This window comes from Nuphar pumila, chromosome 5 (assembly GCF_984573655.1).
Source record: "Nuphar pumila chromosome 5, dmNupPumi1.hap1.1, whole genome shotgun sequence".
NCBI lineage: Eukaryota > Viridiplantae > Streptophyta > Magnoliopsida > Nymphaeales > Nymphaeaceae > Nuphar > Nuphar pumila.
In genome coordinates, this window is record NC_143253.1 from 19,234,787 (window position 1) to 19,306,875 (window position 72,089).

At 39.4% G+C, this 72,089-nt stretch overlaps 1 protein-coding gene and 1 pseudogene across 6 annotated transcripts; both read left to right on the plus strand.

Annotated features, from left to right (window-relative positions):
- Positions 1 to 7,547: 7,547 nt before the first annotated feature.
- Positions 7,548 to 43,051, plus strand: LOC149837010 (cyclin-T1-3-like). 5 transcript variants are annotated; one of them, XR_016431882.1, is made up of 7 exons: positions 7,548 to 7,875; positions 8,052 to 8,740; positions 10,682 to 10,763; positions 12,491 to 12,625; positions 12,823 to 12,998; positions 13,268 to 14,334; positions 14,414 to 16,907. XR_016431882.1 is itself a non-coding variant. In XM_090005744.1 (7 exons), the coding sequence occupies exons 2-7, from the start codon at positions 8,097 to 8,099 to the stop codon at positions 42,644 to 42,646; spliced, it is 1,215 nt and encodes a 404-aa protein (XP_089861870.1). In that variant the 5' UTR covers positions 7,549 to 7,875; positions 8,052 to 8,096; the 3' UTR covers positions 42,647 to 43,051. The 5 variants fall into 5 exon arrangements, 4 of the variants coding, with proteins under 4 accessions (XP_089861873.1, XP_089861870.1, XP_089861872.1 ...); XM_090005744.1 differs by lacking the exons at positions 13,268 to 14,334; positions 14,414 to 16,907 and adding exons at positions 42,338 to 42,483; positions 42,615 to 43,051 and having other exon boundaries at positions 7,549 to 7,875; XM_090005746.1 differs by lacking the exons at positions 13,268 to 14,334; positions 14,414 to 16,907 and adding exons at positions 42,338 to 42,483; positions 42,615 to 43,051 and having other exon boundaries at positions 7,549 to 7,875; positions 8,067 to 8,740.
- Positions 43,052 to 63,807: 20,756 nt separating this feature from the next.
- Positions 63,808 to 66,522, plus strand: LOC149837011 (putative F-box/LRR-repeat protein 8 pseudogene; annotated as a pseudogene). The gene has a single exon (XR_016432079.1). The product of XR_016432079.1 is annotated as a putative F-box/LRR-repeat protein 8 pseudogene (transcript).
- The last annotated feature ends 5,567 nt before the right edge of the window (positions 66,523 to 72,089 follow it).

Below are 72,089 nucleotides of genomic sequence, written 5' to 3' on the forward strand. Positions count from 1 at the left end.
CATTTCAACAATATTTTGCATATTTCATGATACAATGTCATCTCGGATCTCTCATCCGATCAACAAAGTACTTAACATGTTGTGCATGTCTAAAAGTACGCTACACCAAAAAAGGAGGGTGCGTAGGCTTCTCAACTGGAACCCCCAACACACAACTTCATAACAATTTAAAGAATACATAAGTACTCATTTGGCATGATTCATCCTTAAAAGTTACAATACCACATTGAGACATTCACACAAGGCATATCGCTATCGATCTTGCATCCAAAATTTATCTTAGTATCAACATGATTCGCACGACATGCGACACTAGGTTTGATAAATGAAGAATGGGTCCTTCAACAGAACCCCACTCAATCATAGGCTCATGCCTCTGATCGGGGTTATTTGAATTGGGTCGCAACTCGAATCGGGGTTATAAAACATTTCTCCCAAGTGTGTGGACTTGGGAAGGCCTAATTGCGACTTCGCAATCCTGCAAGACTTAAAACTTAACTTTATAAAAGTTGTGCATTTTGAAGAGCACTGGGTTTGTAGAAGGAAACCCTCCTTAAAAGAACTATAGCGCACAAGTGCAACTTCCATTATTTTGAAAACAAGCAAAACAAGATATGCACAAAACTGTATTTAGGTAGGTACATACTTATAATGAATAGGAGCCTATGCACGTTATACCATGATGGCAAAGCGCAAAGCAACTCTCGATTTGCGAAGCCGCACATCAAAAAGCACATAAGTAATGCACAAAGTAGTAAACCGTACCTCGGACAACTAAAAACTGTAGGCAATACATAAAGTACGAGATTGTACCATAGCCAAATATACAAGCCAACAAATAAGGTCATAGGTAATACACGAGGTACAAAATTGTACATCGCCCAAATGAACGTACAGGCAAGTATATATGCAAGCAATTAAGGGCATAAGCATTGCAAAAAGTATGAAACCACACCTCAACCACATAAGCAAATATGCAAATTAATACTCTAAGAGTGAAACCGTACCTCGACTCATAAATATGCAGACAAGAAAATGCGCAACGCAGAAGCAATATAAATCTAAGTACATCTAGCATGGACATCTTAATTATTTCAATTTAATTAGGTTCATCTACTGCCCCTTGTGCGACTTTACCCTACCTTAGGGAGTTGTGAGGTGGTAATCGACTCCAAGCGTGGGTGATGATGACTTAGGACGTGGGGGCGAGCGTGATGTGTTGCACAAGCTGTGAAAAAAGAATAGCTAGCATTTTATAAAAGAAACGAGAGGGGCAAGGCAGGTGTCCAGCTCCTGCTGAAACAACCAAGGGGAGTAGAGAGACAGGGCTCCCTGCCGAAGAAGCCATCGCAGGACAAGGGTTGAGCCCTCCTGTCGAAAGGAAAAGCCGAGGCGGAACAGGGGCAAGCCCCCTGCTAGAAAATTGTCACAAAGGCAAGAACTTCGCCCCCTGCAGGAAGAATAATCTTAGGCATAGGGTGGAGCCCCCTGCCTTTAAAGAGATCCATAAAGATTGGGCAAGCCCAAAACAGATGGTAGGTTGATTCTTCTGTCGCTTGGCAAAGGATGCACCTACTCGGATACTAAAAACCCACCTTCATAAGAAAGATGTTTGTTTGTACCCTATCATGTAAAATTAACCAGGCTAAGAACCAAGAGTAAGGAGTTGACCTATTCGCTCATAAAAGATGCTCAGGAAGCCAATCAGCCCCAGTCGAAAGAAGAGACCAATACAGAGTTTTGGTGCACAAAATGCCCCTAGGCGCAATTGCCCATTACAAAAACTACGCGTCAGGACCAGGAACACCATCTTGCATGAGGACGAAAGATATGGCCTTAAGCCACATGTGACACAAGTGTGAGATATGAAGCCTACGGGGACGACAAATATAATGGATCTACTCAAGGGAACTGTACTTAGCATGGAGCAGAGGACCACACGGATTGCCTGGACGGTGCACCATCCAACATTGCTTCATAATGAGAGCAATACTCTTTAGTCTGGGAGCGAAGATCCCCAGACCAACCATACGCCTTGGTAACATCAACAAGTTTCATCCAATCAGGTGACACTTAGTCCGAAGGTGGCAACCAGACTAAAGAAAATCTGCCATCAAACTAGAAAACTTCTTCTCCACACCCATGGGTATCAGAAACATAGACATAAAAAATTCTGAGATAGAGGACAAGACGTGCCTAATAAGAATAAGCTGACCGGCGATAGAAATGTAGGAAGCCTGCCAGAAAGAAATTTTGGTCTGAACTTTTTGGATAGTAGCAGTCCAAGCGGCTGAGGGGATGCACTTTATTTGTAAAAGAAGACTCAAATAGGAAATACGTAAATCCGAAGTTGCACAGCTAAAAGTCTGTTGTCCGACGGCCAGCAAGGAAGATAGGGCATTGAACATGGATAGACAACATTTACTGTCATTAAGGGATAAATCCGAAAGAGAGAGGAAAAAATGAAAGATGAGCTTCAATCTCAGCATTTGTTTCACGGTAGCGTGGCCAAAAATAATCATGTCGGCAGCATAGGTGAGAATATGATGGGGGAATTTCTGGATGCCGATGTGATCAATTATACCTTTATTCACTGCCCTCTTGAACAACACCACGAGACCCTCGACAATGACATTAAATAACAAAGGGGAGAGAGGGCAGCTTTGCCGAATATCGCACCCAAGCTTGAACTGCCTACCTCTTGCTCTATTAAGCTTAATCAAAGAGTGAGCATTTGATACCAGCTCGTGCACCCATCGATAGAAATGGCGATTGATACCAAAGTTGAAAAGTATGTGGAATAAGAAAGGCCAATGGACCGAGTCGAAGGATTTATGGAAGTCGAGCTTGAGAGAGAAGAAAGGTTGGCCGCTGATATGCAAAGAGTGAAGAACTTAAGATGCCAAGATGAATGAGTGTTGAATCCGCCTGTGGGGGATAAAAGCAAACTGGGAGTCTGAGAAGATTTGAGCAACGATGACTCTTAGCCTATTGGCCAAAACCTTAGCAATAATGTGGTAGAGCGCGCTCATAATCAAAATCAGATGGAACCTCGAGATATCAGAGGTCGCCACGTCCTTCTGGATGAGAGAGACAATGGCTAAGTGTGTGTGAATCGGCAGTCGGCCATTGCGATAAAACTCAACAAAGACATTAATAATGTCATGTTGAATGCAAGACCAAAAGATACGAAAGAAATCTACGGGAAAGCCATTGTAGCCAGGAGCTTTCTATCCTGAAAGACCGTTGATAACTGAAATGATTTCAGCGTCAGCGAACTTAGATTGCATAGCTCTGGCTTAAGATAGATCAATAACCCATACAAGAAGAGGGCCAATGGTGTTATCAACGGAGGTTTGGGAAGCATAAAGGGTCTTAAAATAATGAGAAACCGCTGGAAGGACATTGTCGGCGGAATAGCTGACTCCCCCAATGGAGAGAGAGAGAGAGAGAGAGAGAGAGAGAGAGAGAGAGATTAGTGTTAGTAGGTGATTGAACATTAGGTACTTGAACATGGTGGCCATCTATTGTTTGTTTGATGGATGGCCAGTGTTAAAAATGGGTTTTTCTGTCAAATAATTCACAACTCTGCTAAAGGTTAATAGCAGTGACTTTTGTCGCCATTATTGCACATTTGGTGGAAAAACTCATTTTTAGCGTTAATTTCTTTTTTACGCTGGCCGTCCATCAAGTGCACGATGAATGACCAACATGTTCAAGCATATATCTCTTAAGCCCCACGTGGCAAAGGGATTCGAATATATATATATATATATTGTTGTGGGGTTATGACGAAGATTGTTTATTTTTTTTCATGAAGGGAAGTTCTGGAAGTAGGCCCCAACCTTTATTATTATACAGACAAATGTGCTACAACAAAATAGGCAAAGGGTTACTATAAACTCCACTTATATGTGAGAAACTCATTTTCAAAACCGGAAACCAAACATTTCTGAAACTTAGGGGAAACTTATAAAATGAATGGGAAACTCGTTTCTGGTTGAGTGAGAAACTAGTTTCACATCACGTGAGAAACCAAATTACTTTATGTTGGAAATTCATTTCCCTTATTTGAAAAAATTTGTTTTTCATATATTTTTTTGCATGTTTCCATTAAACAAGAAATATTTTTGATAAAAAAGTTGAGATATATGTTAATGTAGTGTATTGGATGCAATGGAGAAATTTCAAATTTAATGCAACTATATTATTTTTTTCTTGTTTTATATATTCTATCTAAATCTATGTTACATTTAAATACATTATTTATGATATTTAATATTTTATTAAATGTAAACTGATTATGCAGTCATTTGTATAAAATAACTTTATAATAGTTTTATAGTTGTTAATGTAATCATATATTTTATAACAATAATTTTATTAGTTCTTGTTATTTATTGCAGATATAATATTCTTCATGCATATTGCAGATATTTGCAGTTTTGCACCACAATCATATATATATATATATATATATATATATATATATATATATATATATATATATATATATATATATATATATATATATATAGAGAGAGAGAGAGAGAGAGAGAGAGAGAGAGAGAGAGAGAGAGAGAGTCACTAGAATATGAGAACTAATGTGTGAACTAAGATTTTACGGATTTTTTGTTTTTTTTCTTGAATCTAACAGTATGGATGTAATCTACATTTTTGGTTTTACAAGTACCCTCTCTTGAATCATTCAATTTTGATGCATAAATGAGATTTTTTAATGTTTTAAAATCAATGGCTTATAATCTTTATAAATATTCAAGCATTCAAAAATTACATTTTTCATGGAAAATACATTATCCAATGTTGATTCCTAGCAAATTCACCATGCCAAGCACATCCACATGGTTAGATTTGCGAAAAAAAGTGTTGAAAATGCCCATATTTTTAGTTCTCATATTTCATTTCTCATTATATTTGTGTCTCACATTTTCTATTTCACATGAGTTTTAGAAAATCTCGTTTCTCGTTTTCATTTCCCTTCCTGGCAACCTTGCTCAAAAGTAATCATGAGACCAAATCCAGTTTAGAGGCTTGATCCTCCTGCCCAGGCGCAGGCGAAGGAGAGATCCCACCTGCACTGAAGGGAGATCAGAGATTCAGTTAATCATGTGATTTTCTTTTTTAATGTTTTGAAAAGAGCAATAAAGGTGCGTGCAAATTGTGCTAAATGTCATGGTTTTAGGTGTGCAGTCGTACATACCGGCTACCCATCTATTCTATTCCCGTATAAAGCATAGAGAAAGAAATGTACTATTCTTTCATTGATTCAAATACAAAATTTCCAATTTTTAAGCCTAATGGTAGTAGGATATTTGGGTAGAAAACTAGGGATGAATGGGTAGTTTTTATAAGGCTTGAAAATTGATGGTATAAAATTTTTATAAATATCATAAATATCTAAGGCTCAGAAAAATCATATTTTTATAAAAAACACACAATCCAATTGTCATTTCTTAACAAATCGATGAAAAACAGTAGGATGCAGTAGGCATGAAAATAGGCAGCTGCCATCTCTCTCTCTATATATATATATAGTAACTGAAATATGTAACCCGATATGCATCTAGTTTTTTTTAGAGTACGGATGCAATCTAGATGCTTGGTTTTATAGAAACAGAATCTTACACTACAACAAACCAGTGGATTAGCAACTCTCCCTCTCTCTATATCTCTCTCTCTCTCTATATATATATACTTAAGTTGTCAAATTTAATTAAAAGGCAGAAAATTTGAAAATTTCATCGTTCTCAAAAATATTTTTGATGAAGGTTCATGGATTAAAAGGATGTTATTAATGCGACAACAAGTTAAGAAATGACATAATAACATGCTAATTATTTTGAAAATTTTCCTGCCACCCTTTTTTTTAATTCTTTTTTCAATTAAACGTCGCAAGTTCAAACCCCCTCGGTATACAGGTGGTTGAATGACTTGTAAAAGAAGGTGCAGTTCCCCACCCTTATCTTGCAAAAAAAGAGAAAAAAAAGTGATTGATGGGGACACGAACAGAACAATTTGGTACAGACTATCTATTAGGATTCTATTGCCTTTCAAGTCTTGACCTAATCATGCCCTCTTCCCTTATATCGTTGACCTTGGACTCAATGTTTTTTTTTTTTTTTTTTGTGATTTTTACTGCAAGAAACCACCCCAGGTGCAGAAACCTACCCCGGCCGGCTCAGCCTGCTGTAATTACGGTTGCGGTCTTGTCAGCGTAAAACTCTGAAAACTTACTCCTCGATCTCAGCTTACGCAAGGGAGTAACTTCCATGATATTTGAACCTAGACTGCCCATCAAACGGTATACAAACCCCTTGGGTCATTTGACCTTGGACTCATGGGCATTCTAACATACTAACTAATGCAAATGACTTTTTTAAGAACAAGATGCGTGAAGACTTGTTCAATCATTGATTGCATTTGAAGAAACTATTTCTAAATAAAAGCTGTTCATATTGTACTGCTTGGTCGAGTAGGTACTAATAACCCAAGACAAATTGCCCAACTCGTATGGATTCTGCACCATATGCTCCTAATACAACAAAATCTTGTTTGGATCTTGGGGCCCATGCCAAATTCAAATGCTAAATTTTATATATTGTTCATATTTTTTGAGGATTTGATATTTTATTTTATCTTGGGTTCGAGCTAGAGATACATGAATCTCAAATTTTCCATTCTCAAATCCGAAACTAAAGCATTCAAATGCACCATAATGGTGTGTTCGATGTACTTGAATCCAAGATCTCAAGGATTCCAACCAGAAATCCTTGGATCTCTAGTCTGATCCAATGTTGTAAGAATCGTTTCGGACCCAGTCTATTCAAGGAATCAGGTGATATCGAACTGAATCAGCTTACTTTTAAGTTTTAACCATTGAAAGACGTGTGACAAAATATTAAAACAATATTAAATAATTAAGAATATTTTTAAACTATTTTTGATTTTTTTTATTTATTTGAAAATAAGCCAGTTCCGATCCGTTTCGTATCTATCCGATATGATACAAATCGGCCGTTTCAGGCTGATTCACGACATACTGACAAGATTGGTTGGACATAGGGTTGCAAACAGGCCGGTTTCAGGGAGGCTTTTTTGCAAATTTTGGCTGTTCCAGATCCAAAACGACCCGACTCTCCATTGTATTTTGGGATCCAAAACCCGACCCATTTGCATCCCCCTAGTCCGATCTCCTCCCATCCGACTAGAAATCCGAGGATCTGCTTAGTCTATGGAATTAGAGATCCGAGGGTTTTTGAGATCCACGGCATTCAAACGCACTCTATTAGATCCTGCAGATAGTATGTACGGATGGCATACTGTACAATACGTACCCCACTTGCGATCTTAATTTCCCCAAAAAACCAAACACCCAGCAAACTGTTCCCTCTTACCCACCGTTTCTCTCTCTCTCACCCACCGTTTCTCTCTCTCTCTCTGAAAGCGAAGTCGAGGAGGAAAGAAAACTCGGGTTTTGCTATTGCACTTGGATTCCGTGGAACACTATAAAGCTCGTTTCTCTTCGTCTCTTCGTCTCTTCTTCTTTTCGTTTTCGTCTCTGAGAAAATCCTATCCAACCGATTTCGAAGAATATTCTTTGCTTCAGGAGACGCAGAAAATCGATCCCCACCTCGCCTTTTCTCGGGAATTCTTGGTAGGAGGAAGAGCCCCCGGTGGAGATTTAAATTTGATGGTTTTATACGTTCTGTAACCGAGAGGTGCTGCATCCGTCTTTAGGTTATCTCTTGAGGATCTCTTTTCACGAATTGAAATTGGTTTTCTTTCAATACTGCGTCTCTCTCTCTCTCTCTCCCTCTTATTTGGTTCGGAGAGACAGAACGAAGAGCACACGAGGTAATTTTCATTTCTTTATTGGCCTGTTTCTTTGGGATTTTCTGAATTTAATCATCGGGAGTTTGATTTGATGATTGAATTATGCAGTTTTGTAAATTTTTTTGTTGATTATTTGATATTTTGGGAGATAATTATTCGTACTTTGAATCGGGGTTCCGAAAATTTTGGTGAATTAGGATTTTTTTTCTCAGTTGGGCACCTTGATTTTGTGTATCAGAGGCATGGCGTGCTCACAAAATCATCGCCGTACATCTTGGCAAGGTGGGTATGACGATACCCGGCCATCTTTGCAAGGAAGATGTCAGAATGTGCAATCATCGGTGTCCTTATGCAATGGAGGTGTGATGGTGGTGAGAAATTATGACAATGTACAAGATCTAACGAGGAAGTTTCAGGAGTTCTGCAATGAGGATGGGCAAGTTGGTGTGCCTCCAGCGTTTAAGAGACAGCGGAACTCCATAATTGGGAACCCATCTGTTCAGAATTACAGGTTTCCTTCCTATTCTGGGGATTTCGGGGGAAGATGGTGTTTCCATTCAGATACGATTAGCAATTCTGCTACTGCAATGGCTACAAACGATGCCCATCGATGTATTGAACCTTCGACAAGCAGTAGTTTCATCAGTCTAGCGAGAGCAGATGATGGAAATGGCTCCTTTTCTAACTCCAAGTACGAACCAGTGAGGAATTCAGATAGTGTTTCAATGAGTGACAATTCTCGTGAATATTCAGATGGTTTCATGTCCAGGGAAGAACTAGAGCGGTGTTCTCCTTCAAGGAAGGATGGCATAGATTCACATAGAGAAACGTATTTGAGATATTCATACTGTGCTTTCCTTCAAAATCTAGGAATGCGGCTGGAGCTGTGAGTATTCTTGAGATTTCAATTTGTTTGTAATGTATTGCATTGTTGGTGTGTTATCTAAAAACTTGCTTCTGTTTGCTTTTTTTGTATTTGTAGCATTCCATTGTTGGTCCTTTTTTGTTTTTCTTTTGCAAATGTCAAAATACTTGATCTGATTTGAGATGCATTGATGACTTTCAATCATGCTTACTGGAATTATCTTTGGACAATCTACATTACTTTGAAGAGTGGACCGAGCAATTGATTGCCCAAGTTGGTTCAAGTACATAACGGAAAACACATTTCTCAAGTCACATGAACCATCCAAGGGAATAAGTGTTCTCTCCAGGCTCAACAGTTGACTCAGCTTAAGTTGCTTAAGTTTCCATTAATTGATTTCTATGTGGTTGTAAGCCTGATTGCATGAGGAAATGATTGAGTCTTCTTGATTTTGAGCATTGTACATACTTCTGTGAATTTGTGTGCATTGTACATACCTGTGAATATACACATGCATGCATACATAAATATGTGCATGTGTGTGTTTTCAGGTGTGGGGCGTGGGGTGCGTGCATGTGTGGCATCCACATGCATGTTGAATGCAGGACTAGATTGAATTGCCTGTGGATGAGTGGTCTACTAATCACGTTGCTTAGTTTGCTCTAGACACTAGGTTATTTTTAGGGCCATAGTCGATTAAATGGGAAGCTGTCAGTTTGTTTTATTTAATCTTTCTGACATGATTTTGGATGCGACTTTTGAATATCTGATCTCATGCTTTTGGCTATTTTCTTTGGTTTTGTTGATCTCTTTCTTCCTTTTAAATGAGTTTAATTTTGTTGATAAATGATGCTTTCTAAAAGGATAAATAAAAAGCACAGTTATTACAAACAATCTTCTGTTTTTTGGACAAGCTAGAAAATCCATAAAGTAATAAGACAGTTGTAGATACACACAGTGTGGACGGTGCTGAACTTTTTATGTTTCAAGCCATGTTTGGCAAACTTGACCCCACAAATGTATTCAGCATGCTTCATTTACTATGAATCGAATGCTGGATCATATTTTCCCTATGAAAAATATGATTATGAGTCTTTAAATTTATTAAAATTTTGAGCCATTGATTTTTGAAGCCTTATAAAAACCTTTTCATATGTCATAATCAGATGATCCAAAAACCTATTTCTACTAAACAGACCATATAGATCACATCTATATGGTTAGATTCCAAAAAAAAAAAAGCTAAAACATTGAAAATTAAGACTGTCCAAACCCACCTACCATTAGGAGGAACCAATCACTCCATATTGTCATACTCAAATGATGCTTTTAGGTTTTATACATGGAATGCATTTAAAAACGAGCAACTTTAAAAAGGACAAATCTTTAATTTTTTGAATGCTACAAAGATATAACAAAACTCTAGCTATCCAGCCCTGAGGTCTTCCTATAATGTTACAGTATGCCATATCAGACATTGATGGCATACCCAACTTATCAGAAATATATTTATAGAATGCCATCCACCTGCAGGGCCTACTATCCTACCAGTTTGGGGTTTTTACAATGTCAGTGCAACTCAGCAGTACTTACACAATGAAAACTGATTTGTGTTCTAGAGGACCGCCTGTGTTTCCTTTGTAGATATATTACTTTGCTGAAAGATATGATCCAAGGTTACATGTTGGGAGATCCGCGCTTCTGGTCAAGTATTTATTTGACTTTTAATCAGGAAGCTATAGACATTCCCATGTATATTGTGGAATTGCTTTCATGCTGGTTCTTGCTTCAAATTCAGTGTTCCACTTGTCATTTTCAGTCCCAATATTTTAGATGATACTTCTGTTTGTTAATGCTGTGGAAATTGCATAATACATTTTCTCTTTAGGTAGTAGCATTATCTCAGTTACAGACATGGTTGATCTTTCTTAAGTTCTAAGGATACATTGCTGAAATTTGCAGGCCTCAGACTACAATTGGAACTGCAATAGTCCTTTGCCACCGTTTCTTTGTTCGCCATTCTCATGCTTGTTATGATCGATTTGTGAGTTTCTGGCCATTTTGATTTCAGTCTAGAGTTTTGTTTCTTATCCATGATTGATGCCTTTACCACAACTAGGCTACTAAATATGTGTTTGTGCAACTTATTGATGTTGTTTGCAATGAAGTACTATTGTGTTACAACCTGCTATTTTGGTGTTTCAATGTATTTGCTATGATACTACTTTTAGCCTATTTATTGCCATGCTTTCTCATGGGTAACAGGGGATCATTTTCGATGGACTTGAGAAGGCATGGATTGCATTGTGTGTTAACAGCTTGGTGCTGGTTACAATTTCATTCACACTTCATGTTTTCTATTCCTTTGTCAATCAGTTTTTTTTTATTGTAGATTTGGTAATTTACTTTACTTTCTAGAACTTAAATTTGTTTGATTAGCTTTTCCCCAAAGACTATTTGCATTCATCTGCTATATTATATTAGGCATGTCTTTGAATTCATGTTTTGACATGTATTTGAGAGTTCAACCTAAGGACCATGGAAGGGGTAAATTTAAGCCTTCAAAGGTTTTTCTTTTTGTATTATCACGTAATGATATCCATGGAACTGACCAGCTAAAAGATAGTAGCCCTTCCCTTTCGACACAATTCTCATGTGGTAAATTTAAGCCCTTGAAGGCTTTTCTTTTTCATATTGACATATAATGATTTCCGTGGAACTGACCAGCTAAAAATAGTAGCCCTTCCCTTTCAACACATTCTCATGGGAGATGGTACAAGTATCTATCAATTCTACCGTGTGTAGTGGATTGACTGCCAGCTTGTTGGATGGTTATAGCTACAAGTGTTGCCAGGATCTGGCTTACCAAAATGCCCAAAAGTCCTACTGCATTGGTTTGGTTGGCCCTAATCCATCCCGAATGAATACAATATGAACTAAATCAAGATAGGCTCTTTTCCTTTTTTCCTTTTTTCTTTTCTCTCCAGCCAAAGGGATACTTCCTGCTGTGTTCATCTCATTCAGCTTGCCTAAATGGGATCTGCCTGCCTGTGGCCTGAGCAAATGCTTATTGTTATTGGCTATGGGTCTAGCATAAATTGCCTTTATCTTCAGATGGTATGAATTGAAGTTTCAGATTTTAGTTGGCAAAACAGTGATTGCTATCTGATATGTATTCTCTTTGGATTGAAGGTTGTGAAGGGTCAAATTAGTGTTTGTCAGACAGAATTTATCTGCTGCAGCTTTCTTTAGTGCAGCAAGATTAAATTTGCTTGTAGATGGGCTGTGTTGGTAACCTGTTTGGCTATTTGGAAACTTTGGTGAAGAAGTTGAAAGCAAATCTTTTGGTGATTGGTGAATCCTTTCTGTTCAACAAATGCTCTTGTAAATTCAAAATTTATGATGTGGACTTTTTTCTGAGAATAAAGAAATGATATGAACTTTTTTGTTTTTGAAAATTCTTTTAAGTTAGTGAGGTAGATTGAGTTAAGGGAAATGTGAAACATTATGGCAGCCCCCTAAGTCTCTTTATGAGCATTGATGAACTGTCACAGAAAGGTGTTCTATATGAAGAAGGTGTTATGTATGATTACATACACTATCTTGCTTCTTTGAAGATGATATGTTTTTGTTGGTTAGACTAAGTCTCAAGTGGATAAAAATTTTGGATGTCAGTTTATGCTTTCTTATGTTTGTGCTCTCTAGATTTGATTACTTCATGATTTATATATATCCATCATGGCTCAGACAAATCAAAATTTCTTGATGCAGTTAATTGCTACAGCTTCCCTTTTCTTAGCAGCAAAGTCTGAGGAGACTCCTCTCCCTTTGAACACTGTGCTGAAGGAAGCTTTTGAAATTTACCATAAACATGGCTTCTCATTTTCCCCTTATTTACTCTCTGTTGTGAGTATCTTTAGCTCTTTTTCCTCTTCATCAAACTTTGAAATTATGTAGGAAATTTCAGATTTAAGTCTCCCTTTGAGTTAGGATGGCATATATGGGAATCGATTCTTTATTATTTTTATTCTTACTGTGAAGCTTTCTTCTCAGGAAATTGTAACACCTTTATTTGGTTATTGGGCTTGTTTAATCCGAAACAGGACTGGTTTGAAGAGTTCAGGGAACGTGTCATTGAGGCTGAGCACATAATACTGACAACTCTGGATTTTGAGCTTGGTGTTCAACATCCATACGTTCTTCTCTCCTCAGTGCTTGACAAGTTAGGACTTGCACAATCTGTCCTACCGAATCTGGCTTGGAACTTGGTCAATGAAGGGTAAGCTTATTAATCACATTAATTTAATTTCTATTGCCTTTTCTTTTCTCCTTTTCTTTTTCATTGACTAAGAATGGAGTACCTTCCTCAGAAATATATATTTCTCTTAGTTAACAATTATCTATATTATACTGGAAGGGTTTATGAGTCACAAATGAATTATTAGTATGACACTGTTGCATGATTCTTGTTTCATAGTTTTGTTAACTTGTTTCTTTCTCCGTCTGACTTCTGGACCAAAAAAATTGTCTTGTTATTGCTGTTGACAGATTGCATGGTGGTCGAAGGCAACCTTATGTCGATGTGCTACATTGGCCCTTTTGCTGTTCAATGTTGACTACCTAAACTATGTTTCACCCTGGTGATGTTACTGAGTGAAGCTATTGAAGGCGTAGTTATGGCTAGCCTTAGTCTCTTCTCTACTGCTGGATGATGAGGGAAAAGAACATGGTCTCTATAGTCTGTTCTTATTGAAAAGATGTTAAGATTGATCACAGTTGAGCATCTTTTTGTTTTCTTTCAAATACCACAAGGTTTTGCGGATCTTCTAATTAAAAAAAAAAGAGAAGTTTTTTCTTCATGAATTATAAAAAAAAAGATTTTTTTTTAATCCTTGAGAGGTAGAGAAAGTATTTAGATGCTTTAATACTGCTTTCAGTTGAGCACTAGTATGCCCTCAGCCCTAGTCTCATTTGATAATTGCCTTGGTCAGTGCAAGATGTCTGAGTTGTTAATTGGTTAAGCAGGTTGATTGGAGTTATGATTTTCATATGATACCTAAAAAGGAGAAAGTGACAAGCAATGGATGGTTGATCCTTTCTATATATTTTACGCAGGAAAAATGTAAAGGATAAGGAAAAGAAAGTCAAAAACACTTGAGTGGTGACTTTGGTACTAAGGCCTTATTGGGCTCGCTCCTCTTTATGGTTTTATGTAGGAGTTGAAATTGACTGCTTTTTCCGTATTCTGTTTGGGGACCAGTTTTGATCTTAGGGTAATGTTTTGTGCGGCTAGATGCCTTGAGTTGCTCTTTGGCTTGTGATAATTATGCGGATAAGGTATCTCTTTGACAAGTACATGTATGATTTGCATTGGACACAATAGGTGTTCCGTGGTCTACTCATTTCTTGGTGGACTACTTGGCATGCATTGGCATGCTTCTTGACCCTTTTAATGACAGAATCTGCTTATGTTTGTGCCACAGGGCCTTGATTTTTTGTTTGTGCAAATTGTGGAGTTGGTGACTTGACACAGCTTGGTGGATGCTTTGCTTGTTTTGGAATGAAAGAGTAAGGATTTTAGAGCATGGAAGGAAACCTATGTTATTGTTTGGCAAGTATGTTCAAATTTCCTGCAGTAGGTTGGACTTTCTAATGAGTCACAGTCTAACAGGAGCTGGTGTTATTGCTGTGAAGGTTGAAGGTTTCATTCACACCTAATCCATGTTGAGTGGACCCTGGTTATTGAGAGAATTTTTTAGAGGATAATAAGTTGTGAAGAGTATATGAAGTTGGGAGACGTTTGCATCACCAATATGAACTCGATTAGACATAAAGTTGTGCACAGTGGCCTATAGTCTTCTCAACTTTTTATTCTATTCTTTTAACGTTCTGACAAGGACGTGTTTTATTGCATCATTGCTTGATGATACAACACTACGTTTGACTGAAATACACCTCAACATGATCAAAGTCTTGCCTGATTCAAAGTGAGGGACACTATTTAGCCTTATTTGTTTATTTTAAAACTTTCATTTTCTTATGCATTAATTATTCTCTCTCTCTTACACTTTAATTTCCCAATGGTGTCCATTAATTGCCTTTTTACCTCTCTCTCTCTCCTTGAGAATGGAGTTCCCTCTTTATAGCTTTAAAACCTGGTCCTCCTTGTGAAGATAGATCCAAATTCAGGTCCAAGTGACGTTGAATTGGATCCTTTGGAGTTCAAGAAAGAAAGATCCATTCAAGACTCATACCTTGCTAGTTGTTCTAAACCAGGACTCCTTCACTTTAAGGAAAGTGCAAAGAAGACTCCCACATCCAAGCTTGTTTGTAATCAAAAGGACTCATTTTGCAAATGAGACTCTTTGTATTTGGAGAATTCCCCATGCATTGTAACTCTTGGAAACTTATATAAACAAGGTAGGGGTCTCCTCAGGGGCGTGAAACCTATTGAGAGAGAGAGGTTCTACAGTGGACGTAGGTCACGTTAGACCGAACCATTATAAATTGTATATCTTTGTGTGTGCATGTTGCAAGCATCGAGCTTTTACACGGTATCAGAGCCTATCACTCCAATGAGCTGGTGAGTTTGATCCAGCATGCGAAATAGAAATCTGTGAATGGTGTCAAGTTCATCTAGCCTTGTTTCCAACCTTGCCGTGCAGTGAAACACGTTCTCATCCCTGGTGTCAGTTAAGTTGGATTGAAATAATTACCTGCTATGGCACTCTCAAATTGAATCTGTCATGTTCAGTCAGGATTTCATCAAGTATGTTGATTGATCACACTCGGTGCCAATTCAATATGTTAGAGAAGGTGAGTTTTTAAAAATCAATCCTAAGTACAGTGTTTGGAAAAGGGCTAACCAACTCACGTTGAGTTGGATTGAAGCCACGTCACTGAAACCGTACTGACACAGTTAATTCGGATCCCCTCTAAGCGAGACTTGGATTGCTTTGGAATAATCTTGTGCATCTTACTCGAGCCTCAGGATCCTTCAGTTAAAACGTTGTTAGATTTTCAATCTCCAGGTCGTTCCACGCGTGAGAGCTGAGAAACAGAGAGAGATAGAGAAAGGGAGAGAGAAGTTGGGAAAAAAACCGATACCCAGTTGTGTAAGGGTCGGCTGTTGTGTATACTTTTTTATATTAACATGCTATTACAAAATTAGGGTACTAAAATACCCTCATTACAATACATTATATTACACAATGCCATTAATGAGAAGTCACGGGTCTGGATCTCCAGATCCATGACCCGTTACCAGAGAAAACACTTCTTTTCACCCTCCCTCAAGTTGTGCATGATCTTGAACCATGAACAACTTGCTTTTTAACATCCAAAATATGTCTTTTGTCAATCCTTTTGTAAATATATCCGCCACTTGATCTGTAGTTCGAACAAATTCAGGCTCAATCTCTTTCTCTTTTACCTTTTGTCTCACAAAATGCTGGTCTATTTCAATATGTTTGGCACGACTGTGATGGATTGGATTAAAGGACATACTAATGGCACTCTGGTTGTCACACAAAAGAAGTGATCGAGAGATTGATTCTCCGACTTCTGTCAGTAGATGTTTAATCCAAGTAGCCTCAGCAGTGGCAGCTGCCATTGACCTGTATTCAGCCTCTGTACTGGATCTGGCAACAGCCTTTTGTTTCTTACTACTCCAAGAAACCAAATTCATCCCAACAAATACACAATAGCCGGATACTGATCTGCGATCATCTGGATCTCCCGCCCAGTCCGCATCAGAATAAATAGTGATCTCATGTGCATTTTGCCCATTTGTCTTTCGCTTATATATGAGACCATCCCCAACCGTTCCCTTCAAATATCGTAGTATCCGTTTAACTACTTCCATATGCCCTTCACATGGTGCATGCATAAACTGAGAAACTTGATTCACGAAGTAGACTATATCAGGGCGAGTAAAAGTGAGGTATTGTAACATACCCACTATGCTACGGTACTGTGTGGGATTATCAAAAGAATATCCGTCTTGAGAGCTAAGCCTTTGATGAAGAACGCTAGGAGTGCTCAAGGGCTTGCAGTCTTTCATACCCGCTTTATTGAGAACATCAATGGTATACTTTATTAGAATATGAAGTATGGATTGGATATGGATCTGATAAATGATCCATATCCAATCACGTGTTTTGTCTCATTTGTATTTTAATGTAACATGTGTTACTAATGAGGGGCATTTTTGTCCTTGTAAGGTTATTGTAACCATATTAAGGGTAATGTAGCTTTACTGCAGCTGCTAAGAGAGAAAAGAAGCAGCTGATTCCCAAATATCGAGAGTTCTTTCATGGTATCAGAGCAAGAAGGTTCTGCGTGTCTCTTCTGCGTGTTTCCTGCTGAAAAAGGTTGCTCCAACCCAGTCTCCTCTGCGTGAAGGTGATCTGTTGTTTCCTGCTGAAAAAGGTTGCTGAAAAAGGCTGCACAAAAAAAAAGGCTGCCCAACCCCAGTCTTCTGCGTGTCTCCTCTGTTGTTTCCTGCTGAAAAAGGCTGCTGAAAAGGCTGCCCAACCCCAGTCTTCTGCGTGTCTCCTCTGCGTGTTTCCTGCTGAAAAAGGCTGCCCAACCCCAGTCTCCTCTGCGTGAAGGTACTCCAGTCTCTGCGTAAAGGTGCCCAACCCCCGTATCCTCTGCGTGAATGCTCCAACTCTTCTGCGTGAATCTGCGTGAACAACTAACCTTCTTTTCTGCTGAAAAAGCTGCCCAAACCCAGTCTGAAAAAGGCTGCTCAACCCCAGTCTTCTCTGCGTGAATGCTGCTCCAACTCTTCTGCGTGAATCTGCATGAACAACAGACCTCTCTTTCTGCTGTAAAAGCTGCCATTCATCCATTGCGTGAACAACAGATTCCCTACCTTCTTTTCTTTTCAGCGTGAAAGTTGGTATTCCTCTTTTCTGCACCTATTTCTTTCCCTTTTCTTTTCTGCACCTATCTCTTTCCTTCTATTATTTTGTAGGTCTGGTATTATCGTAAGTCTGAAATAACTTCAGATTTCGTGTCCCTTTCTCTGTCGCAAATCTGAAAGTTGCGACAGATCTGAAATTATTATCGTGTCTCTCCTGGAATCCTCGCAGATCTGAAATCCTTTCAGATCTGCTATTCTGTCTTTGTCACAACCTTTTGTTATCAATCTGTCATTCGCAGATCTGGAAATATTTTCAGATCTACTATCAGTCCCCATTGGTATTTGCACCCCTTCAGTCCTCAAATCTGTCTGACACACCTTCTTATTTTGGCTTTGTTTTAATTATTTGTCAGTCCTTATTTTCTATCCCAGCCACCAGTTTCTTTCCGTTGTCAAACAGTCTATCAATGGATCCTTCGGGTAATTCAGGTCTCTCTTCCAGTTTCCTGGGGCAGTTAGTTTTAGAAAAGTTAACTACCAACAACTATTTGACTTGGAAAAGGCAGATTGCCCCTTTTATTCGGAGTCAAGATCTTTCAGGCCACTTAGATGGATCGACTCCAATGCCTCCAGAATTTATCACCACCGAAGCCAAAGAGGATGGAGGATTGCCGAATACTATTCGCAACCCTGCATTTGTTACCTGGATGAACCGTGATCAGGCACTCGTCGCATACATCACTTTCACGCTGTCACAAGAAGTCTTGATTTCCATTCCTGATGATTGCACATCTAAAGTTTTGTGGGGTGCTTTAGCTCAGACCTATTCTCAAATATCAGAGGCTAAAGTGTTGTTTCTTAAACGCGAATTTCAGATGTTAAGAAAGGGTGGAATGAGCATTGTTGAATTCTTAAATCAAGTCAAAAGCATCACAGATCAATTAGCCATGGTTGGATGTCTAGTCTGAGATAAAGAAAAGGTGCAACAAACACTGAATGCCTTGGGATCGGAATATCATGTTCTTGTTACATCCTTATTATGCTTGCCTACGTTGCTCTCTTTTGAGGAATTACGCGTCAAACTTTTTCAGTATGAGATGACACTGAAAAGCATGTCTGAAGCTTCAACAGAACAATCATCTACGCATGAGGTCCTTGCCACAGGGGTGATAGCTGATCGTGCACGAGGAGGACGTGGCAGAGGCAAGGGAAATCCAATCCAAGGTGGACGCGGGTTACTACCTACACCAACTTCCAATGTCAGTTTTTCAAAGAATGTTCCCACATGCTATCAGTGTAACAAACGAGGTCATATCAAGGCCAACTGCTGGTTCAACCCACAAAATCGGAATAGAATGCAAAACAATAGAAATGTTGGTACAGGAACTACAAGTACATTTCGGGTCAGTGATGATGCTAAGGATCTTCTACTATTTGCTATGGCCAACTTGAATCTGAAACAGAATGATGATGGAATATGGTATGTTGACTCTGGAGCAGCAACCCATGTCACTGGCAATGCAGGTAAGTTCTCTACTTTGACTCCCTATTTTGGTAAATCTAATATTGTAACCGGAGATGGGACTCACCACCCTATTTCAAACATAGGCAATGTCCTCATTCCTTTGTTTGAGTCATCTATCCCTTTATCTGATGTCGTCCATGCACCGAATATAAAGAAAAATATTGTATTTGTTTCTAAACTTGTTGATTCTACCAATTCTTCTGTGGAATTTACTCCTACTTCTGTCTTTGTCAAGGATCTTCAAACGAAGGACATGTTCGCTAAAGGAGAGCGACGTGGAGACATGTATGTCTTTAATGAAGATCCAGCCTCCAGTGTTCTGAAGCCCAAGTCTGATCTCATTTCTAAAAGCGTCCTAAGTACATCCAAATGTAATAAGTCAGATCTCTGGCATTCTCGTCTTGGTCATTGTAGTCAAGTCTTTATTGAAAAGTTAACGTCCAATGGTTTTCTTTCAGAGTCTGTTTCACCCTCATTGAAGGATAAAATGTGTCCCAATTGTCAGGTCTGCAAAAGTCATGTACTCCCTTTTCATCAAATAAATAAAAGAGTTTCCATGCCTTTTGAGATAATATGTTCAGATGTTTGGGGCCCAGCACCTAATCCCTCCTCTTCTGGGAGTAAATATTATGTATCTTTTATTGACAGTTTCTCTCGTTTTACCTGGATATTCTTTATGAAACACAAATCAGAAGTTTTTTTCGTTTTTCGTCATTTTCATGCCTATGTTAAAAATCAATTCTCTTAAAATATCCAAATTCTTCAATGTGATGGAGGTGGTGAGTATTCCTCCAAAGAATTTTTAGATTTTCTCCAAGATAATGGGATGCATCGTAGAGTTTCTTGCCCGTACACTCCACAACAAAATGGAATTGCTGAACGTAAACACAGACATATTGTGGAAAGTGCAATGAGTATGATGCATGGGAGTAATTTACCCATTGCACTTTGGATTGAAGCTTTTCACACTGCCACTCATGTGATAAATCGTCTGCCTATGCTTATTCTTGAAAATCAATCTCCCTATTATGTTCTCTTTGGTGCACATCCCGATTATAATGAGCTACGAGTTTTTGGATGCATATGTTATGTACATATTGACAAATCCATGAGGACTAAATTTCAGGACAAAGCCTCTACATGCCAATTTGTAGGTTATGCAGATGAACATAAGGGGTACAGGTGTTATGATCCTGCCAATAAGAAGATTAGAATTTCCAGAAATGTTGTTTTTGATGAAAATAGTTTTCTGGGAAAAGAAGCAGACGTCAATCGTGAACATATTGGTGCAGTTGCTAATTGGTATGACCCATGGCTTAGTGCTGAACTTATTTCACATGCTGCTGAGCATACTATTTTGACTCCTGAAAACATACATGGTGAGACAGTTTCAGATGATACATCACAAGCAGAGTATCTGAGATACAAAGGTAATGTGTATACCAGGAGATCTAGAGAGCAAACGAATGTACCTGCTGAAGAACACATTGCATTATCTAATAACAAAGAAGCACCAAGAAGATCAGGCAGGATAAGTTATCCTATTGAAAAGTGGGTTAGTTATGACAACTTTTCTATGGACTTTCAGATTTTTCTATCCCAGATTGAAAAACACGATGAACCTCTTGGTTTTCATCAAGCTATCCAATCCAACAAATGGATTGAAGCGATGAATGAGGAGATCGAGGCACTTCATGAGTGTCAAACATGGGAGATAGTTGGCCGCCCTCCAAATAAAAATGTTGTTGGTTCCAAATGGGTTTATAAAATTAAATATAAATCGGATGGTAGCATTGAACGGTACAAGGCACGTCTTGTAGCCAAAGGTTTCACTCAAGAGTATGGTCAGGATTATGATGAGACATTCAGTCCAGTGGTAAAAATGGGAACTATTCGCATTATACTTGGCTTGGCGATTGAACATGGATGGATCCTTAGTCAGCTTGATGTTAAGAATGCATTCCTTCATGGGGACTTAAAGGAAGAGGTCTACATGGAGCAACCTCAAGGTTATGCAGAGGGAGACCCAAAAGAATATGTATGCAAATTAACCAAAGCTTTGTATGGACTGAAGCAAACTTCTAGGTCATGGTTTGAAAGCTTTTCCTTAGAAATCCAGAAACATGGTTTCTTTCGTTCTCAACTTGATCATTCTCTGTTTATATATAGGGACGGTACCACTATAGTTTTCTTACTCATATATGTTGATGATATTATTATCACTGGTAATGCTTCAGACCATATTCAGCGAATTAAAGTTTTGTTGAGTATGCAATTCAAAATGAAAGACCTTGGGGAGCTGAGATATTTTCTTGGTGTAGAGGTAGACAGACAAGATGAAAGAATGTCATTAACTCAACATAAATATACTCTTGATCTTCTGGCTAAAGCAGAAATGACAGATTGTAAACCTCTATCCACACCCAGTGTTGTCAACCAAAGACTCAGTATTTGTGATGGTGAGTTATATCCTGATGCAGTCAAGTATCGCAGTTTAGTGGGTATGCTACAATACCTTACCTTTACTAGACCAGACATTGTATATTTTGTTAATCAAGTATCTCAATTTATACATGAACCAAAGACTGGTCACATGGATGTTGTCAAACGCATCCTTCGCTATCTAAAAGGAACGGTGGGTGATGGACTCACATATATTCAATCTTCATGGAAGACACCAAAACATGACATACTGGCCTATACAGATGCAGACTGGGCAGTGGATCCAGATGAGAGGAGGTCTGTTTCAGGATACTGTGTCTTCATTGGGAGAAATCCTGTCTCATGGAGTAGCAGAAAACAGAAGGTTGTGGCAAGGTCTAGCACAGAGGCAGAGTATAGATCTATGGCAGCTGCCACAGCAGAAGTGACTTGGATTAGGCATCTACTTACAGAAATGGGAGAGCATATCTCAAACTCAACACTTATGTATGATAATAGAAGTGCTATACAAATTGCATTTAATCCTATTCATCACAGTCGGACTAAGCATATTGAGATTGATCAACACTTCATCAGACTAAAGATAGCCGACAAAGAGATTGAACCAGTTTATGTGCCTTCAGAAGACCAAGTTGCCGATATATTTACAAAAGGTCTCACAAGTCACCGCTTCTGGTATCTGAAGAACAAGTTGCACATGGTTCAAGCCCATGCACAACTTGAGGGAGGGTATTAGAATGTGAAGTATGGATTGGATATGGATCTGATAAATGATCCATATCCAATCACGTGTTTTGTCTCATTTGTATTTTAATGTAACATGTGTTACTAATGAGGGGCATTTTTGTCCTTGTAAGGTTATTGTAACCCTATTAAGGGTAATGTAGCATTATTGCAGCTGCTAAGAGAGAAAAGAAGCAGCCGATTCCCAAATATCGAGAGTTCTTTCATACTTATGTTGAGTGAGAGTCATTTCTTCAGAAGTATTGTCGACTTCAACTCCAAGAAAGTACCGTAGTTTGCCAAGGTCTTTCATTTTGAACCTCTGATTCAAGAGATGTTTGACTTCTTCAATGTGCTCATTGGAATTACCAGTGATGATGATATCATCCACATATATCAACAACAGAGTAATTGTATCTTGGTTCTTAAATATAAATAAGGAGTGGTCAAGAAGAGATTTCTTAAAACCATATTTTTGTATTTCAAGAGAAAAGCTGTCGAACCAAGATCGAGATGCCTGCTTCAATCCATATATCGCCATTTTTAGTCTGCAGACATATTTTGTAGGATTACCTTCTGCGTAACCAGTGGGTTGTTCCATGTATACTTCTTCTCTCAAATCTCCATGAAGAAAAGCATTCTTCACATCAAGTTGGCTAATAGTCCATCGGTGTTCAATAGCTAAAGAAAGTATGACTCTGATTGTCCCCATCCTCACCACTGGACTAAAGGTTTCATCATAATCCTGTCCTTGCTCCTGTGTAAAACCTTTGGCTACAAGTCTCGCCTTGTATCGCTCTATAGTCCCATCTGGTTTATATTTTATTTTGTATACCCATTTCGAACCAACAACGTTTCTGTCAGGTGGTCTTGGTACGACATCCCACGTACCACATTCATGTAGAGTTTCCATCTCCTCATTCATTGCTTCAATCCATCTTTTGGAATTCGACGCTTGAGAGAACGTTGTGGGTTCATCTTCTTTATTCAAGGCTGTTAGAAAGAGTTGAAAATCTAATGAAAAATTTTCATAACTGACCCACCTTTCAATTGGATGGCGAGAACGCGTGGGTCTTCTAGTATCAATGATGTTGGATGTAGAGGATGCGTCCATATCCGAATTAACTGTGGTGGGCGGCTCTCTTTCTCGTCGAGTGTAGACGAGGCCTTTATACCTTTCTGGATTCAAAGTTGGGTCTGTATTTTCATGGGCAATCATTTCATCAGTAGACACAGGTCTCTTATCCTTTTGAATGCAGTTTGAGCAAACATCACTAGCTCCTGAGAGAAGTTCATAATTCAACCAAGGATAATAAGCCTCAACTTTAGGTTTTGATTCTGAAGAACTAGTACATCGACAATCAAAATTCAATTCATCGAAGATGACATTTCTTGATATTTTGATGCGCTTGCTCACAGGATCATAGCACCTGTACCCTTTATAGTCATCAGCATAACCCACAAACCTGCACTTCAGGGCCTTATCCTGAAACTTATGTCTCATTGAACTGTCAACATGAACATAGCATAAACAACCAAACACATGCAAATCATAGTAGTTGGGATGTACACCAAAAAGAGACAAGTAAGGAGACTTGTTTTCCAAAACATTCATGGGCAATCGATTTATCACATGAACTGCAGAATGAAAAGCCTCTGTCCATAAAGTGATCGGAAGACTACTGTCATGCATCATGCTCATCGCACTATCAACAATATGGTGATACTTCCTTTCAGCAATCCCATTCTGCTGAGGTGTGTGTGGGCAAGACACCTTTTTCCTTATCCCGTTACTTTAAAGAAAGTTAGTAAAGTCAATGGAAGAGAATTCACCTCTTCCGTCACATTGGAAACTTAGGATGTTTTCAGAAAATTGGTTTTTGACAAAGGAATGGAAGTTATGGAACAACTTGAAAGTCTCAGATTTATGTTTCATGAAAAATATCCAAAAATAGCGAGAATAACTGTCAACAAATAAAAGATAATATCTAGTTCTAGATATGGAAGCAACTGGAGCAGGCCCCAAACATCAGAACAAATAGTCTCAAAAGGTCTTGAAGCTCTTTTATTGATAGAATGAAATGGTAAAACATGACTCTTACATAAGAGACAACTAGAACATTTGTTGTCATTGACATTTATTCCTAAACTTGACTTGGGAATGAGGTTATTTGAAACAAGCTTTTCAATGAAACTACTACTGCAGTGACCTAGACGACCATGCCAAAGGTTTGGCTTATTGATTTCAGAGACACTAAAAACGCAGGTAGGATTTTCAGAAGGCAACGATGATTTCAGAAGGCAACGATGACCCGTTACCAGAGAAAACACTTCTTTTCAAACGTGACCTCTAAAACGTCAAGATAGAGGATAAGAGCACGATAAATTACTTGAATCATGTCAAGTTTCTCGTAGACTCCCTATGTGCAGTGGATAAACTAGTCTCTAATGGAGACTTGGTTTAATATGCATTAAATGGTTTAACTCTAGAATTTGAGAGTTTTATTACAACGGTTACTACGTCTACTCTCAACAAGCTCCCACGATTTAGTGAAGTTTTTGACCTCTTACTAAATCAAGAGAAAAGACCCAAAACCTCAACAACAAGCTGAGTCTTTCACGACAACCTTTTTTTCTCAGAAAGGTCATGGTCGAGGGCGTGGAGGGTGTGGTGGTCGTGGAAGAGGGGTGGACGGTTTAACCCCTTCCAAAATTATCAAAACAGTGGTACTCAGAAAAATCAAGGACAACCAAGAACGTCTCAACATGAAGGTGGCCGGACGGATGGCCAGGTTGTGTGTCAGTTTTGTGGGCGTAGGAATCACACGGCCCAAACTTTCTAGGTTGCTATAATATCCCGAAGGCCTTTGCAATTATGGCCTTGAACATCATGCATGACAATTCGTGGTACCCAAACACGGGATCCACACATCACATGTTCACAAATAATCAGAGTATGATAAACATGTCTGAGTATCACGGATGAGATGGCATCATGGTAGGTAACAATGCAAATCTCTTAATTGCAAACATAGTAATATTTCTCTGCCTTCGTTTGAAAACAATTTGTTCTCTTAGATGCCCTACATGTGCCTACTATAAAGAAAAATTTTATATCAGTTGCCAAATTTAATCGAGACAATAACTATGTTTTCGAATTCGATGCTGACAATTTTTATGTTAAGGATCAGAAGAACAAGGTTATTCTGCTAAGAGGTCCGAGTAGAGGAGGATTGTACCCCTGGCCAAGTCGTCTACATGAAGGAAACGAAAATCATGCAGAGGTGATTGATGAAGTTAATTTTGTTTCTATACTTCAGAGAAAAATATACATCACCTTTGACAGAGACTTCTAACCAAACCCAAGTTCTTTGCAGTTGACCTCTAGAAGAAACACCATCTGTCATCCTACCTAGTCTCAGTCAAATTCCCCCTCAAGAACCTGAAAACCAAAACCAAGGGAGTCCAAACATAATCGTTAGCCCACCTTCACCTTTTACTGAGTCTCCTGGTATGTCTCTAAATTTTTCTAGCCTTGTACCTGGTCCTAAACCGGTAGAACTAACTCTTGTGAGTCAAAGTCTTGTCAAAACTCATCCTGTGATAACTAGGTTCCAAGATAAGACACTAAAACCAAGATTGTTCGCTGCCATGAAGTGTCCCATCCATGTGGGTCTCTTAACTGAAGTCTTACGGGAAGAAAAAGAACCCCTCATTTTTAGTCAAGCTGCCATAGAACCCAATTGGAAAAATGCCATGCAAGAAGAGATAGAGGCCTTACACAAAAACAAAATGTGGACCATGATTTCTCCTACAACAACCTACAACCTGGTAGGTTGTAAGTGGGTATATAAGATAAACCGTCATACTAATGCGTCCATTGTCGGGTACAAGGTGCAGTTAGTTGCCAATGGGTGCAATCAACAAAAAGGAATAGATTACTTTGAAACTTTTAGCCTGGTTGCTAAACCCACATCAATAAGAACGATTCTCTCTATTGTTGTTTTTGGTGGTTGGCAGATACACCAGCTAGATGTTAATAATGTCTTCCTGCATGGCTTTCTAAAAGAAGTCTATATGGCACAACCTCCAGGTTTTATAAATAAGAGTCGCCCTGACCATGTATGCAAACTTGATCGGGCTTTATATGGCTTAAAGGCGGCTCTTCGAGCATGGTTTGAGAGGTTAAAGGCGCATTTTCTAAACTTTGTTAAGTCTAAAGTAGATTCGTCTTTGTTCATCCAGATTCATAAAGAAATAAAGTTGTATATTTTGATATATGTCGATGACATAATTGTCATAGAGAACTCTCATCAGGAAGTCAAGAATATCATTAAAGCCCTTGGTCAAGAATCCTCAATAAAAGATTTGGGCATCCTTCACTACTTCTTGGGTATGGAATTACTCCAAGACCCGCTAGGTGTTGTGTTGACCCAAAGAAATTACATTACATATCTCCTTCTCAAGTTAGGGATGATAGACTACAAAGGTGTGGTCACTCCTGCTGCTCCTAATGTCTCCCTGTCAAGGTATTTCAAAGAACTATTGAAAACTCCTATTGGGGCTCTGCAGTATGCTACTTTCGCACGTCCAGATGTTGCCTTTGCAATAAATAAGCATGTTAGTTCATGCATGAGCCCATGCATGGGCATTGGACTCATGTAAAATGTATCCTAAGATACCCGAAATGGATTGTTAATTATAGTTTACACATTAAAAGGTCCACAGATCTTAGGTTGGCAACATTTTCAGATACGGATTGGGCAAGTTGCCTTGATGACCGAAAATCCACTACCGGCTATGTCACTCTTAGGGCCCAACGCACTGTCATAGAGTTATTCTAAACAACATATTGTTGCTCGATTGATCATAGCAGCAAATTTTAAGGCTATTGATGGCGCAACTTCTTAATTAATGTGGCTTAGGCAACTTTTGAAGGATTTGGGTGTTAATATTAAAATATATGTAAGTACATATATAATATATATATATATATATATGTGTACAATATTTGATAAGGGTATTTTGGTCTTTTTACATAGTTGTTTCTAGAAACAACTATTTCAAATAGGGTAGATTTATTTTTACTTTTTATTTTTCTTCTTTTTTTTATTTATTTATTAAGCATTGAGGGTCCCACATAGAGTCGTTGGAACCCCCAACGACACCATGTGGGAGCCCGCAATGGCTCTCCTTTTTCCCCTTTTCTTTGTGTATAAATAGGAAACTTCTCCCCTTGTATTCTTATGCTTGTGAGCTCTCTTGAATAAATGTTCTTAACTTTTTTACTTGTTTGTATAGCCTTTTAAAGGCTTTTTGTATAGTCCCATAGTGGACTTCTTTTTTATTTCTCTCTTGTGCCTTCGTGCTTGTCCATTATTAGACTTTGTGAATGCACTTGCATTCTTGGGTTACATTTTCGCATACTTCATTACAGTTAGTTCTACCAATACTCTAGTTCTATGATGTGATAACATAGGTGCTACATACCTCACCGCCAATCCAATATTTCATGCTAGAACGAAACATATTGAAATTGACTACCACTTTGTCAGAGAGAAAACTACACAGGGTGATATTGAAGTGTGTTTTGCTTCATTTGAAAAACAAATAGCTAACGTCCGGATTCAGGTCCAGGTCCAAAATTTCATTACTTCATAGACAAGCTTAATCTCTTAGAGATCAGCTTGAGGGGGCATGTGAAGACAAATCCGGATTCAGGTCCAAGTGATGTTGAATTGGATCCCTCTCAACAAGGTCCACATATTGGAATAGACTTGGAGTTCAAGAAGGAAAGATCCATTCAAGGACTCCTTCACTTCAAGGAAATTGCAAAGAAGACTCCCACGTCCAAGCTCGTTTGTAATAAAAAGGATTCTCTATGCAAATGAGACTCCTTGTATTTGGAGAATTCCCCACACATTGTAACTGATGCAGGGAGGAATGCGATATGCTCATGATAATGGATACCCATGATGCTGCTCTTTGACGCGGCGACAGGAAAAACAAACCAGCACGTAATGGATCGGTTGTTGTCGTGTGGATGCCGGCGTTAAGGGCCGTTAACGCAGCGACAGGATCGGCGTCACCACTGTGATGCAAGGTTGACTTTCACGCTGGCCTCAACATATGAGGGCACGACCCTCACGCTTGTACAGTATGCCGAGAGAAGAAAGATGTTCACCGGAAAAGACATTGCAGAACTTTATTTCAATGAACGTCAGTCGAACAAATAAGATGAAATAGTCTGAAGGAGATGAATGAAGGTCACCGTGGAATACACGTTGACGGTGTTATCTTTATTAACCACTCAATCGAACAGGAGAATGCAATAACAAATAGGGAAATCGCAGGAAAAACAAAATAAGGGCGTAAATGAAAAGTGAATGCAAATAACGACGAAAGGAATCAAACAAAAGGGCAATCAAAAACTGCTGAAGAAAAGTTGTTGCAAACTGTTTTTTTTTTCTCTGTCCTCCGCACGCAACCCTAGAGGGGCTTTTAAAGGCCCCATCTGGATCCGGGTCTTGGATCCGGTCCCGGACCCGAGACAATCTCCATTTGTTGTATGGGTCTGGGTCCATCCTGCCTTGCATTATTCTCCCCTGGTTGGAAAGAAGTCGGCTTTGACTACTTGTTGTCTCCACAATAAGCATTTAGATCAGACACATTAAATGTAGGAGAAAGGTGTCAATTTTCGGGCAACCCAAGGTGGTAAGATCGGTCAAATAGGCCTGCTAGCCGGGGAAACCCGGTCTCCTTGGTGGGAAGGAGAACTATCTTATGACCCTTAAAGACAAATGTGTATGTGTTCCTACGGCCATCATGGATGGTCTTACGGTCAAACTGTCAGGGATGTCCCAAAAGGATGTGACACGCGCTCATAGGGGCCACATCACACCACACTTCATCGTGGTAATGCTCTCCCATGGAAAACCGAACTAGACAACGCAGGGTGATGGGTACCTCGTTCTCTTTTTTTAACCATCATTTTATAAGGTTGGGACAATTTTTCCGTTTTTAGGTTCAAGGTGGATACGGCACTCTCGGACACCATATTCTCGCACGCTTCTGTATCAATGATAACATCACATGTGCGCCCCTCACAGTTGCACCGGGTTCTAAAAATATGATTCCGCAACCATTTTGTCGGTGCCGACTCTCAGGATGTGGTCAAAACATGATGGATGGTTAACAAATTTTTGATGCTGCCATCAAACTCTACGACTTTCATCTCGTCATCTCCCCCAACAAGCGACTCAACCTTGCTCTCACTATTGGATGCTGACTCAACAATTCCCTCTGCCAGATGGGTGTTCCTACTCACGGTGGGACACTTGGACGCAATATGACCTAACTCTTGACACCTAAAACAACGAACGATGGACTCACTGATCTTACCTTTGGATCGGGTGTGGTACGCGAGTCCAGACTGGTCAGGTTTGCTAGGGTCGACTCTAGGGGTGGACTTTGAGTCTTCTTTCCTAGGGGAGCTCGCTCCCCTGGTTGGGAAACTCGACTTAGGTTGACTGGACTGATCACTACAGGGTGTCCTATGTTCCTACCTCCTTTTCAATTTCTCCTCCACATTTATGGCATAACTGCTCGCCTGATCTAATGACTCGACTGTGATACAACTGAAGTCGTCAGAAATAGCAGGACGGAGACCAGAAATATACCTCGTGACCTGCTGGCGGGGCGGTCTCCTCGATCTGCACTCGTAGGGAAAGACAATGAAACTCAGCGGTGTACTCTGCCACAGTATCGGTGCCTTGACGCAGGGTCAGGTACTCCTTGTAGGCCCTCTCAGCGTGATCTGACGGCACGAACTTAGACTGCATTAACCTCTGCATTTCTTCCCAAGTCTGTACGTGCTCTAATCTCTGTCGCTCCCTCGACCTCTGCAGCTCAACCCACAATGTCTGTGCTAGGCCTTTCAACCGGGTAGAGGCTAGGGAGACACGACAGTGCTCGGCGACATCGTGGTAGTCGAAGAAGAACTAGATGACATATGACCAATCGAAGAACTGCTCCGCATCGAACCGACCTGCGAATTCTGGAAACTCCAACTTCACCCCCATACGTGGAGGGGCGCTCTGGTGCTCTCTGTTGTCGGGCCTCCACCATTCATGCAGAATGCTCGTTCCAAAAGGTGTCATCATCCCACACTGCTTCATCTTCGTGGTCCTGTTCGCCTGGCTACTGGGGTTGGCGAATTTCGACCACCGGTTGTCGGCACTCTGGTCGCGTCGATCCCTGCTGAATTTGCCTCGGTCTGGCTGGCCCGTGGGCGGGAGCCATCTGTGGTTGCCGTTGTCGTACCGGTATGACAGGAGGTCCAAGGTAAGGGGGATGGGGCTGCCTGGTCTCGGGCTCTAGGTAGGTAGGAACTGGATAGTACAGGTCTGGGTTATGGGTTGGATTAGGGTAGGGGCAGTGGATTGGGTTTGGTACGTGATTTTGGATCTGGGTTGGGTTAAAGGCTTGGGCATGGTAAGGGTACTAGGTTTGGGTAGTGTAGTACTGGGATGAATTGCCCGATTGGATCTGGATTGGGTCAAGTCCTAAACTACTCGGCAGACCCAGATTTTGATAGGTTGGATCGAGGATCGAGTTGTAGGGATAAAATGCTTGGTCTGAACTCGATCCATGATCTATCTGATTATGGGTCTCGTTTTGACCCGACTCAAATTCAAACTGGAGCTTGGTCTGGGTCCGATATGGGTTTGGGTCGGTACGGGATCCATTTTGTGGGTCAAAACTAACAGGTTGAGTCTGGTTCGGGGCGACCCGCGAACCAAACCTAACTGGGTAAGTCGGGTGATGGGGTTCGGGGCTCGGACCCATTCCCTGGAACCCGAAAAATGGTTCCCGAGAACCGGGTCTGGGCCCTGCTGAAATGAACTCAGGTCCGGACCCTCTCGGATTCGGCCCAATGTAGTGGGACCCACCTGCTCCCGCTCGCGGAGGTGCTGTCACAGGGAATCCACGCACGGACTCAGGAAGAAAAGGGGGGCCCTTCCCGGGTCGAGTCGACAAGGCTGGGTCCTGCAATCCTGACCCGGCCTGTGGCGGGGCCCCCTCGACGCGGGGCCATGTGCCCACCTAGTCGGCAGGACCCAGCGTGACGCTGGGGCCCTACTAGCCAGGTCTGGCTGGCGACGGGTTTCCAGTGGCACGAGTCCACGAACCCTGGTCTGCGACTGGACCCAGCGTGACGCTGGGGCCCAGCAGGCCCGGGTCAACCCGCGACGCTGGGCCAGATGGGTGTCGGCTGCCCAAATTCATCGGAGGTGGATCGACTGTGCGAACCACAGCCGGTTCAGGGTGTTGAGGAGGTACCGAGGTCGCGGTGATGGCACAGACAGGCTGACAGATTTGCTGGTCTGGGACGACTGCTGCAGCTTCAATGAGGATGACAACTTCGTCGACCACTCCCGAACCCCTTTGACGTGGGGTCGCCGTGTGGGGCTCCATCCACGACTCGATGACCGCGATCCGAGTTTCAACCCCATTGAGTCGTTTCGACATGCTGGCCACGTCTCGGCTGACACACAACAGATTTTCTTCCATTCGGGTCATCATCTCCATCATATGCGACATTTGACCGTCGCTGCCGGTGTCCTCCTGCTCCTTTCCCTTCGCCGGATTGTTCCTTACGTTTGGTGGCATGCTGCCGGCGACGGAGGATGCCCGGTGCTCTGATACCATTTAATGCAGGGAGGAATGTGATATGCTCACGATAATGGAGGGTTGTTAACGCAGCTACAGGATCGGCGTCACCACTGTGATGCAAGGTTGACTTTCACACTGGCCTCGGCAGATGAGGGCACGACCCTCACGCTCGTACAGTATGCCGAGAGAAGAAAGATGTTCACCGGAAAAGACGGTGCAGAACTTTATTTCAATGAACGTCAGTTGAACAAATAAGATGAAACAGTCTGAAGGAGATGAATGAAGGTCACCGTGGAATACACGCAGACGGTGTTATCTTTATTAACCACTCAATCGAACAGGAGAATGCAATAACAAATAGGGAAATCGCAGGAAAAACAAAATAAGGGCGTAAATGAAAAGTGAATGCAAATAACGACGAAAGGAATCAAACAAAAGGGCAATCAAAAACTGCTGAAGAAAAGTTGTTGCAAACTGTTTTTTTTTTTCTCTGTCCTCTGCACGCAACCCTAGAGGGGCTTTTAAAGGCCCCATTTGGATCCGGGTCTCGGGTCTGGTCCCCGACCCGAGACAATCTCCATTTGCTGTATGGGTCTGGGTCCATCCTGCCCTGCATCAGTAACTCTTGAAAACTTATATAAACAAGGCAAGGGTCTCCTCTCAGGACGTGAAGTCTAGAGAGAGATGTTCTACAGTAGACAGAGGTCACGTTAGACTAATTATCTTTGTGTGTGCATGTGTGTGTGTGTTGCAAGCATCGAGCTTTTACACCTCTCTTTCTTTTTCTCGTCTTAAGAACCCTTTATTTTTCTTGAATTTTTTAATATCCCTCCCTCCTTTTCTTTCTTTCTTGTTTTAATCTCAATGCATACATGCATGGTAAGGTTGCAAATGGTTCGGATATGGGTTGGTGATTTTGCAAATTTTAGCTGTCCTGAATCCGAATCTAATTGATTCCCCAGTGTATTTTTTGATCTGAAATCCTAACCATTTGCAACCCTAGTGCATGGATGGGTCCTCTTGTCCTACTTTAAAAATTTTCTTGAATTCATGCCGTCTACAAATCTCCATGTCTTTGTGAGATAGGTCTTAAATATGTTTCTGGCTGTATTCATGCATCACAAGCTTCATGTTAGTTTCTAAGTGTTTCTTATGGGTAGAAAACTTTTTTAATTGTTTGTAGGTCTTCTTTTAGTGTCCTATTCAACTTTTTGTTCATGAATATAGTAACTTTTCACTGGATGCTGTGTTTTATCAAATGGTTATATTTTTTAGGAAAATGTTGAAATGCTTAAGAGCTTATAAATATGTCTATTTTTGGTTAAAGAAAACACAGGTAATTTTTCATTATTAATTTTAATTGGGTCAAACATGTTGAGATATGAATTCCAAACCTTCTTGATATTCAGTAATCATTGTTAGTTCTAGGTAAATGATTATGCTTACATCAAGATCAAGCCAATTCTATCTATTCGTATCTGGCCTGTGCACTCTGTTATGACCTATCTGAACCTTTTTTTGTCAAATCCTGGTTCATGTCATCACTGATATATGATTTTCATGTTTCTATTCTTGCCTTATTTTCGGTTACTGTTTTCTTAAACCCATGATCAAGGACACATGACTTTCAATTGTTGTGGACCCTAATAGTAGAGGATAACAATAATTTGCTATAAGGATTTGCAATATTGTTCCCCTAGATTCCATGATAATATGATAGAACCAACTTGGCCTTGGTTTAATGGTAAATGCCTCTAAAAAGGATGAGTTCAAACTTTTGGTCAGAGTCTTGGGTCTTTGAACTCCTCACTGTATTGAGCTATACATCCTTCATCAGCACTGTCAATTTGCTTATTAGGATCACTTTCTTGGTGCTTCATCAAAGCTTTTATGAAATTTAGTTATTTGTCATTCCTCTTCTATATTTATATTCCATTTGTTTTCATGCACACCTGTGGCGTGAATGATTCATGGATATCCTCAAACCACGTCTTTTTGTTCATTTTGATTTAGGGTCCATGGAATTTCTTATCCAAATGATTTGTGCAGTGACTGCTTGTTCTGAATCTTCTGATCTCTTCACAGCAATCAAACAGCTATCCTATCATCCGTTGAATCCTACTTTGATCTCTTCCGATTGACATATTGTTTTGATGTTTGTCTGCTGGATATATGGACCAATCTGTGGGAGGATATCCACGAGTAGCATAAGATCCATTAATTAGTGGCTCTTCTTTTGCCTCCAAATGTTCAGTTTGCAGACGTGCGTCTTCTTGAACAATTTTTTAAGGGGATATCAAGTGTGGTATCTCAAGCCTTCCATGATATTTTGGTGTCTGTTTGGTGGTAGAGCAAATCCAAATCTGCCATTGTATCAGAATCTTACTTTTGGACATTATGTCGTTAGTATGGGTCTGCATTTTGACATTCTTGGTCTGATGAAGGGATCATGTTCAAATATTCCTATCTAGGACTATATCCAAAATTCTCGTGGCTTCAAAATTTTGTGAACCTTTGTTGTAACACCTCACTTTGAAGGACAACTAGTATGTGATGAGACGGGCTTTCTAGTGACTTGCGAAAACTGTTGAACTATGCTGTCAAGCTTTCATTGGTCAGTTATTGAGTTTGCACTATAGTTTCATATTCACTTCATGATTGTTGACAACTATATATATATATGTGTGTGTGTGTGTGTGTGTGTGTGTGCAGGTTGATAGGTATTTTTTCAGTGCTTGGTCCAAGTGGATGATGCCCATTTGACCATGGGGTTGATCATTCTATTATGACCTTATGCAACAGGCATCATTTGAACCTTTCAATACTGCCCCTTTGTGTACACCAAATTCCAAAGAGCCCCTAATAGGGCCATGACTTTTCATGGTATTGCTGGGCTATTTTGCTTATTCTGAGGGGTAAAATGAGATTTTTGTGTTTTTTGGTAGGGCAGGCTTGGCGTCTAATATCAGAGCCCAGTTTGTATAGAAAAAAGTGCTTGCTTGGAACTTGCCAACCTTGTGTGTTCCTTAATGGCCTCCATGTTTGGTCACTTTGCAATATATTATCATAACCTGTCACATAGATGCAGGAGCGGATGTGACGATGCGGCACTTTAAAAAAACTTGGGTGCGGGGTGTGTCTACTCCCACCTAATAGAAGCTTTAGATTTTTGAATTTTTTAAACTTTTTTTGTTGATCAGACCCTATAGATATAGATATGATCTATAAGCATTATTTAGTAGAAAACTGTTAAGTTGAATGTGTGTATATAACTATATATATATATATATGTATATATATATATATGTATTTATAATGATGTAATAGGTTAATACCCATTATGAGGTATTTTGGTCATTTTAGTCCTTGTAATTAGGTTGTGTCCATTAGGAACACGCTAGTACTTTTACTGTATTTTGTTTTTTTTTTGTCCTTTTTTGTTTTTATAGGGACTATTTGGTCCATGACCAAATAGAGCTGTTGGTTTTTTTTTGGAATATGCAACATAGAGTTGAATAGTCAATAGAGCTGTTGGAATAGTCCAACAACTCTATTTGAGACTACCTCTTGTGTATAAATAGGGGTGAACCCCCCTTTTGTTCTTTAATGCTCTTCTAAATCATTCTAACTTATTTTATGAGTATATTATGAATAAAATGTTATTTATTTTTAATTTTGCTTTTGTGCCTTAATGCATGTTATTGCCCTTAGTGGCTGTTTGTATTGCCTATGTTGGCACCTTGTATTGTCCCTTGGTGGAGTTGTGCATGTGCACTTTGTGTTTATGTTATTGTAAGCCCTTTGAGTCTCTTATTTTGTTTTTCCGCATATTTCATTACAAATATGATACCCTTCCTTTAGACATAATCGGTGCCGACTCTTATACATCCGAATGTATCAACTCAAATGGTTCTTTAGAGACAAAAAGACTAGGTTTAAAATGTAAAGATTTCATTTTTCCAAGAATACAATCTTTACAAGCCAAGTCTTTTCCATTACAATTTTCAAGAAAAAGAAACAAATACAATTTTGACATTATAGGATGTCTTAATCTCTTATGCCAATTTTCTATGTCCTTCTATTAAAAAACATTTACAAAAAACCTTATTAAATAACTCTAAATTGTCCATATAGAAGAGATCCCCTCTTCTATAGCCTCGTCCAATCAACTTCTCGGACCAGAGATTGCACCAAGCAACCACTAATTATTATAGATACGGCTTCGTCAAATTTCTTAAACTTTTTTTTGTTGATCAGACCCTATAGATATGATCTATAAGCATTATTTATTAGAAAACAAGTTTTTGATCATGTGATTATATCATACATGTATGTTTTTTGAGACCTTTAAAAATTAATGGCTCACAATGTATCAAAATTTCATCACCTAAAAAATTCTATTTTTATGTCCAAAAAACATGATCCAAATCATGATTCCTATCAAATAAACATGTTGAGTGCATCCATGTGGTTTAATTGACAAGATATAACCTACAACCATGATTTCTAGTATGTGGGAGTAGGTACACCTGGAGCACTGTAGCATTACTATATATATAAAAAATTTAATAGTCAGCCTGGGTTCGGTCCCCAGCAGGCCTGGGTTCGGCCCTCGCACCAACGAGAAGAGTATGAAGAAGAAAAAAGAGAGGATGAGGAGAAGGAAGAAGAAGAAGAAAGAAAGAAGGAAGAAGAAGAAGAAGAAAGAGAGGAGGAGGCGGAGAAGGATGAAGAAGAAGAAAGAAAGGAAGAGGCGGAGAAGAAACAAGAAGAAAGAGAAGAGGAGGCGGAGAAGGAACAAGAAGAAAAACAGTAGGAGGAGAAGGAAGAAGGAGAAAGAGAGGAGGAGGAGGAAGAGGAACAAAGGGACAGAGACGTATTTGTTAGCTCTGGTGTCGTCGTTGCCGTTGAAAGAGGAGGATGAGGGAGTAGTCGGGGAAGGAGAAGAAAAGGAGGAGTCGGGGAGGGGAGGAGAATTTGGGGTCTGTGGTGCCCTAACCCCCCCCCCCCCCCCCCCACACACACACACACACACATTTTTTTTTTTTTACCAGAATAGTCTCGGTCAAAGTTGATCGAGTCTATTTTGGACAAAGATAACCCTAGGTGCAGGTTGACTGCTCCCAAGGTTTATTGACCACACCTGGTGCAGCAAAACGTGAATTTTGCCACACCCGTGTCGCGTCAACGCAGGTGCAGCGGCGTCTTTGGCGAGTCCCTGTGACATAGCATAGGTGAACTGATTACCATAGCATTCTACATCTTATCTTTCCAACATTGGTGCACAGTTTATGCTTCTATTAGTAAAATTTAACTATATGTGCCATAATTTAAAGATCCAATGACTCGTGAAACAACTTGGTTGTGTTTTCTTTAATTTTATTTTATATATAGAGCTGTAAAAGATATTGCATAAATAAGAATTTCTAGTCAATGGTGGGGACCTCTATGACATGAAAAATCAACATTTGAGTAACAATTAGCGTTTTGGTGGGTAAATAGTATCCAAGTATGAAAATATGCAAAGTATGGAATATCAAGCATCACATCAACTAATAACAAATAAAATGTGTACCATAAAAAAGCTATCATGCTATGAGGACTTAGTTGTGGACATGTGATATTAATAAGGTAATAAAGATTTTCGGTGCCAAAGTGGTATCGTGAATTTAAAATAGTAAACAGTAGTAATTGTAAAAGCTATATATTAATATGAGAATGGGTACATGTATAAATACAGAAAATAAGATTCCATCTTATCATCTTAAAAATAGAAAATATTGAGGTAGATATATGCAGAATGGTTCAATCAACCAGGTTGACATGGAAGGAGGCAACCAGGTTGGCTTAGATGAGTCACGATGTCAATCCACCGGCTGCATACAAATTCCAACTTTCCACCAATTTCACATGATTGCTATGTTTTGTTAGTTTTGCTTGCTTGTTGGAGAGGAACTTCATGTGCATGATTATATCTTTCCAACACTAGGAAATTGGACACAGTGAATATGTTCTTTTCCTGCTCTGTTTTTGCTATTCCATGGCCACTTCCATGATGGAGCCAGTCGGTTCATGTGTATCCAAATTTTGGCATTCAGAGTGGAGTGACTACAGGCAGAGGATATTCTGATATTGTTTTCAGCGAGAATGTTATGTTCCCTGCATGAAATTGAAATATGGATACAGCCAATTGTATATAAAGGGTGCTCTTCAACATCAGCACAATCTGATTTATGTGGGTATCTAAGTCCATGCTTTTAAAAGAACAAGTTCAAAGACTGAATCATAGGTTTTCTGGTTCTTAGTTGTCATCTTCAATGTATGTGAATAAAAATACTGTTATGGCTGACCTATGGACGGGCAACTCTAAATATTCTATGGTCATATTTGCTGTAACTAACTTATAAAGAAGCCTAAAAGAAAAAAATTTAGTTTTAAAATATGAGCTTACCTAAATATTTCAAAGTGTTTTTGTGTGCATTTGTGCACATGCACATTAGTAGACAGCACAATAAATGACACCTCAGTGAACAGATGTTTGTATGGTTCAAATGTTCTTCTCCTAGCTTAATGGGGTCCTTGAACACCTAACAAACACATCACTCTGGCGACCGTGCTTCATACTGAAGCGATTTCAAATTCCAAGCTACTCTATTGCTGCTTTGTGATACCGAACAGTGCTCAAAGGGATATTCCCCAGTTTACCTATCAGAGAGAGAGAGAGAGAGTCCCAACCAAATCCATCGGTATTGGTTTACTCAATTCTGATCTAAACCTAACTAGAGCAGACTATATATTTATTTCAAGTCCAACTTGCATTTGCATTTATACACTTGGGATCCTACGATATGTGTTGATCCTGTTTGGGGCTGAGGTGGAGCTCTAATATATAACTGGTTTCATATAATCAGTAACTGGATCTTTTGGTTGATCCTGTAGCATCTACAGTGTCATTCCATCAGTTCAGGTATCCGATATGTAAAACCCAATCAATTGATATGAAATTTCTACATGTTTTGGTTGGACAAATAATGGTTTTCTATCATGTATACTTGTGCACACGCATGTGCATCATACATGCACATTACTAGTAGAGGCTTAAAGTAACCTTGGTTAATTTGAGTCTATCCACAAAGGCAAGACTCAGGGGATTGGAAGGAATATCGTCCTGTCTGATGAACTTTGTATGTATGTGTGTGTGTGCATGTGCACATTTGTGTATGCATGCGTGCATGTATTGATGTGCATGAGTGTGTGTGCTTGCAAGCATACTTAGTGGTGTGTTTGTGTATGTGTGCACATGCATGTGCATTTCTATTGATCTGCTTTATTGCTGTTTAGTTTCTCTGATCTGTTGTGTGCGATGTATCTTTCTGTTAATATTTTTCAAACTCCAAATCATTTATTTGCTATCTCATGGTTAATTTGGTTTTCTTTAGTAACTTGGAATGGCAGCTGTGTTATTTTTTCATGTTATGTTAATTTCGGGGCTTGCCAACATTAGAATTCTTTTGTATGATATTATGTATGGCAGGTTGATATGCTGTTCTCTGTAGGTCTTCTAGGTGTTTATTAAATAAAATAAATGTTGTCTTTGATATCCAAAGTAGAAATCAAATCTTGTTATTTCATTTTAACATCATTTCATCCTTTTGTGGGTGTCTTTGATATTTTTAATGTTATTATTTGTTATTTTGATGATTGAGAGTTCTGTGTGATTCTCTTCTGTTTTTTCCAGGTTTGTTGAGCCCTTTACTTAATATTTAACTCTAAATAATGTGAACATAATCATTCAGCTGATGATAATGAGATATTCTATTCAAGTTGTAATGCTTCATACCTTGTTTTCTTGCTATATTGCTGAGGTAGTGCATTTAGAACCATGCTGTAGATTCGCTGTAGCTTTTATTTAGCTCTCTCTCTCTCTCATGAAAGAGTAGTTCTATTTATAGTTTTTTTCTCTTGTTTGTGTTTTAGTTTGCCTGTATATTGAAGCTAGAGTGGGTTAAAGTTTGCTGTAATCATTTGTATGTAAAAACAACTTAGCAAAATCTATTTTTTCTTTCTTTTTCTTTTTTTGGGTCCAAACAACCCCATGGATGTGATCTACACAATGTTTTTAGTGGGAACCAGATTTTGAATTGCCGGAATTTGACCTGTGTACAAGTTTTTCTGGCAATGCAAAAATTGACAGTTGTAAATGATGCACCGATTTTTTCCGATTCAAAAAACTTGTTTCTTTTTGTTGAAAAAACATGATCCATGCATCGGTTCCCACTAAATCGACCATGCTGAACACGTCTATGAGGTTAGATTGAGTCGAAATAACTTGCATTGTGAGATTCCGACTACATTGTACCTACAATTGACTGTATCAAATATGTACCTGTCTAGAGCATAGTGAAAAAAAATGAAATGCCAATTTAATTGCCATGAAATTCTTGGAATATGTTTAAAATACTTTTTTCACAAGTTTTTTTGAAAAATATCTTGAAAATTTTACAAATTAAAAATTACAATATAACTAAAATTACATGAAAAATAAAATAAAGGTTTCTTCCAAGATTTTTCCCGGTAAAAAGTATATGTATAATTAGTTCATTTAAATTATAAGAATGTGATATTTTGAAAGTATCACAAATTTATTGGCATTTTTAACTTTAACAAAATATTATGCTCTTTTTCCAAGATTTTATAAAATCTGAAGATATTTGTCAATATGGTCTAGAGGTCCATTAGCCGTTATATTCTTGAATGTATTTCCTGCAAGTATGTAGAATGGAGAGAGAGAGAGAGAGAAAGAGAGAGAGAGAGACCGACACATTTATTACACATATTAGGCTAACGGTTAAAGGGCAAAAATACCCCTTTGTACAATATAGTATTGACTCTACATATGCCTGGTCAAACACAGAAAGAAGAGACTGGACATGCATAGAATTCCACCATATTAACAAGTTTTTTTTTCTTTTTTCTTTTTTTTGAGGGTTTGTTGGCTGGGTGGGGGGGGGGGAGGTTGGTTTATTTCATTATTTTATATAGTCCTTATAATTTATTGTTTCACAAATTTCATGTACCTAATGAGAAAAACTCTCTCTCTCTCTCTCTCTCTCTCTCTCTCTCTCTCTCTCTCTCTCTCTCTCTCTCTCTCTCTCTCTCTCTCTCTCTCTCTCTTATGGACCTACATACACAAGCATGCATGGAATTGCATATAATATGGGAACTCCATAGAGCATGGTTGAGATCTGTGCCGAAGATATCATTGCTTTCTTCTAAATGACACTATTGTTTTGTTTCTGTTACATGTCTTTAGAAAAGTTTTCATTTTGGTACTTTATACTCTTTCCTTTGAAGGCTAATGTATGCCAAATTTCTAAATAATAATGAAAAATTCTGCCAACATATTTCTTCTTAAATTTTTTTCGCTTCTTTTTTGGTCTCCTAGAGGTTATAGTTATTCCTTGCCTTTTTGCATGATAAAAAATCAGATGACTGATCTCAGCAGAAAATAAATTGATTTCTGGATTCTTAAATGTCATTAGTTTTTAGATTGCATTGTTATTTTTTGACTAACATAAAAACTTTAATTTTGAAATCATTCCCCCAATCTAGTGGCCCATTCGCCCTGCAGATGACATGCATAGAAGCCTAATAAGTGGCTTAAATACCTTCCTTTAGATACATTTCCAAGACTCCTTGTTGTGGCACCAAGTTTCCAAAGAATAATATTGCCCTGTAAATAACATACATTGCAACCCGATGAGCGGCTTCAATACCATCCTTTCCATAAGTTTCCAAGACTTCTAGTTGTGGCATTCTATATCATTGATATTTATGTATATTTCATATGGAGCTTCCATGCAAAAGTGTGAATATTGCACTCTTGCTAAAACCCAAAGTCATATTTTTACTGAACATCTGCCAAGTATGCATGTTCCAAAAAAACATCTGCCGAGTACCCTTTGCCGAAACACTCTGAAGTTTGGATCTGGGATCCATTACAAGTCCCCAAGGGCATAATTATGCCCTTAACTTGATGTGAGGATTCAAGGAGCTCCATGCTTCAACAATGTAGGGCTTGCAGTTTTTCTTCTGAAGCATCAATCGACGATGTGTTACCTGGATGGCTGCATCAAATAGTTGGTAAGGAAACTATTTCGTTTTGAGATTTTGTGATATTAGTTTTGACTTTGATGTGCATCATGTGGAAGCAGAAAATTTGTCACTGCAGCGTTATACGGCTAAAAGTGCATGTATGCTGTTGCTTGTTTTATGCTTTACCATTTTTACCTGTGTAATTCAGCATGTGTGCATGTATGCTGTTGCTTGTTATGATGTGCAAACAGTTCATTTTAACTAACGGGTATTAACTGCATGTTGTTAGACTTCGAAGTTCCTTATGGCTTCAGTTTAAGCCGCATCATATTGCTGCTGGAGCTGTGTTTCTTGCTTCTAAAATTCTTAATATGGACCTGTTTTCCAATCAAAGTTTGTGGCAAGAGTTTCAGACCACACCATCAATTCTGCAAGGTACTTTCTCCCGATTCTGTCATGGCTGTTCATGCATTTTTTTTCAGGCATCCTGTTCTGCTTTGTTGTAGAGTTTCTGCTTACAAGTTTCTGATCTGTTAAATGGATGCTCTTTTTTTTTCAAAATACAGATGTTGTTCAGCAGTTGATGGAGCTACTTTAGCAGACAGTGAGATAGCTGGATGGTAAAGTCGTACTATCATAACGGAAGGGTTTCAGGCTCAAATCATGCGGGGACGAAGCTTCCCTGTCAAGAAAAAGAGAACAGATGACCAAGATTTATTAGTTCAATCGGTCTGTGAGAATAGCTAACTAGCTATATGATGTATGATATCAATTGTTTCTGTAAAAGGTGGCGAGATGATATCATGAGCAGTTACTTGTCTAGGTCCCCTATATAGATAAATGCGTTGGAGGGACCGTTTTTCAGGTTGGTAAATCCTTCATTTGTGTTATGTAAAAGTTTGCTGTTGCTTATGTGATCAGTGGCTTGTCCCAACTCTATTATTGTGGAATGCATGATGCTGGTAAAATTTGGGCCTCTGGTTGCCTGCTTGTTCAGACAAAATGCATTTATTAAAAATACTTTGTAATCTCTTGTCGAAAAAATACTATGTAATCACTTGGGTAAGTTTGGATCCCTCGGATTTCAGATCTGAGGCCAAATTCGTGCAATTCAACCACTGTATAAGATATTCAATTTTCAAGTATCTGGGGTTCATCTTTTTGGTGCAACTTCATAGATTTTGACGTGAACTTGGAGATTTAGATTAGACATTTGTGAATCTGTAATCCGTGGTTCTCAAATCATATCCTTCGGACTTGTTTAGATGCATTCCTATTGATTTTTTCAAGACGTTACTACAAGTAGGTTCCAAGATTGTGGAATGAAGAGAGCATATCAGATCAGGGTCGATCAACCTTCCTAATGTGCCTTTGGTTGCATGAAAACCAACAGAGAAAGTGCTAGCATTGCTTGCATCGAATCTTGTTTTGCTTTGCTCTTGTACTCAGAGTCTATACTAGTAGTTTGTAGTCTATTCATAAGCTTTTACTGGTTGGGATAAATGCAGAAACAAGAAAGAGGTGGAATGTTCATCTGAAGCCGATGATTTTTGAATGACATCCAGAAGTAACTTACTGAGCATGGGAGAACTGAGAGGAAGAATGATACTGGGGTTCTACCTGCATTGACTGAACCTGAGCTAGATTCGCATAGTTTTGAATTACACTGGTGCTAGTGCATGCATCAAATCAAGAGAGAGAGAGAACAAATAGTTCTCAGATTGCATGATGTTCATGCCATGATGAAAAGAGTGTGGCCAATCGACCTAATGGTAAGGGTGTTACACCCGTTAATCAGGCATGAGAAGATCTAGGGGCTTGATCTCTTGCTGTAAAAACATTTGCGCATCAGAATCAGTATAGGCTAGAGACCTCTGTAAATGGAAGAAACGGACACATAATTTATCAAAACTGTTGTTTAGGCCTTCGTGAACTCTGGCCTCAAGAGTGAAAGGGCCACTACTAGCCCTGAAGAAGCATGATGATGCCATCCACCACAGCACAAGAGTATGATCACGTGCATAGCTGAGAAACGAGACATGTTGCTCGTGGTGACTCATAAAGAGCTCGTTTGAACTCGTGGAATAGGCTTGACAAGCTGAACATGAGAAATGGGTTTTGGGCGCAGCTTGGCTTGTATAGGCTTGTTAATTAGTAATAAATTTATTTTACGTAAATAGTTTATATCATAAGTGGAGATGGTTGAATTGTTTGGCTTGCAAGCAATAAGTTTAAACTTCAAATCCTATTGCTTTTCTTTTTCTGAAAGAAATAAAAGTTCAATTATAAGATACTAAAAGGCATGGTGAGTACAGGGGTTGATAAAACACCCCTTGCATAAGAAAACAGATACATTAGATCTCACACCTCCACACGAACGGCCACTACGATATATCTTGAGCAGGTCATACTCAGACACTTCCCATGGTCACATTGTTGCGAAATCATTTAGAGTTTTAATTTGACATCTCTGCCTCCTTCCTCCTAGGTCTATGTTGTTTCTTCAAGTTCTCTAGCGGGAGGTAAAGAAAAAGGGTTCCTTCAGCATGATCCTCAAAAGAAGAAGATAAATTCATATGAAGGGGAATAGATGGTTTAGATGAAGAGATGAGCCCAGGGTGAGAAAGCGGAGGCAGTTGATACTCACACTTGCAAGGGAACTACTGCTTGCAAACTTTGAACAATGTATTTGTTTTGTTAATTAGCCAATTTGAGCTTCGCTCAGTAGGTTGAGAGTTCAAATTCTATTATTTTCAATTTTGAACCAGCTCGTAGCTCGTTTACCAGTGTATCTAAGTCATATAATATGATGGGGAGTCTCAATGAGGGTATGGAGTATTCCCATGTTCACAAAAATATGGGACGCTGTGATCAGGTTAATTAGTCATGTTTATGCAGCAGTGTTGAGTGGTAATGCACCTTATTGATGGACCTTCCATCTCCGTCTGGACATGGAATGTTGCAAATTTACTCCTACTTTGCTTCATCGTAAAGGTCCATTTCGGTGCAGCTACTATCAGCAGTCTTCGTGTGTGTGCAGCAGATGGAGAGTGATCAGGTGTCCACAAATGCAATGTGATCACGTTCCCCATGGGTGCACGCATGCATGCTGACTGTGTTCTTTTAGCTAGCTTGTAATTTGGTCAGTCCTAACTTCAATATTGGATGGTTCTAAAAGAGACACACCCAAGGAGATCAGCCACCAGCTACTATCATATTGTGTATAAGGTTATACTTTATCACCACCTCAGGTTTCACTTGACACAGATGTGCATGGGCTCCACGGTCACACATTCCATGGTTTGCAAGTGAGATGTGCGGTGGCTATGGAATGTAACTGACAATCGCTTACAATATGACTGTAAATGATCAATGTTCTTCTTATATGTCACATGGACACTCCATTTTGGTCCGCATATCGTGTCCCCTCTTATACTTGTCATATTGAAAACTTCATAAAAAATGGCCGCTTCCTCGAATCCACATCCGTATCCATGTGACAGATTGTTCTTGTATCAAAGTGTTGAGGAGGAATGGACTGCAGGAACTCTCAAACCCTTTTTTATCTGCCCTCGGGGTTCTTGCATTCCTGTCTGACAGGCTAAACACTGACTATTGCACCAAGCAGGAGCAATGGTTTTCATCCATCACGATTCTCTGTCCAAAGAAAATGTGGGCCCCACTGCTATTTACAATTCTCTTGGTCTAAGATTTTGTGGGGGAGAGGGAACATCATCATCAAGATGGTGTCTTAAAATCAAAGGCAGTGTGTATCTGAGAGGGTCCCAAAAAAGAAAAAAAAAGAAAGAAAGAATGCCAGTGGCCCCCAAGTTGAGGCATGGAAAGCCGGGAAAGACTGTGGATGGAAACACAATCAAATGCAAGCTGGATTCAGATCAACACTTATAATACTAGAAGTCCCTGCTATTATTACTCCACTTGCTTATTTTTTAAACTAGGATGGAGACCATTAAGATGAACTAAAAGCAAAGTAAAGGAAAAAAGAAACATATGGTGCTTTCCACTGTTGGACTTTATCAAGTTGCACACAAGATGACAAGAAGCTTGTTTTCCATGTCAAGCAAGAGTCTCATGGCCTATAAAAAAAAAGTGGTGGGAGTCTGCCTAACCCCAGCTTGCCTATCAAAAAGAAAAAAGTAAAAAAGAGTCTCATGGCCAAACTTAACTGCGTGACTTTCTAGAATTACCCACCTGTGTTAGCATGCTTACCGACCTAAGCCATTTCATTAGAGGATCACCCATGATATTAAGGGTATTTGACAATGGGTGGTCTAGATCTACATATGGTATTCAGGCATTTGGCAATTGCTATTTTCTTAGTGTTGGGAATCATTGTCGTTGTCTTGAATTTTGAACCCGTTGTGACCCATGATCCAATCCAAAAATATTTTGGTAACCGTACGTTAAGGTCTACAAATCATGATCATCTCACCACCAGGCAGTGTAAATCGCCAGTGTAAATCACACTCAGATTACACTGAGTGTAAATCGCCATCCATAAAATCGCTATTGATCACAATTGCTACCGTGATCTCAGGATAGCGGTTATTTCTAGAAGGCTCTATCATCCTCAACCGAATATCTTGGAATATCTTATATGGATCTTCTTCAGTTGTTGTATATTTGGTCACTGTATCTTTTCCTTTTTTGTATTGCTTATCTTGTAATCTTCCGGATGTATATATTCAGTGTTGAGAATACAAAGAACAACTTTCATCGCAACTCTCTTGTCATCTCTGCATATGATAACCTAGTTGGTTATTTCACATGGTATCAGAGCCTATTTGATTTCTCATTGAGAAGACTGTTGCAGGTTTTTGACGTTATTGTTGATGGCGGAACACAATAGAACCAATAGTTCTGCAGGTAGCTCCATGATGTCTTCCAACTCAGATCCAGCGAGCCCATACTATCTATATCATTCGGACAGTCCAGGCTCAATCCTGGTCACACAACTGCTCGACGGAGATAATTACCCCACTTGGAGCAGGGCTATGATAATGGCGTTGAGTGCGAAGAATAAAATCGGCTTCATAGACGACACAATACCTAAACCAGATTCTTCATCATTTGAGTCTCTGTTGTGGATTCGATGCAATCATATGATTCTTTTCTGGATTTTAAATTCTATTTCAAGAGACCTTGCTAATAGCGTAATTTATGTTACCTCTGCTAAAGAAGTTTGAGATGATCTTAGAGAGAGACTTACTCAGAGTGTTGCCCCTAGAATATATCAAATTCAATTTGCCATTATGAAACGTCAACAAGAATCTCTTTTAGTAGCATCATACTTTACTAAACTTAAAGGATACTGGGATGAGTTATTTTCATATTCTACCATGCTGACTTGCACATGTGAGGCTGTTAGAACCATGATTGATCAACTTCATAGAAAATGTGTCATTCAGTTCTTAATGGGTCTGAATGATTCGTTCAACATTGTAAGAGGTCAAATCTTATTAATGGTGCCATTACCTTCTAGTGCAAAGGCCTATTCGTTAGTGCTCCAAGAGGAGAAACAAAGAGAAGCTAGACATGGTTCGATTCAATCTATAAATAGGACTGCATGTACTGTCAATTCGGGATATGCAAATAGGCTGGCTACAAATACATTTAAAAAAACTAAAAATCAAAATCTGAAGAAAAACCAGAAAGGCAGACCTGTGTGCTCTCATTGCAACACAGTTGGTCATGCGAAAGACAAGTGCTTTATTCTTCATGGGTTCCCACCAGGTCATAAGCTTCATAATGCAAATCAAAGGATTACAGAAGCTGCAAATTCAATTTCTCACGACCATAGTGGAATTGGTGTTGAAGGAAAGGCTCACAATGGTGTTATGGCTAATGGTTCAAGCTCATCGGGTCCTTCTTTCACCTTAGAAGCATATCATCAGCTTATGTCTCTTCTTCGTCAAAATGTTCCATTAGCAAACCTTGCAGGTCTGTCAGACTCCAACTATACCTTGTGTACAGGTAACTGGGTTATAGATTCCGGAGCAAGTGATCATATGGTTGCTTCTCCAACATTCATGACCCAATCATCCCAAAATTCTTCAGTTCCTCTAGTAAAACTGCCAAATGGTAGTTTTACTTCAGTCTCTCATGTTGGCTCTGTCACTCTAAATTCTAATTTAAATATTCATGATGTATTGTGCATTCCCTCCTTTAGGTTTAATTTACTCTCAGTTAGTAAGCTGACTAAACAATTAAATTGCTCAATGACATTTTTTCCAAACTACTGTCTTATTCAGGACCTACAATCGAGGATGACGATTGGAGCGGGTGAGGAAAAAGATGGACTGTACTACTTCAATCACTCTCCACCTATTTTATCAGCCTTATCATCACAACAATCAATCATATATCTCTGGCATTGGCGTCTCAGACATCCATCTCCTTCTCGTATGAAACTTTTTAATAGTTATGATTCTATTATTCTGATGAATAATTTATGTCATTGTGAAATTTGCCCCAGTGCAAAACAGTCAAGACTGGCTTTCTCTCTGAGTGAAATTGCCACAAAAAAAAAACTTTTGATTTAAGTCATTGTGATATTTAAGGACCTTATTCCCAATCCTCTTTGAATGGTGCCCACTATTTTTTAAGCATTGTTGATGATTTTACTAGATGCACCTGGATATATTTAATGAGACATAAATCTGAAACCCATAGTTTATTAAAGTCTTACTTCTACTTGATTGGCACTCAACATAAAAGCTCAATCAAAATCATTCAAACAGATAATGGGTCTGATTTTTTTCAAATGAAATGTAAGATTTTTTCTCATCTCGTGAAATTGTTCATCAACATTCTTGTGTTGCAACTCCTCAACAAAACGGTGTAGTTGAACGAAAGCATCGTCACTTCCTTGAGATTGATCGGGCTCTGCGTTTTCAAAGGAATCTCCCAATAAAATTCTGGGGTGAATGTATTCTAACAGCCACTTATCTTATCAATCACACCCCTACCTCAAAACTGGGAGGCAAAACTCCATTCGAGAAACTTTTTAAAAAAAAACCGAGTTATACGCACCTCAAGGTGTTGGATGTTTGTGTTATATTACTAATACTAGTTAGTTCAAGTCCAATTTTGATTCTCGAGCCTCAAAGTGTGTTTTTCTTGGTTATGCTCATGGAAAAAAAGCTTATAAAGTTTTTGATCTGAAAAAAATAAATTGTTTTTTAGTCGAGATGTTATTTTTCAAGAACAATTTTTTTCATTTCATATGAGTAAAGAGACCCTGTTTGAACCAAGTGTTGTCTGTACCTCTTGGGGACCACCATGTTTCACCTCTTCATAATTCAACATCAATTGAAGGTTGTCATCCTGTTACTTCAAATCTAGAAGAAACTCAGTTATCTCCAGGTCAACCTCAAATCAGTGAACCTTCTCCAGATCCAGTTCTCACCTCCATGACTTCTCCTGAACTAGTTTTATCATTCCATTTACGACGATCTACTAGAGAACATCAACCATCCATTTGATTGAAGGATTTTTTATTGTGCGTCGATTCATTCCTCACCTCAACCATCATCAAAATCGATTGGAGGTACGCGTTTTTCTTTGTCCAATTTTGTTTCCTTTGATCAATTTTCTTCCTCTCATAAAGCCTTTCTTGCTAACATATCCCATGATGTTGAACCCAAAACCTTCACCCAAGCTATGAAACATTCTTGTTGGAGAGATGCAATGGCTGCTGAAATTCAGGCCCTTGAAGCAAACCTACTTGGACTATCACTGAATTACCATAAGGAATCAAACTCATTGAGAGCAAGTAGATTTATAAGATTAAATATAAATTTGATCGATCCATTGAACACTATAAGGCTCGGTTGGTCGCTAAAGGATATTCTCAACAAGAGGGTCTCGATTATCATGAAACATTTGCCTCTATGGCAAAGATGACTATCGTTCGATGCCTTCTCACTGTGGCGGCCACACAAAATTAGATTTTACAACAAATGGATGTTCATAATGCCTTTCTTCATGGAGATTTGAAAGAATATGTTTATATGTCTATACCTTCTGGATTTGCACGACAGGGGGAGCATCGAGTGTGCAAACTTCACAAGTCCTTGTATGGGCTTAAACAAGCACCCAGAAATTGGTTTGCAAAATTCTCCTCTGCTCTCCTCGACTTTGGTTTTCATCAATCTCTGGCAGACTATTCTCTATTTGCTTTTCAACAAGACGATGCCTTCATTGTATTACTTGTATATGTAGATGATCTCATTCTTGCTGGAAACAAGGAGTATGTTATTCAAACTGTCAAGAAATATCTACATAGTCAGTTTCATATGAAGGATCTGGGTACCTTGAAATATTTTTTGGGCATCGAGGTGGCTCGTGCAAAAGAGGGTATATTCCTTTCTCAAAGAAAATATACTCTAGAATTACTTGATGAAACAGGTTTATTGGGAGCTAAATGTGTTAATTTTCCTATGGAGCAACGACAGCATCTCACAAGTACCAAGGGAAATTCGTTGCATGATCCAACTATATATCAACGTCTTGTTGGGCGTCTCATCTATTTGGCTATAACTCGACCAGATATTTTGTTTTTAGTACATATCTTAAGTCGGTTCATGCATGCTTCACGGCAACCTCACATGGATATAGCACTTCGTGTTATCATATACTTGAAGTGTCATCCAGGTCAAGGATTGTTTTTGTCTTCTTCATCTCCATTCATGCTTATTGTGACTTTGATTGGGCTGCTTGTCCAAAAACTAGACGTTCGGTGACTGGCTATTATATTCTTTTGGGTTCTACACCAGTGTCTTGGAAGACCAAGAAGCAACCTATTATGTCCAGATCCTCGGTCGAGGCCGAATATAGAGCCATGGCTAATGTTGTTTGTGAAGTCACTTGGATTTGTCTTCTTCTCTTATCATTAGGGGTATCTCATGTACCGCCAGCAATGTTATACTGTGACAATCAAGCTGCGCTTCACATTGCTGCCAACTCTGTGTTTCATGAATGCACAAAGCACATTGATATAGATTGTCATATCGTTCGTGAAAAATTGTGTCAATGGCTCATTCACACTGCTTATGTACACACATTCAAACAGCTAGCTGATTTATTTACTAAGCCTCTTGGACATGATCTCTTTGTGAAGCCGGTTTCCAATCTGAACCTTCGTGATCTACATGCTCCAGATTGAGGGGGAGTGCTAAGGTCTACAAATCGTGATCATCTCACCACCACGCATTGTAAATCGACACAGTGTAAACAGTGTAAATCGCACTCAGTGTAAATTGCACACAATGTAAATTACATTGAGTGTAAATCGTCATCCATAAAATCGCTATTGATCACAATTGCTACTGTGATCTTAGGATAGCAGTTATTTTCGTAATTTCAGGATAGCGGTTATTTCTTGAAGGCTCTATCATCCTCAACCGAATATCTTGGAATATCTTAGACGGATCTTCTTCATTTGTTGTATATTTGGTCACTGTATCTTTTTCTTTTTTTGTGTTGCTTATCTTGTAATCTTCCGGATGTATATATTTAGTGTTAAGAATACAAAGAACAACTTTCATCGCAGCTCTCTTGTCATCTCTGCATATGATAACCTAGTTGGTTATTTCACACGTACAATGAGAATTTCTAATGGGGGTTCGTGGTGATAGCAGAGCAGGGCATGAGTAACTGATGTATTGAGAATTAGGTTGTATCTCGGCTTTGTATGTCCTTGCATCTTGTTAGTGGTTTTTGGTTCTTTCTTGTGCTCGTAGATGTAGGTCTGAGTACCAAACCACGTAAATCTTGTTTCTTCTCTTGTTTTCTTTCTTATCTTTATCTTCTGGTTTGCTTCGTTTCGATTGTGGATTGAATAACAGGAATCTACAACTCCATTCTCTTTGGTGCATGTGGTGCTAGGAGATGGATCTCTATGGAAACGATCCTAAAAAAGTAATAGAAAGAGGCTTTTCAAGGGAAAATTGTTGGATAAAATTGTAGCAGCTAAAGCATAGGCTTAACTCATACATGATATACGGACAGCATTCTATCCTTCATATGTGGATTTGAACTTGAGCCTATAGAAGAAAGGCTGCAATATTTTCAATATTGTTCTATAGATTTAGCTATGTTTGTTGTGAATGCAATGATGTTCTATCAATTGTGTAGAATTTTTTTTCTTAGCTTTCTTGTTTCCTGACCAATGCAACGAAACAAAAAAATTATTATGCATGGATCTTGTAAAAATTTTGTACATGTGACGTGTTAGATTTTGGCTTGAATCTATCTCTATGGTTTTTCTTCTATTTTCCATTTTTTCATAAGTTGGTGGTTGTTGGCTCTCTACAAAATATTGAAGGTTTCTGGGAAGCCTCTTGTCCTTATATAAAGAGGTGTTGTCTTAAAGGGCAAGGCCCTTAAGGACATTAGATTTTGGGCTTGTGCATCTTTTTATTCTTTGATCTAGATCATTTGAACCAAACTCAATGTCTTTGCATGAGCATTTATAATCCACAACGACTCAGTAGCAGCTTTTTGTTTGACCGTTGACTTGTTGACTCGATCAATGTTTATTCTGACTTTGTCAAGATTGTTTTTATCCATTTTTGATGTCTTTCTGAGGCTAACCGTTTTGGTCAGCCATGACCCATAATAGTTGGCCGTTTGGACCCATTAAAGACCTCTTTATGGCCTTTGGCCTTGGACTAGGGCCTATATAAACCCCAACTTTCTCTCATTTTTATCATCTCTTCGGTCAAGAGTGTTCTCACTCTTCTCAAGAGTTCTCTCTCTCTACTCTACGAGCTCTGCTCTTTCTCTCTCTCCTCTTTATGGTTTTCAAGGTTGGTGTTTGGATCCATTTTGAAATTCAAATCGTATATCTATTCAAATCTAGACCCATAAACTATTTGATCTAGATTTGATTGTTGTTTGGATTACTAAGATCCAGATTCATTTATTGATTCAGATCCATACTCACTTGTAGTTTAGATTCATACCTATATATAAATGTAAGATTCATATCTAATTCGAGCATAGATCATTCCATCTTTGTCAAGAAGTTGTTCAAGATGGTTCATGTCGAGGTTATCGATCTCACCCAATGCAGGACATGAACCGAATTTTTGCAAGTAAGCAAAAGCACAGTTGTATCTTGAGAGCATAGTTGCACAAGTACCCATTGCACCAAAAACTTGATCCTAAGTGAGACAATTATCACTTGAAAGATAGTGTGGGCGTACACGTGCCTCCAAACATACTTGGTTCAAGCTCAGTTACCTGCCTTGTTTCTTTATTCGTCGATGTATAAAAGATAGAATTTTGTCTTTTAGAAAAAGAGGAAAACCTCACATTGACCGGGAGGTGAGTCAACCAACGAAAAAAGAGCTGGCTTACGAAGCTTACTCATCCTTTCAAGGCCGAAAGGGGTTTCCGGAATGTAAATCTAAAATTCAATGGCATTTTTTTTATACCACCTTTGATAGCGTCGCCAAACCCACAGGCACTGCAGGGCTTTTTGTCTCATGAATTTATTTAACTGACATCAAAAGCTGAGTAAGTGAAAACTGGACTGGGCTGGGAGGGGCATGGATTATGGCCATAATAAGAAAAGCTTCTTGACTGGAAGAAACGGCAGCTAATATCTTGTGAGAAATTGGAGAAAGAATGAAGAGAAATTTTATTTACGGATCAACCTTTTGCCCTTAATTTCAAATACGAGTCACATATTTCTCAAATTTTAAATATGAGCCAAACGTTTCTTGAAAACTGTCAAACGAGGGCCTATATTTAGTATTGTTCTTTAACCTAGGTTAAATCAAAGTCTAATTACAAAAATAACCTTCATATTTAAAAAGTTGAAACTGTTTACTTTTTCCTCTTTTTTTTTATATATATATATGTGCATAAGTACTTTTCAGTTTTCAAGGAAGAATATAAGAAACCAAAAGGACTAATTAAGGTGACCTGAGGTCCCTATTCGACTGTTTCAGGAAAAGTTTGGTTGATATTTGGAATTTCAGAAACATGAAGCTCATATTTGGAGTTAGAGGCAAAATTTTGGGCCTTGAATAGAATTTTTTCCAAAAAATTACTACAAATAAATATCGAAGAAATAAAACAATAAAATATAACAAACAAAACTTCTATCTTGTGATATAGCTGTTGAAAAAGTAAATATCGTGATAAAGTCACGATCAATGATAATTTTCGTGATATTTTTAGAGTCTCATGATATTTGTTGCATGGATTAGGTCTGTCAGCAGAGTACGTTGATACCGATCTGGATTGGATCTGATAGGGCCCAGGTTTGAGCTTAATGCAGTGAAACCTACAGCTAATTGGGTTGGGCTCACAAAATTCTAATCGTAGATGGACCCAGCTCTGCCTGGATTGACAGTTTTGCATATAAATTACTGAATCTGGCTTTCTCTATCCGATCCCAGACTTGGATCTGGTCCTGCCCAGGTCAAGTAAGACTTGGACCCCTTACCAGCACATCAAAGTTAGATCTAGGTGCCGGCAGGTCCGGCTAAGGTCTGATGGTTTGACTGGCCCGGCCAAGATGGGCTCAGGTTGGACATGACTCCATTAGGTGTGGAACATTAATTCCAGTCTCACTTAGTTACAGAACCAAGGTCTAGTCAGGCTCCAGCTCTAGCTTTGGGCCTAAATGTGGGCCAGCCTAGGGCAGTTACCTAACCCGCCTTTGCCCCTATACGTGTGTGAGTATGTGTAAAATGGGTCTGGTATGGGCACCACCGTGCTTGATCCAATCTAGATCTATTAAAAAGTAGATCCTTATCTGAATCTAGATCCTCCAGAAACAAAGTGAATGCATCGGTGCTGGGCCAAAAAACAAAACGTTGGAAACAAGGGTTTTGTGCATTAAAAAAACAAACAGATTGGATTTAATCCAAATCCAAATGAAGGATCTCAAGAAAAAACGTAAAAAAATATCAAAATCAAGCTCAAACTTCATATAAATCCAGATACATGGATCAACCCTGGTCCCAGCTAAAGTCCGTTCCAAATAATTAGCCAAAGTGCCGCAAGTCAGGCGCGTGTTGCATTGAAGGATTTAGGTGTTGACAGCCACATTGTATTAAGGCATTGTTTTTTAAAGTTTTTTTTTTTTTTTACTAGACCTCCATAGATGTGTTCAGCATAGTCCATTTGCTAGCTAAGGTACCTACCATGGCAGATCAAGTGCGATCACATTGCACACTTTAGTGTGCCGCTGCATCTGATATGCCCTCATCTCCTGTTGGCCCTACAGCTGACAGGCTGTACTGCGAAGATAGAGGGCAGTACACTCAAAGTATGCAATGTGATTGCACCTGATCCGTTGGATCATGTTTTTCATAAAAAAAAAAAAAATTAATCAAAAGACAAAGCAATTGTGGACTATTGATTTTTGAAGCCCTTTAAAAAAAGGTAAAAAAGGGATGCAAATGGTTGAGACCCATAACACCTAAATGCATGCGGTTTAGAATCTAGAACGATCCAAAATTGGAAAACCTTCTACTTGCATCCAACCCTTTTGCATCCCGTGCAAGTGTCAGAATCCAGTGATCCAAAAGTTGATTCATAGCAAAAAAAAAAAACATTAGATCACATAAGTAAGATTTAAATTGACAAAAAGGCCATTCATATAGTGTGAATGTCTCAAGCCTGCAATTTAACCCATTTTTTAGGCTATTGTTATAACAAAAAATTATCATAATTTCTTTTAAAATACTTTATAATTTGCTGAAATCTTTCTCTATCTTCAAAATTCTGATTCCTGACTTTTTTAATATATTTTTGTCCTTTTGAGAATACAATATGATATTTGTGAACGTCTCAAAAATGTGCAAACCACTTTTTACTAAAGAAAAATTACATAAGAGGCATAAGCAAGAGAAGGTTAGCAAATGTTTGAGGACATTCGCAAATCATGTTTGTGAATGTCTCCAAAATATGTGCATCCTTTTTTATTAAAAATCGCATAAAGGGCAAAGGCAAGAGAATGCAAATATGTAAGGACATTCAAGTCATGACATTAGTAAATATGAAAATATTTAGTTAAAAGATGTTCGCAAATATAGTATGATCTTTGCAAATCATGTTTGTGAATGCCCCAAAAATATGCCAATCTTTTTTTTACTAGAATTGTATAAGGGGCACAGGCAAAAAGATATTTGCAAATGTGAGAGTATTTAGTTAAAAGAAATCCGCAAATATATATAGTATGATCTTCGCAAATCATGTTTGGACTCACCCATTTAGTGAGGTTCAACCCAATGACACCCCTAAATCTTAATTTGAGGGTCTAAGCAACATTTTTAACACAACATACGATATTCTTAAATTATTTTGTCATTTTAAACAATTCATAAACAAAAGAAATTGTTGTCATAACTACCCATTTTTCTTTTATATTTAATAACTTTTAGAAATTTACTAGGAAAAAAAGGTAATCCTTTTAGGGTTTCCAAAATCTAGGTCGTGTAGGCGAGCCAATTATGCGTGTATGATGAACTTGTCTTGTGTTTGGGCAATCCATTAATACCAACCACTGCACCTCTGACTCGTTTTAGTCCTCTTAAATGGCTCTCAGTAGAGAATGAGACCACCCTCTGTGCAGCGTGCACTTGTTCTAGATAGCTGGATTGGCAGTTTTCGTCAATGTTGTATCGATATCAATCATTATGTATCGGCCAAAAAAGAATAAAAAAAGTTATTACACATAACGTGAGACATGTTAAAACTATTAAAATAATATTAAAAATAATTTTTTTAATTTTTACATCTATTAAAAAATAACCGATTTTCTGCCGATACGCACCATACTGATAGCATTGGTTTTCGTCACGTGCAAATATGTACCAAACAAATTGGAGTCGTCGTTTTCATGTATGTTAATATTCAGTATCAATCAATTTTGAGAAAATATTATATCTCAATATTGTATCGGAATCTTTCTCTCTCAAAGATCTAAAGAACTTACAGTCTTAACATAATTATGCCTCGTCTTCACCACCCATCTTCCCTCAATCTATTAGTTGTTAAGCATCATCAGCATCCTTCATAAGCCCCCAACAATTAACTCCATTAAACACTAATTTCTAATTTCTAATTTCTAATTTCTAATTTCTAATTTCTAATTTTTAATAGCCATATGCTCTATCTCTCACACACACCAAAATTTTCAATTTTATTAATTTTTTAATTGCCTTAATCGTTCACCACACATCAGAATCATCACCATTCATCAATCACCAACTTGAAATTGACATCTCTCTCTCTCTCTCTCTCTCTCTCTCTCTCTCTCTCTCTCTCTCTCTCAAGCTCATTTTTATCAAAACCTCAGGTCCTCCTTACCACCCACAAGGGGTTAGGGATGGCAATGTACCGGGGACAAGGTCTCCACCCCCGCTCCATCTCAAAATCCTGCCCTCCACCCTTGTCTTCATCTCCGCACAGGCCTTGATTTTAACATCCATCCTTGTTTCATGTCTTCTACCCTCGGTCCAAACGAGGTGAGGGGGGCGGAGCCCCGTTTCCCCTCGATCCACTGCCATCCCTAAAGAGGGATCGGAGACAGGACAAGGCAGGGATTGGAGACAGGGATGGGGTGGGGGCGAGAAAAATGTAAGTTCATCCCCTCCTCCATCCCCGCACGGGTTTTGATTTTAACCTCCATCCCCATTTCATGTCCTCCATCCCCAATCCAAATGGGTCGGGGCGAGGCTTGGGGGGGGGCTCACTTTCCCCCGGACCACTGCTATCGCTACCAGCAGTATGCCCACCTTTGGCCTTATGGCAAGGAACAAGCATCTCATAGTTTTGAACTCATGATGTCTCTTGATCAGCTTAGTGATGTTAGTGATGTTCTTGTGACACCCCTACCATACGAGCGTTGCCATATATGGATGCAAAATGGGTCGGATTCAGGATGAAGGTTTTGCAAATTTTGGCTGTTCTATATCCGAAAGGATCCAAATTACCGATGTATTTAGTTTTTCTGGTCCGAACAATTTGCATCCCTACCATCGTGGGAAAGTAATTTAGTGACCAAACTCAAGGCTGAATTTTGCTTTATTGAGGCTAAAGGTGGACATAACCTTGGGAACCTGGGTCCGGATCCTACAATTAAGGATTCTCACCGAGTCTTCGTCCGATGCAACTGGATCTACACTGCTAGATCAAATCCGATCAAGCGAAACCCCTTCAGAGATTAGATTTTGAATTTATGCAGTGGCATTCTCATTTCTAAATATAACAAAAGTGTAGAAACATGTCCCTTAAATTTGTACTACACGTAGAGGTGTCAACTGGGTATAACCCGGTTTTGACCCGTACCGTATTTCGGTAACATCAGGGTTTGGTAACAAAGGAAGGGATCTGATTAACTACCCTAGTCAGACCCATGATCTTTGATTAGCAATACAGACTCGGTATGGTTTTTAAAATTTCATATCAAGCTCAGGTCGATCATCCAAGTTCCACAATTTTGAAATGTAAAAAACATAAAAAAAAAATTTATTATTTTACTGAACAAGGATCAGGTTTGTTTTACATAAGCTTAGCGGATCCCATATGGCTTTTGTTATGAAAGAGAGTTTGGATCCGGTATGAGTGCCGCGTAGTTGGATCCAGCACGAGTGTCGCGTAGTTGGACCGGCTTCTGCACCCATCTGATTTGAATGGAGGTTCCATCCCAGTTCGGTTTCACTCATCACCCTATGTCATCTCCATCTTCAAATGCAAGTTGTTTTTCTCAAATTTGACCTTATAGATGGAATCAACAAGGTCGATTTATCAAACACTGACCCTTGGATTGTATTTTTTCAGTATAAATATGGTTTTTAAATCGCAAAATTTTATATTTTATCAAGCATTGACTATTAAATTGCCAAAAAATCCTGCACACAAGTCGGGTCTTGGTGATTTAAATGTCATGAATGATGTAGATCACATTTATGGAGTCAGATTTGATCCAAACAAGTTGCTTATAGATGGAATCAACATGGTCGATTTATCAAGCTGACCCTTGGATTGTATTTTTTCAATATAAATATGATTTTTAAATAAGAAAATTTTATATTTTATCAACCATTGACTATTAAATTGCCAAAAAAAAATCTCACATTTATGGAGTCAGATTTGATCAAAACAAGTTGCATGACGTAAAGGACAGGTATGAAGATAGGGATGACATAGGGGATGAGTGGAACCCATTTAGGTTAGACCCAATGACACCCCTAACTACATGTTAATAAAAACCACGGTGAATTAGAAAAGTGAATTTTTTTTTTTTTTTAGCTTTACATTAACCTAAATCAGTTTATCATGGCACTAACGTGAACAAACTCAACAACAATAACGTCATTTTAGAAAGAAAATGCCATTGGATGGCACCTGCCCATGACTGATTGCCGGACCCTTTTGTGTGACTGCAAAAAAAATCAATTAATAAAGTCATACGGTTTGAAAGTTAGGCCTATTTATGATTTCCTCACAAAACCCTTTCTCTGTTTGTCCACCAAGACACAACTCAATGGGACTAGGGGTGTTAACGGGCCTGGTTTACTCGGACCAAACCCTATAGGGTCCGGTATGGTGGCAAATAAGAAAACCAAATTAACACCCGGACTCGAATTAGGTCTGATTAAAACATGAACCTAGGTATAGTTTTTGAAATTTTATACTAGAATCGGGCCTGGCCAGAGTTCTGATTAAGACCCACAATTTTTCAATGTAAAAAATGATAAAAAATATTATTTTACTGGGTATGGTCCGAGTCTGGTTCATATAGTTCTTATCGGGTTTGGGTATGGTTTCTCTTATAATAGACTTGATTAGACCTGGGTTCGGGTCGATACCATACCTAAAAATCTAGTCTGGTTCATATAGTACTTACGATTGCTATCCAAATAGCGTAAAACTCCGAGGGCATACCCCTTGCCCTAGAGAGTCACCACATTTAGGCTTGCTAAATGGGTGACGCCCATGAAATTTGAACTTAGACTGCTTGCCTAGCGGCCTAGGCCCCAATCCCACTATGCCGAACCCCTTTGGGGCCTTACACTTCATCCTTCTTATGTTTGTCATATTAAAAAATTATAATTTTTTTTTTACAAGCTTTCCACGTGGTTTTATATCGTTTTATATTTGTATTAGCATCATTTCTTAATTGCTTTCACTTATGCTTCATAGTGCTTTCTATGTGTTTCTTTTTTATTTTTCATGCACTTGCATAATAGCTATCCTGTTACCATTTTTTAATACTCGTTTTTCCACTTTCGCTTGCTTCACACATTGCTTTCCCAACAACTTGAATTTCTAAAGTTAGCTTGGGTTTTAGCAGTTTCTGCAACAAGGTACATTGGAACATAGAAATTTTTTTTTAAAATAATAATGACCTTCTGTCTTCTTTTTTTTCCCTTTTCCCTGCTTTGTTTTCACCAGGACACATGACCCTCAACCATGAAGAATAGGTTTTCCTACACAAAATTAGAATCTTTCTATCACCTACATCTTTATTTGAGTAGGGATTTGACGGTTGTTTTCTAATTTTTTTATTAAAGTTTTTAAGGGTGTTTTCAAATGATAAAAATATAAAAAATTCTGTATTTTCAACATATCACATATACTTAAAATACCAATGATTGACACGGTATCACTTTGCATTTATTGTATTTTTCTATATTTCATATGTTCCTAAAAATTTTATATAACCTATGTTGTCACGAGAAAAAACAAACTTTCAATATATGGCAGGATTTCCTTCATTGTGAAAATACAAATGACGACATCTGGACCAAAGTGGTTGGTTAGAGAGAGAGAGAGAGAGAGGATCTTATGAATCATGTTTACTATGTAAAGGGTTTGATTGCAATTGGGAAACTTTCGCTTTTGGTTCGTTGCAAGTAGGGGTGTCAACAGGTCGGGTTTGGTTAGGACCCCGGTGAAACCTGACCTAACCCTGATTTTTGGGTATGATATCGGGTTCAGACTCACATCTAATCCGACCCAACATAGGAGAAACCATACTCAAACCCGATAAAAACTACATGAACGAGACCCAAGCCATACCTGGTAAAATAATATTTTTTATCATTTTCACATTTATAAATTGTGGGTCTTAATCGGAACTCGGGTCAAGCATGGATCTGGTATATAATTTCACAAATTATACTTGACTCCATGTATTAATCGGACATTCGAGTCTGGACCCAGGTCTTAATCCACAAGAAACCTCATAGTCTCTTTGTAATCTCTTTCTCTACTAGGGATGGCAGTGGATCGGGACAAGGACGGGGGACAAGGTCTCCACCCCCGCCCTATTTCAAAATGAAAGCAGATCAAGTCATGCTGAAAATGAGCGTTTTTGCTCATGCTGACATCGTCGTCATCCGATTTGCATTTTAAAAAGCACAAAAGTCAACAAAACCACATGGCATTCATCCAAAATGCAAACAGACGGCCACGATGTCCGCATGAGCAAAAAAGTGAGCATGACCTGATCTGCTTCTTTTAAAAATCTGAACCTTCATCCCCGCATCCATCCCCGCACGGAGATGAATTTTAACCTCCACCCCTGCCTCCATCCCCGTTTCATGTTCTCCACCCCCAGTCCAAATGGGGGTGAGGCAGGGCAGGGCTCCGTTTCCCCTTAGTCTATAGTCATCCCTTAAAGGATTGGAGACAGGGCGGGGAAAGCGTAAGTCCATCCCTGCATCCATCCTTGCACGAGGATAGATTTTAACCTTCATCTTCGTTTCATGCCCTTCATCCCCGGTCCAAACCGGGCGAGGTGGGGCGGAGCCCCGTTGTCCCCCGGTCCACTGCCATCCGTATTCGCCACCTTAGCTTAGCTGGCATACTATAAACCGACATGAAGTAGTTGAGAATAGAGGATAGTGTTCTTTTAATTAGTGTGAGAAGGCCAAACACACGCAAGGTATCTTTCCCTTCATGACTGAAACCTACCGTCGATCTTATCCCAGATTGGCTACAGCAGTGGGGCCTGGACAAGGCGATTGTCCAGCGGGACACCAGGGACGAAGTCATCTGTAAACTGCAAGATGCTAAAATCGGCAACATAAAAGCATAGTGGGTCAATAAGGGCGCGTTTGTGTATCACGGAAAGTGGGTTGTTTTCCGCAGAAACTCATCAACGGGCATGCATTTTCTTAAGGCCTACAGTGACAACACAAACAGTGAAATCATGCGTTTCTGCGGAAAACCCTGGACGGTTGTGCCATTTTACATGTTGGAGACGAGTTTTCTGCAAAAACGGTTCTCGTGGGGTCCGATTCTCTGTCTGAGATAGTGGAATCCGTCGGACCCCACGGAAGGGGGTGCTGCGACACCTAATTCCGTGACATGCAAACGCCCCCCTTAAGCAGATTTGCACCGCCGGACACAAGATAGATGAAAAGGCCTCTCGACGACAATGTTAACAAAAGTAGAGAAAGTGCACAGCCCTGCCTAAGGCCCTAGCTTTAGTTAAAAAGTCACCCAAGATATCATTAATGCTCACAACAACAAAAGCATAGGAGATAACAACCAACCGGAGCTCCACTTGTCTGGTAGGAGCAGCTAGTGCACGTCACCTTATGTTGGGAAGTTGCAGGTTCAAAACCCAATGGTATAGTTGTATAACTGGCAGGGGTCTGCGTAACCCCCAGCTTGTCTGTCTGTCAAGAAAAACAAAAGCATAGGAGAGAATATTTTGGATCCATTGGTACCAATTGTCCCCAAAGCCAATGTCCATGAAACTGAATCAAAGGCCTATTGAAAGTCCACCTTAAGCATGAATGAAGCAATACTGGCTTGCCATTAACACACAATCTTTAGCTTTTCTACTAGGATTATGGTGCAACTATTTCTTGATAGCAGTCTTCAAATAGAAGAGTTTATGAAGAAGTTTGAACGCAGCCCATATCCCTCTGTTCAGCTCCCTCCAAGACTGCTTAACAGCCTGGCACAAGCCCGTCACAAGCAGCCACCGTGATTGGCACCTCCCCAGAGGACATTTCTGCAAGTGACGATCAAGGCACCATGATCAGAGACCGGTTTGAGCATAATGTTACTCGAGGTGTCAAGTAGGACATCTATAAGAGAACATGCAACTAGTGCCCTGTCCAGCTTACGAAGGCAAGGGGTTGATCTCTTTGCTGGACCAAGAGAATGGTTCCCCACAAGGGGGACTGTTTTGGAATGACAGAAGACCACTTCAGATACCACTACGATTCAAATTGAGTTTCAAAACACTCCTTTTAACCCTTAAGCTTGTACACTTCTCTGACAAGTTAAACAGGTTCAACAAATAATGGCATATTCCTTACATGCTCAGTATATATATATATATATATATATATATATATATATATATATATATATATATATATATATATATATATATATATATATATATATATATATATATAATTACAGAAGCACACCAGCAAATACACTCAATGCTTTTAAAATGGCACAAGCACCCCCAACAAGTCCACAGAGGTTTTCATTGAAAACTTCATGCTTCTTAGACCATGGGCTTGTACTTTTTGTCTTTGATCTAAACGACGACTCTGTTCCATAACAACAATAAAATCAGCTTTACAGCTCTTAATTTTCAAATTTACATCCTCTGTTTCTTACTGCAGCAGACAATAGTTAAGTGGTAATTTCAAGGCAGACAATAGAGTAAAAAGATATGAGTAAAACTAGGGAGGCACCATAAAACTTGTTCCCCACAATTTCAATTTCGGTTCTATCCAAGAATTCTCTTTTGTTCCTGCACCCCTCTGACGTCTCTTCCCTCATAGACTCCGGGCTCTCTTTCTCCTTCTTTCATGGCGTCTTATGTATGACAAGGGTTCAGGAAAAGTTTTCTTCCTCTTGCCTTCATTTCCAACAATGAGATGTTTGTTCTCTTCTGTATTCTCTTTTTTATATTCCTGATCTCTTCACTCTTCTCCATCTGCTTTTTCCCGAGCTCCATTGTTAAGTCTCTCTCTCTCTCTCTCTCTCTCTCTCTCTCTCTCTCTCTCTCTCTCTCTCTCTCTCTCTCTCAGCCGTTTAAAGTAAGAAGGTGATGACCCAGAAAAGCATCTCCTGCATTACACCAGTAGATATTTTCTTTTCTTCTGCATTCGTCTTTTACTCCCAACCTCCTTCGTCCACACCCCATATTATCCGTATGAGAACCTCTCTTTGCTCTCGCTTCTCATGCTAAAATCAAATTCTTCATCTCTCACCTCCTCCTACTTTTCTTCATGGTATCTTAAACTAGAAAGAATCGAGTAATCAAAATACCCTCTTTCTGCTTTCCAATTCCACCTTTATATATTCCTTTCTTCCGCAAATCCTTCTCATTGCTCTCACAACCTACTTCTTCCCTCCTTCCAGTTCAAAACCCTCTCATAGTCTGACTTCCCACTTGCTCTTCTTCCTTCAACGGCTCCCCAAATTTGAGAGGAAGAAGAGGAAATAGAAATATGGGTCAGGCTTCTTCTTCTTCCTCCTCTTTTTCTTCTTTACCACCCACTTCTGCAACCACCCCCTCCGCAAATGAGGGCGACGCCACCAACCAGGACCTCACCATCCTCCTCCCGGACGAGTGCCTCGCCACCATCTTCTCCAAGCTCGGTTGCGACGACCGCAACGCCTCCTCCCTCGTCTGCCGCCGGTGGAAGGCCGTCGAGTCGAAGTCTCGGCAGCGGCTCATCCTCCGGGCTCGCTCCGACCTCTCCCCCTTCCTCCCCCACCTCCTTCTCCGCTTCGACAACGTCTCTGTCCTCGCCCTCAAGTGCTCCCGGAAGCTCATCTCCCTCGACGACAGGGCACTCGCCCGCATTGCCTCCGGCCTCCCCCGCCTCAAGAAACTGAAGCTCAAGGGCTGCGTCGAGATCACGGACCACGGCCTCCACTCCTTCTCCATCTCGTGCTCGCCTTCCCTGAAGAAATTCTCCTGCGGGTCGTGCGGATTCGGCGCCCGCGGGCTCAATTCCATCGTCTCCAATTGCAAGGGGCTCGAGGATCTCTCCGTGAAGCGCCTGCGGAAGCTCGACGTTCAGCCGCAGCATCACGGCGCCACCATGGAGGTGGAGAACGGGCTGCAGAGGCTCTGCCTGAAGGACCTCCACAACGGGCAGCTCTTCTCGCCGCTCATCCGGTCCTCGAAGCGCCTCAGGACCCTCATTGTCTGTCGGAGCTCCGGCGATTGGGACCGGATCCTCGAGGATTCGGGCGACGCCCTGTCCGGGCTCACGGAGCTGCAGATCGACAACGTGCAGTTGGGAGATTGGGGTCTCTCCGCGGTCTCGAAATGCCGGAGCTTGGAGGTGATGTTCCTTAGCCGGGCGACGGATTGCACTGATGTGGGGATCTCTGCAGTGGCGAACGGGTGCAGGAAGCTGAGGAAGATACACTTGGACGGCTGCAAGTTCAATCGAATCGGACACAATGGACTGGTTTCGATCGCCTCCAAGTGCTCGGAATTGCAGGAAATTCTGTTAATGGGAGTTGCCGTGACCGCTGCTGGATTGAAGGCGCTGGCGGAGAATTGCCTGAGCTTGGAGAGGATGGCACTCTGCAACACTGATTCAGTAGGGGATGCAGAGATGCTGTGCGTTGCAGAGAGGTTCGGTGCACTGAGGAAGCTGTGCGTGAAGAATTGCCCTATTACGGATTGTGGGATCGAGGCGATCGGTTGGGGTTGCCCCAACCTGATCAAATTGAAGGTGAAGAGGTGCAGGTCGGTCACGAAGGCCAGCGTCTGCTGGTTGAGGTTGCAGAGGAGGGGACTTGTTGTATCGGTTGATGCTGGTTCGGTGGTAGGAGGTGGGGAGGAGGAGGCGGTGATGGACGAAGGGGCAGCATCTGGTGGGCACGGTAGGCGCAGCAGGAGAGTGTCGTCTTCGGCCACTCATTTGGTGTGTGGTAGTAAAGGGACGATGGTGCTGAGGTCTAAATTGAGTAATGTTGCCTCGGTGTTGTTGGTGAGAAGGGGAAGTGGGTCTTCTTCCTCTACTCATAATTCACAGAGATGATACTCTTTGAATTGGCATGTATGAGCAAATACAAAGAGGTATGATTGCTTAGCATCAGCCTCAGCTTCAACTGCTCTATATAATAGAACAATCATCTGTCAATACGAGTGCAACAGAGTCCGAATGTTTACTTCGGTGTGTTTAGTTTTCCCATCTATTCTTGTTCTTCTGTGAGTGATTGAGATGTGTTTCTTCTTGAATCTCACTTCTGTTGAGTATCAAGATATGAGAAAAGTTCAGTATTCTCCATCAAATCTTTCCTTTTGCTCTTTTTCTCGTTTGTTCTTTTTTTGACGGTTGCCAGTTGGGATCTTGGCTAAGCAATGTGTTGCTTGTAGCCTTATACGTTCACTGCTGTTGTATACATTAGCTTTGGAACGATTTTGTTTTTGTTTTTCTTATCATTTGAGGTCTAACATTGGCATTGTTATCTTAATGGTGTACATCAGCGACGATCAGCAGCTACCATGCTGACTCTGATTTATTAACCTTTCTGGAAATGTTAACTAGTTGTTTACTTGCCCTTGCAAATTGTGCAACTATTTCTTTTCTTTGCTGATCACCAAAATGTTTGCTTATTTGGACATATCTGATATTCCCATGAAAGGCTTAGTTTAAACTTTAAAGTAATTGCTAGATAGCTTTGCACCAAGGACTGATGCTACACGTGGTCGAATGCGGTAGCTAGTTTGTTATGTTGCACTATCATAAGCGAGGGGTCTCATCTCCAATAGTGCATGGGTTATTCCCCAGCTTGCCTATCGAGAAAAAGGGATTGATGCTACAATCATTGTCCCTAGTTGCTATTGCTATTGCCTTTTATATGTTACTACTGTTGTTTCTCTTGTTGTTGCTTGGTCTCTATTCCTTCCTTGATTTGGCCAAGTCACAACCCTTGTATGATTTGATATTTTTGAGATTATTCTGGCAGTGTTTTGGACAGTGCTTGTTTTCTGTAGTGTGATCCATTCTTTGGTTTGCATATATGGGGGTTCATTTGATTGGCTGAATAGAATGTCATGGCTGATGAAAGTTGGATACTTATACCAGTAACATCATGTATCCTCTGGATTTGATATGATAGTATCCAAAATGTACATCTTGGCCTCAAATTCCAACTACAATGCTTGTAAAGGCTGTTCCTGTTTCCAAAATATGTTTTCGTTTGACAAGGCGTAGAGCACTACTTGTGTTTATCAAGTACAATTCTGACTTTAGATGGAATTTTTCAGGGTTTCTATGTCCTTTGCTTGGAAGGTAATGAGCAGTTCTTTGATTTGTGCTAACTTTCAGTGAGAGTAGCCTGCATGTATAATATGATCTACATTGAGAAAATAGTGATATTTCTGCCCTCAATCTGTCCATAGTCCTTTTCTATTATTTGTGAATTGTTCAACTAAGTCTTCAATTCTTGTTTTGGTCTGTACAATTGTCATATATATTGCTGATAGTTTGGATATGTTGCAATAATTTCAAAATACCACATATTTTAGTATTTTCATGCTTTTCTTATTTTTATATTGTAAATATGATTTTTTTTTTACCTTGAACTTTTTGCTATTAAAATTTTTTTGCCGTTTTAGATGTTTGCAAAAGAAAAAAACTGTTGAAATTTATTACTTTCATATTCTTATATTATATTTTATAATTTTATAGGAGATTTTCCCCAGATTTTGCTGAGATCTATAGAAAACCCTATAATATCCCAAAAAGTCCATTGTATCCTTTTTTGGTAGGTCTTACTTCGAATCAACTGAACCATTTGCCTTTAATGTTTTATCATGTGCCATTTTGGCTGAGAAATCATTTTTCTTTGGATGTAGGCGCTGTTATCATCTTTGGCTTCCATTTGTGACTGTACTCTCATTTGTTACTTCAATCCAGAGTTACCGAAAGCTTCTATGATAGGTGGGAAGCTCACTTTTCAGAAACTCGCTTCGGAAGCGTGATACTCCTCGCTTTCAAAACTTGATGAGAACCTCGATTCCCCCACGCTTCTCCTATGCTTTCCACACACTTCATTTATTCTTCTTATATGTTCTCTTACTCAATTTTTCATGTTTTTTATGTGTTTTCTCACTCTTCTCACTCACCTTTATGTCCTTTTTCTAAATTGGTAGTCATCATTTTTAGATTTTGTTAAAAATTAAATTTTTATACTAAAAAATCATGAAATTTAATAGTAGTCACTTTTATTTTAATTTTTATTTGTGTTTCATTTTTATTCTCATTCAATTCTTATGTTTTTTTTTATTCCTCACTTCCTGTTTCCTATACATTTTAAAATGCATCGCTTCTCGCTTCCGCTTCCTTTATTGTTTCCGCTTCCGCTTTTTAGTCTGGCAACCTTGCTTCAATCCTATATTCTTCACAGCTGTTTCATTTGATTTTTTAACTTGTTACAAAATTTTGATGTTCGACAATTTACGAGTCATTGACATTCAGTTTTGGGCCTATTCTTCTAAGACGATCTTGACTGGCTTTATCCATGATAGCAAGGTGCCACATTTGTTACTTTATCCCTTCAATAATGGATTATCCCTATTGCTGAAAGTTTCCATGTTTGACTTTTCAATGGTTTGTCCTTGCTATTCCAGGAACATTTATTACTTCATCTACTGGCTTCTATGTGAATTCTTATGGTTCCTGTAGATCATATCACAATTTTCATGTTATAGATGAAGAATGATATATATTAAGAGTCTGGGCCAACTTGAACATGTTCTTTGGACAAGCACGTACCTACCTGTCATGAAACGTTATGTACTTAGGAACTGGATTGGGTCTAAACCTGCATGGTTCCATGTTGTGCCCATACTCAAGGATTTACATAGCACTGGCAGAAACTCATAAACAACCTGTAGAAATTTCTCTTTCCCTTAACTGTTGATGCTAATCTCATGAGGTCCATGTCCATCCTGGTCTAGAATATGCATACCGTAGGCTTTGGCCATGAAATGAGTTGCATTTCGTCCTTTGTTCTTAGACGATGGAATCAGTTTCCTTCTATTGACTGCTATTCCACGATCACATATGTTTTAGCCTGTTGACACATTAGGGTGCAGTTTGTGGACATTTATGTATATCTACCTTTAGCATAGCAGGATGATTTTCTCAAATACGTTGTAGTAGTTGTTCGTGGCTTTGCTTTTGTGACCATTCATTTGATGGAGTTTACTTGAGAGTGGTTGGAAATCAGCATTCCTGTCATCCATTTTCTTTTTCTAGAGACTGAATCTTCTGATGATTATCCTTGATATGCTGCATTTGTACCCTTTGGTTTAGTTTTTTCTATACCTTGCACCCGCACACACACCCTCTCTCATATTTCCTTGCCTTTATTTTAGCAACAGCAGGAGTTGCACTGTCCCTGATAACTAGTTTGGATTCCATTACCTGCTTTTATTGTTTGTTTCTATCAGCTGTTACTCTTCACCTCAGTTGCTTGGTACTGGCTCTTCAAAATGCCTTGTTTACCGTCTTGATTCTGTTGGTATTTCATGCTTTCTTGATTCGTCCTTGATCTCCTTTTGGATAAACTTGCTGTGTACTTACCATGTGGCTCTTCATCCATGTGGGCGCTTCTAGTCATTCCCTCCACTGACTGACTTGTAACCCTTTTTGTCCCCATGTCTTTGGTCTAAGCTATTCAGTTACCTGATCATGATGGTCATAACTGCCTAGCGTGTCATATAAGTTGTTTATCACTTATCAGATTATGATCAAACATACGGACTTCCAGATATGTTTAAAGCATTGAATTGCCTCAGGAAATTATTGCGGAGTTTGAAGGATGATGTTTTAATGCTAGCATTTTAGTTATTCATCATATCTTCCTTTAATATCACAGGCTTATTCATTTACTTGATGTTTATATTTTCAAGCCCATTGACTTCATGTTTATCTATATAATCTGCTGGTGCAGGGTGCTGAGCTATCAACTACATAGGATTATGTGAGAGAATTGTGTGATTTTTTGTATTCGGGTGGTTATTGGAAAAGCTTATTATTATGATAATCAGCATTCTTGAATTCCAAGGCTTTGCTGTCTTTTGTGTGGCACTGTTTATGAGATGGGAGGATTCCGCATTTGGACAATTGAGTTCACATGTTGGTGTAGGTTGGCGTCGAGTAGGCATTTTTTGTTTTATCTTGGGTTTCATGTCAGTTTGCGTTGGGCCTTTGGCTGCATCCGGTCATATTTTAATCATGTTATGTTGGTATATAGCTCTGTCTTTTCGTAATGCTCGTACCTTATTCACCTTCAAACTCTCCCGATTGGTATATTTTTGGATGGGAAAATAATGTAGACTACAAGGGTTTTAGCAGTAGTATTAAGTTTTATGGTGGTATTCGTTTTTTTTTTAATAATTCAAGGGAAACACCCCCCCACCCATCCGCACATTGGCTGGCTTCCCTCTGGTAAAACCCTTGAGGTCCCCTGCTACTTCCCAGCTTCAATCTTGTGGCAAAGGAGGTAGGTTTCAAACTTGCGATGTCCAGTCAACTTGGTGACATTCACAAGTCATCAACTTCGTGGTATTGGGCCCAAGGGGGGTTGGGCCTTGGCTGCTAGACGGGTAGTTAATTTTCGATTCTGGTGGGTTTCATCCTTCTGTGCAAGCCAACACTTAGTATGGGCTCTTGGGGCAAGGGTCCTAGCCTCAGAGTTCTATGCTGCTGGCAAATGATAGTAGGTATGGCAGGCTGAGCCAGTGCGACCAGGTCTTCCCGGGTGCTGTTTCATCGGGTTATAAAAAAAAATGATTCACCTTCTTGCCCCTTGGAGCAACTATGAGTTTCAAGAGCGATCAATGGAGAATAGGTGATATAAAATGTTTTGTGTACCTTCTCTGCCACTTTGCTAAATTCAATTAAACATCATGATTGTCATGGATGGATGGCGCTCAACACCCAAGTGATGACCATTATTGTTGTCTTTCTTGAGCATTATTGGTCACCCTTGAGATGGATGAGCACCACATTGTCCCATCACTTCTTTTTATCTATAAAGAGATTCTCTCATGCCATAGTCCCACGTGTTTTCTTTACTTGAAGTTACTGACATAATCCAATCCCATCCTCGTGTAAAAAAACATTAAGCAAACTCGGCTATCCGCCCACGGCTCCACACTCCTGGCTAGGTGGGTTGGCTTAAGGTCTTCTTGAAGAGGATGCTAAGAGTAAGAACATATCAAAATAAGTTAGGATGTGGGCATTACCAAATCCAACTAGGTATGTTTTAATCATAGTTAGACTTGGATTGAGACTCTACTAAAAGATAACTAAAATCGAATTCGTGTCTAAAATCCACCCCCGTCCCTTTTTTTGACAGACGATGCACAGCCTTGCACCACGCGTCCTTTTTTTTTTTTTGAAAAAAAAAAAACAAGTCGTCGTGTTTTGAACCTAAAACTCATTTTTTTGCCCAGGTATTTAGCGATGGTTTTGACTGCCGCTAAATACCTTTTGTGCACAAATTTTTTTTGCTCCTTTGATTGCACATGCGATCAGCGGTGCATATAGCGCATATATATAGTTATGTGTATCTTCTAGACCTTTTATCTCCTGGACCACATTTATGTGTTTTTTGTTTAATCTAAGTTCATACGTGAGATCTATATGCTTTATTTACTAGAAAACATGTATTAGTTTAAGCATTTTTTTATGTTTAGACGTGTTTTTAACTTAGTGAAAAAATCATTGGTATATATTGTACCAAAAACTTGATTACATAAAAATCAAGAATCGTAATTAAATTGATTCAATCCAAAGCATCTTTTTTAGTAAATAAGCAATGATAAACGCACAGGTTTGGATTAAGCAAAAAACTTGCACAAATAGGGTCGGGTGTCCTAGTGGGCCCCACATGGGTCTATCCCTAACCCTATGTGCGCCTATTCCAAATCGGATCCGGTTTGGATCCATCTTGCCTCAAAACCCTAAATCGGGTTATGAAAAGAAAACCTATTTTCTTATGTATATTATTTCAAAATTACAAAT

What these genes read in the sequence shown, in the direction of transcription:
- LOC149837010 (XM_090005744.1), top strand. Translation starts at nt 8,097, where the DNA reads ATGGCGTGCTCACAAAATCATCGCCGTACATCTTGGCAAGGTGGGTAT. An exon ending in TGGAACTTGGTCAATGAAGG is followed by an intron (nt 12,999 to 42,337) that starts GTAAGCTTATTA and finishes GCATGTTGTTAG; the next exon opens with ACTTCGAAGTTCCTTATGGC. An exon ending in CACACCATCAATTCTGCAAG is followed by an intron (nt 42,484 to 42,614) that starts GTACTTTCTCCC and finishes TTCAAAATACAG; the next exon opens with ATGTTGTTCAGCAGTTGATG.